The sequence below is a fragment of the Amblyomma mixtum genome, chromosome 4 (assembly GCF_055824585.1).
Source record: "Amblyomma mixtum isolate Tamu chromosome 4, ASM5582458v1, whole genome shotgun sequence".
NCBI classification, from domain to species: domain Eukaryota; kingdom Metazoa; phylum Arthropoda; class Arachnida; order Ixodida; family Ixodidae; genus Amblyomma; species Amblyomma mixtum.
The window spans coordinates 154,399,486-154,460,433 of NC_143015.1; the positions used below are offsets into that span (position 1 = coordinate 154,399,486).

The 60,948-nt window shown below is 48.7% G+C and overlaps 1 protein-coding gene across 2 annotated transcripts; it reads right to left on the reverse strand.

Annotated features, from left to right (window-relative positions):
• Nucleotides 1-19,835: 19,835 nt before the first annotated feature.
• On the reverse strand, nucleotides 19,836-60,481 carry LOC149348853 (cytokine-inducible SH2-containing protein-like). Of its 2 annotated transcripts, none has more exons than XM_089588408.1 (2): nucleotides 59,897-60,481; nucleotides 19,836-24,643 (listed from the first exon to the last, which is right to left on the reverse strand). In XM_089588408.1, the coding sequence occupies exon 2, from the start codon at nucleotides 24,641-24,643 to the stop codon at nucleotides 23,573-23,575; it is 1,071 nt and encodes a 356-aa protein (XP_089444534.1). In that variant the 5' UTR covers nucleotides 59,897-60,481; the 3' UTR covers nucleotides 19,836-23,572. The 2 variants fall into 2 exon arrangements, with proteins under 2 accessions (XP_089444534.1, XP_089444533.1); XM_089588407.1 differs by lacking the exon at nucleotides 59,897-60,481 and adding an exon at nucleotides 31,639-32,160.
• Between the last annotated feature and the right edge of the window lie 467 nt (nucleotides 60,482-60,948).

The window sequence follows — 60,948 nt, forward strand, 5'->3', positions numbered from 1 at the left end:
CCTGCTCGCTTCCTGCTGCGATTGTCTGTTTCATGTCTTATCCTTCTTGTTGCTTTTGATGCCTTGAGTAAATTTAACTGTAAATGCACTCCTCATTGGAGTGACACGAGCGTGCTGAGCAGGTGCAGTGACCAAATCACGCGAGATATAATTGAAGCAAAAAAAAATCGCAAGCCTAAAAGACCGCTGTGTCAGCAACACATCCATAGCCCTTGTGGATAAGGAATTTCGTTTCCTTGCGTCAGTTCGGCATTCATGATTCCCTGCTCGTTTCCTGCTGCAATTGTCTGTTTCATGTGTTATCCTTCTTGTTGCTTTTGATGCCTTGAGTAAATTTAACGATGTGTCAGAGCAATAAAATTTCAGTTGTTAGTCAGCGCCTGTGTCTCGTCTCCCCTTTCTGCGTCCTTTGTGTAGTTTGCGCTGTTATCGTGTGATGGAAAACCAACTAGCTCGTGATGTGTTCTTCAAGGGCTGAAGTAACCAAGAGAAGGTTATCTGGTTGGTAGGTAAAATCAAGATAAGAGGGAAATATCGCCAGTCATGGCCAAGTGGCTTGAGCCACCGCCCGATTTAAGGACTTCAGCCTTATCCATCCATTCATCCATCCAAGGGAGGACCTCTATTGTTTGCAAATCACTTTAGATACGTGGGCCTCCATCCAATGTGCATGCCGGCCTAATATCTTCAAGGGCGGAGCGTAAAGGCTGGCTCTCTGAACGCATGCCAACTCCCGCCCGCCTCATGCCCCGCCTATATCTTCTTGGCTCCTTCCAGATCGGCGGAAACCTCAAAGGGGGGGGGGGGGGGGGGGGGGGGGGGGTGCTTATCGGGGCAAACAGACTCGAGTGAGGTAAGGGACGGGTTATCGTGTCCGACACAGAATGCTTGGAACCGACCCCGGGCAGATTGGGCCACTTCTTCGCGCCAGTTGAATTTACACGATAGCTGCTGGCTCGAACGCAGTACTCAGGCAAAAGGCCGCCTTCGAGCGTATCCTGGAAATCGGTAGCAAAGCGGTGCCTTTGTGCTCACCGTTCCCGTTCAAGATAGGGAGATATACGCCATTTTTACGCGCAAAAATGTCGTAGCTGCCCTTTTGGTGCAAGCGTCTACGCTACGACATCAATGGGGATGCAGACAGGAGGTTACACAGGGCGTTTCATTTTATTCGATACAGCGTTGGGTTGAAAGCAAAACGTATGAAGTTGATTAGAGCATGTTCGGTAGATAACCAATTAGTAGTTGCAAATATATTCGAACAAGATGTCCACCAGACCAGGTTACTCAATTTCAGAGGTGGTACTGTACACTTTATATCTAATTTCGACATGACGTCCGCTTTAAATAAAATGAAGCATATTGTATACACTTAGCAACTATAGTGGAACTTCCTTGGAACGCGAAATTTGTGAGCTATGATACCGTATAACACAGTTAGCAGTTGTACGATTCTTGTTTACGGCAGCAGATGACTTCGCGTCCGCAACACGTGGGTCTTAGCCATTACTTTGCCCTAAAATGGCGTCTCCAGACTGAGGCATAGGTGTGTCAGTTCTGAAAGATGGCGTTAGCATCGAGGCCAACTGTGGTTAAACTCAGTTCTATTCTGTTTTTATTTCCATTTTTCGCGCCGGCAAAACAATGTAGGAAGATGAAAAAAGCTGTTCTGAGCTATGCCTGGCTGTGCCCCCCCCCCCCCCCCTGAAAAAAAAAATTCTACACATTAATTCGTTATTTTTCTAATTCTTGCAGTGGAATCTCATGGCTACATATCGTCATCATCATCACCACCACCAGCCTGACTACGCCCGCTGCAGGGCAAAGGCCTCTCCAATGTCTTTACAATTAATCAACCCTGTCATTTGCCAACTGCGGCCGCCGTATCCCCGCAAACTTCTTAATCTCATCAGCCCACCTAACTTTCTGCCGTCCCCTGCTACGTTTGCCTTCTCTTGGAATCCACTCCGTTACCCTTAAGGGCCACCGGTTATCTTGCCTTCGCATTACATGCCCTGCCCAAGCCCATTTCTTCCTCTCGATTTCGACTAGGATGTCATTAACCCGCGTTTGTTCTCTCGGCCACTCCGCCCGCTTTAGGGCTCTTGAAGTTACACCGATCATTGCATATCATAGTGAAGAATAACGTGTAGTCTTTGTCAGAAGTTTAGATACCGTGGAAGCCTTATCAACCATCGGAGGGGGGAGGACCACTGTTCCTCAAGAGGCTTGAAACGCTGCGGATACGTAACGAACCACACGAAGGTGGCCAAGAAGCAGACTACCCTGGACTCTAAACTTTTGGCAAAGACTGTACCGGCAGTCTTTTGCGATGTGCATCGAAACTCGAGATATTCACGAGGGTTTATATCGTCCTCATCAGCAAACAGGTCCAGTGCCAAGGCTTATCTCGTCGATCTCTAACGCGCCCTGTTCTTCCTGCAAATGTCGAAACTGTAAGAAGACGCAACAATCGTTTGGGCGCTCAGAAACACGGACTAGGAGAGAGAGAGAATCCCGGTGTTTGTGTTGTGTGCTCTTTCCTCGTCCGTGAAACGATGTTTCATAATACAATTTCAGAAACAAGTAGCCTAGCTGTCTACACCCAGAGAACAGAACGGGCACTTCGATACTTGGAACTCGCAATCCCGTACAGACTTCTGCACAACACGGGGAACGTGTTGCGAGGAGCATTGTCATGAAGCAATTCATTGTTTAAAGGGGGCTCTGAAACACCTTCCGAGGAGAGCACATCAACTCTCTCAATCACTTCTAAGTGTTATCATGAACACTTGAGTCAAATAATACACTTCTACACGCAGCAGAGAACCCACAATCACGCGCGAAATTAGACGAGCCCTTCGCAGCGACTTATTGATGCTCGCACCCTCCTCCGTCGCTCTCACCTGCGTATCAAGTTGAGGGATGGCCAGTGGTTTACAGAGATTTTAATGTCCCAAAGCAACTCAGGCTATGAGGGACGCCGTAGTGGAGGGCTCCGGAAATTTCCACCACCTGGGGTTCTTTAACGTGCACTGACGTCGCGCAGCACACGGGCCTCTAGAATTTCGCCTCTCAACACTTTAGTTGGCAAAGTGTCCAAGCAATTTTTATAACAGCGTTCATCACGGCTATCAAATCATGACAACAATACACTTGAATTCAGTTCATTTTATGACTCAGGATTTTGGGCACGAGGCACCTAATGATCATAGTCGTATGTTTTCCACATTGGGATGCATATCCTCAGCAATCGTATCAACAGTAGACCGTCACGTGAGTCGTCTTCGAAAGGCTCCCCACCATGCCTACAGAAAGCTGCTTATCCTTTGACAATCGCATAGAGACGACAGTCACGTGATTTGTAACCTTTATCCAGGATGATGCAATTATCTGCAACATTCATATGTATCAGCAGCGCGAACACCACACAGGAAGAAGAAGGAGAAGAAGGTAAAGACCAACTAGCCCGACAGATGGTGTTATCTGCAACATTGCAGCACCGCCTCTTACCTGCAACTTACTTGTTCTTACAACTTGAACGCGTCTTAGGCCGACACAACTCAAGAACGTAGCGGCTTTTCCCCGTCAAAGGAAGCCCTTTCCGGCCATTGGCGTCGGCTGATTCTCATGAACCTGCTAGGGTGGCAGTGCAGGGAGCGGCAGATGAAAGGGGATAGACCCCTCCCTCAATGGTCGGGGATAGTCCCTTCTTGCATTGTCAGGCTAGAAGACTCGAGAATCGGCCGACACCATTGGCTGGTAAAGGAGTTTTTTTGACGGGGAAAAGCCGCTTCGATCTTGAGTTGTATCCGACCACAGTAGGTCGATTAAACAGTTTTGTATTAGACCAGGGGCGGATTTGATGGACAACACTTATATAGGGTTGGTTATAGGCAGGAGAGATTCCAACATACACCGCGCACTTTTTAAAAACTTTACTCAAATACGGATAGTTGCCTATGGGGTCCTTTAACGGAAATATTTCTCGCTCAGGATAGGCGGTGGGAGGTATCCGCCACTCCAATCGCATCCTTAAAGGTGCACTGAAGAGGATTCTGAACATGTCTTTTTGCCGCGGGAACTCGATCCACACGTTCCTAGCGTTCTTAGAAACAGTGACTTATTGCCCTGTGTGGGCGATTTCCCCAATTAAAACGAATTAACGTCCGGCTCCCGCCTTTTTTTTTTTAATTCTGCCTCGTACGGTGGGCGGAGTCGACCAACGCGCGCAGCGCCTTTCACCCAGTCCCGTGGAGGCTTTGCTTTCGCTTTATTTTGTTTTTTAGGTTTCCGTGAATAAATAGTTTCATTCGCAGATAATATAGCCGCAAAATAAGCCCGAGGAAATAAAAATACGCGCGGACTATTCGCTACTACGGACTACTACGTACTGCTCCGTCGATGGCAGAGCGGCAAGCCGCCACGGGACTGGGTGAAAGGCGCTCCACGCGTTGGTCGACTCCGCCCACCGTACGAGGCAGAATTAAAAAGAAAAGGCGGGAGCCGGACGTTAATTCGATTTAATTGGGGAAATCGGCCACACAGGGCAGTAAATCGCAGTTTCTAAGAAAGCTCGGAACGTGTAGATCGAGTTCCCGCGGCAAAAAGACAAGTTCAGATTCCTCTTCAGTGTACCTTTAATCCGCGCCTGTTTGGCGCAATAAAGAAAACAATTGTTTCGATCGTATCATTTCTCAGCTGATGGTACCCGTTACGTTACGCCATTTGATGCTTGAAGATAGAGAAGGCGTGAATAAATAACCAAACGTGGTCTGTTTGATCAGCTGATCCTCACCTGCCGACACTTGAGATCCATTTCCGCAATCGCCGGTTGATACTGTGTAACCGCGCGGCCCACTGAAGCGCCCTGTTTTTGTCCTCGGAGCGATAACGGAGCTTTTGCGGTTGCCGTCGCGCTATGAGCTGCCGAGAGGTGTTTCTGGAAAAGAAAAGAAAAGAAAAAACAAAAACCTGGAGACGAGTTTGTGGAAGCGGATCGAGTAGAAGAAAAGAATAGCAAAAAAAAAATAAAGAAAGAAGCGGGAGGTGATAAACTTTCCCGGTACAGTATCGCTTACCGAGAAAAGGCTTTGGCAAAGATATCTTTCGAGTACTCCAGCACTCAGTCCGAAGGCCGCGTACGTCGGCGCCTCGGGCCCAGTATCTGCCGGCGAATATACGAGTGTGCACCCACGAAGCGCTCGCTGTGACTCAGCAGGTGGCCTAATTTTTTGTGCTTTGTTCTTTCCGGTCCTTTGTCGACGTCTTTCGCAGGAAGCATCTCTCTTCTGTCCTCTCTGCATGTCCTGAACATGTTTACCGATCGCAGCCTTTCTGGTGCGCACACACACACGCACATACAATCATCGTCATCATCATCATCAGCCCAACTACGCCCACTGCTGGGCAAAGGACTTTCCCATATTCCTCCTACAGTCAGATACAACTCAAGAACAAAGCGGCGTTTCCTTTTCAAAGAACCTCCTTCCAACCAGTGGCGTCGACCGATCCTCATGACCCTGCTAGCATGGCTATGCAGGGAGTGGCAGATGCAAGGGGACAGTCCGCTCCTCTGTGGTCGGGGATATCGTCACACCTCTCCTTGCATTGTCACACTAGCAGGTTTATGAGAATTCCCCGACGCCATTGGCTTGAAAACGGTCCTTTTCCGAGGAAATGCAGCTTCGTTGTTGAGTTGTATCTGACTACAGTTAAACCTGTCCTCTGCCAGCTGCGCCACCTTACCCCCTCAAACATCCTCATCTCATCCGCCCACCTCACTATCGGACGCACCCTGGCCGCACTGCGTTACCGTTAGGGACCATGTTTTCTCCGTATTGCATGCGCATTTTGCACTAATGTACATTTCGTTTTCGTTTAATAAACGGTATGCTCTTTTGTTATGACCTGCACACACGCACAACCCCCTAGGCAACCGTGAGAGAACTTTTTTCTGTAACATGCTACGCATTTGGCTACGGAGGACAAAAACACGTGGACGACTGAACAAACGAATCGTGCACTCGCAGCTCATTTATATAACGTCGAAAATGGATCTTTTCCGTCTTACGAACAGGTCTGGAAAAGGGCGACAAAGAAAACGTCTATGCCTGTTCCTTTGTTCAGTCGTCCACGTGTCTCCGTCTGTCGTAGAAAGAAGACTGGAGCGTTAATTTTTCAAATCTCCCACTCTTTCTGCATTTCGGCACATAGAGCTATGAAGTGTCAGCGAAGGCCGTTAGGTCAGAAGCGTAGTAAATGCCTTGGACATCAGGCCTTCAGGCCTTTGAGACATTACTACTACTTACTACATAGTACTAACTAGCACACAAATATAGTTAGCTAGTAGCCCGAAATGACACACAAGTGCTTTCGTATCCACAGCAGCATGTAAGCAGTCTTAAGCGGCCTTCGTCATTTCTGTGCAATGGCGGTCTTCTCAGGAATGCTTGAATATAAGTGGTGCCTGCGTCACAACCAGCGGATGAGAGGCATTTTGATGGCCTTCTTTTTTGGGCTATTAAAATAAAGGCCTGAGCCCGATAAACTGCGGCCTATATACGTTTAATTTCGAATTACAAGGCATATCAGTCAGAAGGCAAGCCATTTAAAAATGCGCTCAAGCTTCTGTGCACTGCCGTCAGGTGAAAAAAAAAAAGCGTCGGCGCGCAATGCATGATCTGCTGACTTGCAAGGAACAATTTTGGAATACGCGAATAATTGTAACCACGCATTAATAGCAAGCGCTGGGTGATATATGAAATGCGTATAAACAGTTGAGCGCTTTAACAACTTACGGAGATGTAAACACTGGGCGCGGACTATAAAAGACAAAAAATGGATGTGGCTTAGCTTGGTTAAGCCCGGTAATTGCGAAAGCAATATCCGTACCTACGCCATGGTACAGCTGGTGGTGGTGCTTGTGGTTATACTTGTGGTGATGCATCGGTTATACAATCCAATGCAATCCAATTCAATCCAATCCAATATGCTAAGGTCATTGGTAGGTCATTGGTAGCTACCGGCCTCGCTACACGACGGGCTGAAAGTGCAACTAGTATTGCTTCAATCCAATCCAATCCAATATGCTAAGGTCATTGGTAGGTCATTGGTAGCGACCGGCCTCGCTACGCGACGGGCTGAAAGTGCAAGTAGTATTGCTTTCGCAATAAAATAGCGGGGACACTTAAACCGCGCTATAAGGGTATGACGCGATAGCCTAGTGGGTTAATTTTCATATATGCAGAAGGTCATTCACTGATTAACATTCATAGATCCCTGTGAATCCTCATACCACTCCTCCCACAGTGGTGCAGCGGTCAAGCGATGCGCCACTGCCTTGTGATATAGCAGGTGCTACCAGAGGTGAGCCTTGTGTAATCCAGGTTGCTCTTTCCGAGCGACCAATCATTAAAGGGATAATGAACCAAATTTTTTGAGCTTTTCTTGTAAGGGCGGTAGTGTCTTACGGCACACTGCACATATAGCACACTGATATTTTCCGCGAAGCTCCGCCTTGTTTATCTGCTTCTTATCTTTCTTTCTCGTTTACTAGCGCGCACGTTTTATCGTTCTTCTATACCGCCACTGCAAGGCGAATTATCTTGCGCTTTTTCGCGGGACGCGATGGTTTTCTTCGTAAGGAAGTTTCGCGGTGCTCGACACAGTGCGAGATAGCGCGGTGGGTTTGTCTGGAAAGCTACGTGTGACGACTGAACTGTCGAAAGCCTCTGAGTCCCGGCTGCCTACTCACCTGATATCTCCGGATTTTATTTATGATCGCATGGCGATATCGCCGCCGCGGAGTTTTACAGCGAGAGGTCTACTTCACAATCAAAGACGCAAAAGCCTTTCATCGCCCAAGCCTGACCTTTAAAGGTGCTTTTGAAATCATTTTTGCTAGCGCTTAGTTAACACACGAGACAAGAAACCCAAATACACAGTACAGACGCTTGTCTTCAACTGCCGTTTATCCGAAAAACAATCAATATAAGACATCTAAAAAATGCTGATACTCACACACGCGCAGTAGCAACGCCACGCGTCAGGAACAGCATTTATTTTCTTGATAGAACGACAGACGGGGTGCTGACGCATTTCGAACCTTCTTTATCAATGCACATAACTTGCACACCAATCTTTCGAGAAACAAGCATTCTAGGTACAATAAAAACGCAATCGCAACGCGAAATTTTAGGAGCTATGTGCATTGATGAAGAAGGTTCGAAATGCCTCGGCACCCCGTCTGTCAATCTATCATAAAAAGGAATGTTGTTTCTGAAGCGTGGCTTTGCTACTGCGCGTGTGTGAGTATCAGCATTTTTGAGATGTCTTATAGTGACTGTTTTTCGAATAAACGGCAGTTGAAGACTAGCGTCTGTCCTCTGTATTTGTGTTTTTGTCTCGTGTTTTCACTAAGCGCTAGAAAAAATGCTTTCAAACGCTTTCCAACTAGCCCAAGTTTCTGCTTTAAAGGTGCACTGAAGAGGAATCTGAACTCGTCCTTTTGCCGCGGGAACTCGATCTACACGTTCCGAGCATTCTTAGAAACTCCGAATTATTGCCCTGTGCGGCTGATGTCCCTAATTTAAATCGGATTAAACATTCCGGCTCCCGCTTTTCTTTGAATTGATGAGAAGCCAGCAGCCACAGAAACCAAGGGACACAGGCCGCCGCGGTGGCTCACGTTTGTCCTCCATGGCCTCTCAATTTTTGGCAGGGCGACCGCCTGTAATCTGTTTCTCGCCACTAAAATATATTATGTACTGCAAATTATTCATTGCGCAAGACTTCCTATCCAGCGTTTTCACAGGGTTTTCGCTACTTTTGTGTGGGATTCGTCTTTTGAATCCATGAGGCATGGTAACCTTTTTCGGCCTGTAAGCACTGGTGGCCTTGGTCTAGTTCACCTGTATGTCCGACAGATAGTGTCACGTTTCATGTTTTTCCGTGACACTACACACCCAATAGTACGTTTATTCCTGCAAACTAGGCCGCCGCGGTGGCTCAGTGGCTATGGTGCTCGGCTGCTGACCCAAAAGACGCGGGTTCGATCCCGGCCGCGGCGGCTAGAATTTCTTTGGAGGAGAAATTCTAGAGGCCCGTGTACTGTGCGATGTCAGTGCACGTTAAAGAACCCCAGGTGGTCGAAATTTCCGGAGCCCTTCACTACGGCGTCTCTCATAGCCTTAGTCGCTTTGGGACGTTAAACCCCACAAAACCAAACCATTCCTGCAAACTAATTTAGTTCATGTTTTACCCAACCTCACTGTATCTTCCAATGTTTGTGACCGTCCGTGTTTGTGGGGCATAATGCAAGAGATCTATTTGGCTGTCCGTTTCCTACTTGTTGGTTTTTCTCCTGAGTTCCTTTTTTTAGTGTCGAGGAAAAAGTTGTATAAGGATTTGATTAGTATGCTCTTCCCTCCGCCCATGTACCGCTCTCTGTATTTTGGATTACCGGGGCATGACGTACTCAAAAGAGTACGTAAGATGCCAGTCTCGCCATGTACAAAGACCTTTTTCTTTAAGTTACACACCGGTACGTTGCCCGTTAGAACATGGTTAGAGAAAAAGGGCATTTTTGTGTCTACCGTCAATTGCCGCCTTTGTGATGAACCAGAAACAATTGAGCATTGTTTCATCAGTTGCAAAGATGCAGTACTCTTCTGGGATATCCTGCAACGCACATTTAAAAAAAGAATTCATCTGACTCCACATTCTGTTCGCTATCTCACTGCGCTGCCATTTGTTGATGAACCCCAGGATATGTTCTTTCTGATTGGACTGCACAGCCTCTGGAAAACCCGCATGATGGACAGACACTGTGAACCTGTTGTGTCTACAAAGGATCACTTCAGTCGAATGGTTGTTCATCTAAGAGACGTGTACGCCCAGACTGAGTACGAACCGGAGTGGCACTCACTATTAGTGATGTGCTCTGCATTGCCCCTTTTCTAGTGCATGGTCTTTTCAATATGTATTGTTTAACACTATTTTCATAATGGCTTGTATAGACCAGATTTTTTTACCCTCGCACGCAGGCTGCGGACGCGCGCCTACTCTCGATGCCAGTCGCCATCTGTCGGCGCGCGCGGCCCGAGGGACTGCGGGTCGCGCCGGCGCCGCGCATAGAACGCATGTTTACGTGTTCGCTTCTGCCGTTTTGTGCTCCATCAGCTAACGTATGAGGGTGTGTGCTGTGCGTCACTACTCACATTTGCCCTCTTCCAGACAGTGCTGCGGTTATCTTGTGCGCAGTTACTCGTTAACGTGACATCCGAGGGTAGTCGACCAGGTAGTGTACGGACTGGAAACCGGCACTTCGAAGCAGATTTCTGCGCTGTCGTGTCGTTTGTTGTCGCCTTTTACGTGCGATATCATCTATGATAATATTATGCATCAGAATGTAGATCTATTGACTTGACTCAGTGGAGTAGTAACTGGATAGGCGAGCTGCAGACTGAAGGTTGTCCCGACGGAGCGCGTGTTTTCGATCACCAGTACGTGTTCAGCATCCTTGCGCTGAGCTTGCTCTTGTTCCCATTCAGAACATTTCATGCACAGGATTGTAAGCACGACCGCTACCGATTTCAGCTGCTTTTTCCGCACGCATGTCAGAGGTATCTGGGGGGTAAAGGTTTATCTATATATAGTATCTTTCTGCTGTTGGTATCTACCTTTGCTTGGTTTGGTTTATTAAGGTTTTACGTTCCAAAGCGACTCAGGCTATGAGGGACGCCGTAGTGAAGGGCTCCGGAAGTTTCGACCACCTGGGGTTCTTTAACGTGCACTGACATCGCACAGTACACGGGCCTCTAGAATTTCGCCTCCTTCGAAATTCGGCCGCCGCGGCCGGGATCGAACCCACGTCTTTTGGGCCAGAGCAGAGAGCCGTAACCACTGAGCCACCGCGGCGGTGCGGTATCTACATTATTCATAGGAAAATATGCGCGATTTCATTACATTTTCCACACTTAGCCAAACGCCTACGCAACGCTCTCACACGCGGCGAGAGCTCCTGAATAACATAACGCGACTTCGGACCTCAGAATTAGTGAAAGCTGGATTAGCTGCTCATATCTATTCAAGCTTTTATAAATTAAGCGAAAGTACGTTTTTATGCACCAGGTTGCATAAACCATGACAAAATTTGTTTTCTGTTGGCGCTGCGACTCAGTTGAGCTCACAGCGGTAATTTGTTGATAAACTGGCGCGGCGACAAGAAAGCCGTTTGTGGAAGGGGAGGGGGCTTTATGGCCGGCAGGAAGAAATAAGAGTGCATGGGAATTGGAACTGCATACTAGCCGCACACCTAATTCTTGATATTGAATAAAAAGTTTCTTTGCGGTGGAGCACCAAGACGGAATTCGATATAAGCACGAGCGCGTTCTAGGCGCCGGCACAATTAACATGATTGTCAAACTAAATGTCATTAAAACGCGTCAATGTTATCGCTTTGATAACGTAAATACTTCCTGCAACACAGCCACGCAGCGGAAGTATGCTCGACAATGTTTTTTTAGCGCCCGAAGCGCGGCTATATGCAGGCGCGGCCGCGGAACTGCCGCAGCCCCGCAGTCCCCAAAGAAACGCCCGCACCGCGGCGCGCCAGTCGGTGCAAAATGGCCGCGCCCAGGAGAGGCTCAAAAATCTGGTCTATATAGTTCATGTACATAGACCATTACATCACGGTAATAAATACCACGTTGAAAAAAAAAAAAAAGCCGCGGTGGCTCAGCGGTTATGGTGCTCGGCTGCTGACCCAAAAGACGCGAGTTCGATCCCGGCCGCGGCGGCTAGAATTTCTTTGGAGGAGAAATTCTAGAGGCCCGTCTACTGTGCGATGTCAGTGCACGTTAAAGAACCCCAGGTGGTCGAAATTTCCGGAGCCCTCCACTACGGCGTCTCTCATAGCATTAGTCGCTTTGGGACGTCAAAACCCCATAAACCAAAACCAAGGGACACGGGGGATTTTTCTTCATATCTTTTTTTCTTTGTGATGTTGATCAATTGAGGAAGTTACTGAATATTTTATCTCTTAAAGATAATTGATTAGAAAAGCAGAAGAAGAAACAACCATATTCCGCCGGTGGGAGCCGAATCCACGACCTCCGAATATATATATAACCACCGTTCACTTCCATAGCCTTCGCCTGCTTGTTTGTCTGCTTGCATGTTGTCACTGGTACGTGCCAAAATCAGATGATCTGTTTTGTTAATCCTGGCATTTAGGTCTTAAAATTCGCTTACTAAAAGGCTAAAGCCAAAAACTAGCGCTTGCTTGAAGCACTTAACCGTGGCAGGGATGTTAAGATGTTGCATTGTGTTACATTTCCTCGTTATATCCTTATTTCTAATAAATATCAGATGACCCTTCCTCCCCCCCCCCGCCTTCACAATCACTAAAGGGTGAGTTGGTTGCTAGCATACGCCTTAATTAAGTCAAAGAGGTTCCTACTTAACTAAACAGGTTGAGACTTCGCTCCAATCGACTTCTACCGATATAAATATTAATCAGGGGTTGTGTTTAAACTGTGCGAGCCACAAACTAGTTTGACCGAGCCGTTTTTCAAGGTACCCCATTTTCTACGACCACAGAGCTCAATTACAGCCCAGTTAAGAACCGTAATTATCAGACGTGCTGCTTTAAATCCCCAGAAAGAAGCGTGGTGGAGCTGGAAAAGGAGAAAGAAAAAAAAAGGCGTTTCGACAAGCTGAAAACACAAGTTTTCCTGACCACTCCAGCTTCTTTATAATGCTTCTTCTGTAATGACCGTCCTTTTCTGCTTTGTTGTTTTACTTTTGTGTATCTCAGCAAGCTGCGGGCTAAAGAATTCTCTTCTTGCTCTACGGTCGGGACCGGTTTATTCGCCAGCGCGCCGTGTCTGGCCATGCGCGCACAGCCTGATCCCGTCTTAAGTGGAAGACGGCGAGATTTCCGCGAACTGCTCCGGGAACGCGCGCGCAGGTATTTGTACGACCGGCCGTCTGCTCTCTGCACACGTTGGCGTGACGTCAGCGCTTTCTGTCCAACTACGTTGCGCATGCGCAGTCGTCTGCGATTTCCTTTCGGTCGCCTCTTTTCTTTACCCTGCATTTTGTCGCCTGCTGGGAAGTCAGGCCGCAGTTTGCTTAAATCTTACCTTGCAGGCATGATTTATATGCGATATTTCTGCACGAGATGACGAGACATCACGTTTTCTGTCCAGCTATGTTGCGCATGCGCAGTCGTCTGCGCCTTCCTTTCGGTCGCCTTTTTTCTTCACATTGCACTTTGTCGTCTGCTGTGTCGATAGGCCACTGCTATTGTTCTTAAACCTTACCTTGCAGGCTCGTTTCATATGCGAGCTATAGTTTCTGCACACGATGACGTGACGTCAGCGCTTTCTGTCCAGCTAGGTTGCGCATGCGCAGTCGTCTGTGACTTCCTTTTGGTCGCCTTTCTTCTCTACCCTGCATTTTGTCGCTTCCTGGGTCGTCAGACCACAGTGCGCTAAATCTTACCAACCAGGCTTGATTCATGTGCGATAGTTTCTGCACAGGATGACATGACGTTAGAACTTTTTGTCCATATAGCTTGCGCATGCGCAGTCGGTCCATTCAATCACCTATTTTCTTTACCCGGCATCTTGTCGCCTGCTGGGGGTCAGGCCACTGTTATTGTGCTTAAATCTTGCCTCGCAGACCTGATTCATATGCGATAGTTGGTGCGGTCGCCGCGCTAGGAAGATTTGCGACCATGCAAACGCAGGCGTTCATTGTGACGCTCCCATTGTCGTCTGCTCGGTCCTTGACATGCCCTGTCGTGCCCCATACCCTCCATTCTTACTTGTTGGCGTACCGTGGTGTAGGCGGACGAGGGAGGCCCGGATGACACCGTTTCGCGGGAAGCGAGACCTCCAACAACGCTCTTCGCCGCATACAGGGAGCCATTATTTCCCACCAGCGTGCGGCTGTCGTCTGCTATATATACGGCCGTTGTTCGTTGTCGTCTGCGAGTCACGTATGCAGCTTACGCAGCGTTCGCGTTGCAGAATTCCGTCCCACGCCCGCAGCCTGTTCGCATAGTCGTAGGCTTGTTATTTACAAGCCGCTGTCGTGTATACTAACCACTTTCGTTAGCCGCCGGGATGTTGCCCTCAAAAACTGGGGGCTTTAGACGGGTGCGTCCAAATTAGGAGCAGTGTCCGCGTTATTGGGAGGTCCATGTCGTCTGCTCGGTCTGCGCTTGTGAAACTTGGCAGTGCATTCCATCCAGCCTTTGCCTGCGTGGTTGCAAAACGACCGCCAGTGTCAGGTGACTCCAGCGTTGCTAAATATTGGCCTTGTCAGAGGAGTGTAATTCGAAACAACTTTGCGAAACTGTAGTGATGAAAGGGTGGAATGTTTGTTTCGCGGCCTTGCGTGATACTGACCATGCATATATTGCATGGTTGGCTCTCTGGTAACATGTGCGATGTGCGTGGTGAAACCTTGTATGTGCTGTCGTGTAATATTCAAGGAGAAAAAAAGTTGTTGAAATCCGGCATGCTTCAACTGCCCTATGCAGTGCTGTGAAAACATACCAAAGTCTTCAGAATGTGTGTGCCGAAAGAATGTGGCACTTCTGCTTGTTCGAAAACGACCAGGCAAGAAGAGCATTTGTACAGTTTCGTCCTGACAAGCTTTCGTGACATAAATGCTCCTAAGAGACTGCGTACGTACCCTCTTACAAAAACAGCCGCCGCGGTGGCTCAGTGGTTATTGTGCTCGGCTGCTGACCCGAAAGACGCGAGTTCAATCCCGGCCGCGGCGGTTGAATTTCTTTGGAGGAGAAATTCGAGGCCCGTGTACTGTGCGATGTCAGTGCACGTTAAAGAACCCCAGGTGGTCGAAATTTCCGGAGCCCTCCACTACGGCGTTTCTCATAGTCTTAGTCGCTTTGGGACGTTAAACCCTATAAACCAAACCACCTTACAAAAACTTTTCAGACAGTCTATAGACTGTCTATAAATTCTGTAGACTTTCTATACACAAATTCTATAGATTAGTCTATAGGCAGCCTATAGCCTATAGACATTTGTGAATAGAGAGTCTATTGACTATGAATAGACAAAGAGAAATATCTATAGGAAGGCAATAGAGTCTACGCGAAGTCTATAGACCATTTTTATGAGGGCCAAAGATTCTTGATTGCTTGGTAGAGCGTACCGTTGTCGCTCAAATAACACCAGCACCAAGAGCTGAACTCTAGCAGTCATTTCTTACTGAAGAAAGGCGAGTTTATCTTTAAGGGGCTGTACGGAGCCCGCGCGGTATTACCGATATGAAGAATCGCCTTCCGGCCACTGGGCCTTAGCAAACTTCCGTGAACACTTCCTGCCCTGTATGGTCCTCCAGGCAGTTTTCAAGCTGTCATAAAACAGATTTTCCTCCTGGGGACCTTCAACCTCGAGGTGAAAATAAATAAATTGTATTAAAAAGATACAGAAGCTTTTTTTTTTTTTTCTAAGACGACGTGCACTCAAAATAAGGGAACGGAAGTACAGGGTTAGTTCGGTCGAGGTTTTGTTCTAACGGAACAAAAATATATGGGCCACAATGGGTTCTGTGTGTTACAATCCTGCCAATTATTGTCGGAACAGCGGTTTTCCTGTTAAAAACGAGCCGTAAATACGCCAACAAGTGTTTGGTCCCCAGAAAAACTGTCTATAATTCGAATCCTCTATATGAACAGGGTGTCCTCTATCAATGGGACATCACTGTAGTGCGCATCCAACGCAAATTTTTCATTGATATAGTGAGATATGTTGCTGAGCTACTTTGTGCACAGCAAGAAGTGCGGCGGCCAACAATATAACGATTAAAGCAAGAGACATACACATGACACGAGGCTGAAGGGCGAATGCCTTCCTTCCTTCCTTCCTTCCTTCCTTCCTTCCTTCCTTCCTTCCTTCCTTCCTTCCTTTCTTTCATTCTTTCTTTCTTTCTTTCTTTCTTTCTTTCTTCCTTTCTTTCTTTCTTTCTTCTTTCCGTCTTCGTTTCTTTCTTTTTCGTTCTTTCTCCGTTGCTTCCTTTCTTTCTTTCGTTCGTTCGTTCTTTCTTTCTTTCTTTCTCTTTCTTTGTCTTCCTGTCTTTCGTTCTCTTCCTTCCTGCCTTTCGCTCTCTTCCTTCATTCATTACTTTCCTTCTTTCTTTCTCTTTCTTCCTTTCTTTCGTTCTCTTCTTTCCTGTCTTTCGTTCTCTGCCGTCCTTCCTTCCTTCATTTCTTTCTTTCTCTCTTCCTTCATTCCTTTCTTTCTCTCTTCCTTCATTCCTTTCTTTCTCTTTTTTCCTTTCTTTCTCTTTCTTCCTTTCTTTCGTTTCCTTCCTTCATTTCTTTCCTTCTCTCTCTCTTCCTTCCTTCCTTTCTTTCTTTCTTGCTTGCTTCCGGTCTTCTTGTTGTCTGCAACGTTCTTTTCAGCGCGATATATTTAGTACAGCTCACTAAAAATACGCGCATACACCTACTGATACGCACTTACTCGGAAAGCGGAAAAATTCACTGGCCGATATTCAATGTCGGCCGCTAATTACCCGCTAAAAGTAATAAAGCAGTTGCGACGCAAGCCTATACGAGCGCGCGACATTGACCGGCGCCATAGTGAGGTCGCGTGCTGTCCGTAAAGTGCTCGAGGGGGGGTCTCCGTCTCGGCCGTCCCGATATCCTTCGTCGCGATCGTCGAATTCCTCTCGCGTCCAGGGGAGGCAGCCCTGCTCGACTGGAGGCCGCGGCGAGGTCGTTTCCAAAGGCGCCGCCGCGGCCGCAGAGCCATTTTACTGCGATACGTGTTCCAGGAACAACTTGCGGAGAAGTGTGTGTATAAAAAAAATATAAAAAAAAAGACATATACCTAGGAGCACCGAACACCCGTTTTTGTATGCTGCGTGCGCTCGGTTACCTGAGATGTGGAGGCCGCGGCAGAAATGCTGTTCCGAGCTGGCTTTATTTTTTAATCCACGGATTTCATTTTACAGCTGCAATCTCACTTCCCTGTGTCCTCTCTTTCCGCAGGTTTTTGTCCCTCCACAAAAAAAGCACAGCACAGCAATGTAGTTCACCTGAGGACAAAGACAGCGAAGGTATGCGGATAAGTCGGTAATCCATGTTGTCCACGTGAGCTTATAAGATAAAGAGGAAGTAGTGGAAGAAGATTGTATCCGCTATGCACCCTGTGCCATTAAGCCTGAGGACATCATCATCATCACCCTGGCTCATCCCCCGCCGTGGGTATGTGTCATTAAGCCTGAGGACATCATCATCATCATATGCACCCTGTGTCATTAAGCCTGAGGACATCATCATCATCATATATCCTCAAAAGCTGTCTTTATTAGCACCTCTCTCTCGTTCTCTCTCTGTGCGCAGCGGAACAGACCGGACATAGGACGGACTAGCCTCAAATGTTTCACGTTGTGGTATGAATATGAGTAAGCAGTTAACTGCTGCTTGGAGCTTGTAGACACTGGACTTATCCTTATTATAGTGAAGTACAGTTGTGTAAACAAAGCGGCAAATGCCCCTGAAAGGAGTCCCGGCAGCCAATGGCGTCGATTTGCTGTCATGACGTCACAGTTGACCGCCAGTCACGTATACCATTGCCGCTATGCGTCATCGTTTACGTCACGACAGTAGGTCGTCGCTTTTGGTCGGACATCCTCCTATCAGGGGCATTAGCCGCTTCATTCTTTAGTTGTATCCCACACTACTTCGGGTGGTTCTGTGCGAAAAAGACTACGACACGCGACCAGTGTGCACAGTCGAGGTTAGTTTTTGGTGGAAGAAGATGGGTCGGCTGCCGCGCTCGATCTGAGTACGCCTCGTATGTCCAATATACATCATGCTTCGACTGCGGTGGCAGCGGGCCACAGAGCTCTGTCGCCGGATACAACTCAAGAAAGCAGCGGCTTTTTCTCGTCAAAGGACGCCCTTCCAGCCAATGGCGGCGGCCGATTCTCGTAAACCTGCTAGCGTGACAGAGCGAGAAGGGGACTGCCCCCGACCATGGAGGGAGGGGACAGTCCTCCTTTTATCTGCTGCTCCATGCATTGTGACGTTGGCAGTTTCATAGGAATCGGCCGACGCCATTGGCTTGAAGGGGATCCTTTGACGAGAAAAAGCCGCTTTGTTCTTGAGCTATACCCGACTATAACACATACTATCTGACTGGATTGTATATGGTTGCATCAACACCACCGAGAGGACTGGTATCCGATTATAAGCATTCACATATCCAAGGGGATGTGTGAATGGGGAGAACCGGTCAACTCAGTTCACTGGAGGGGCTCCTTTAAGGGGCATTTGTCGTTTCGTTCTTGAGTTGTATGCGATTATAGTAGCATGAGAGAAAGAGGAAAAAAATCAGAGTCGAGGGGTGCTGGGCAAGTCGCTTGGACCGTGGTTTGAATGACATGATTGCTTCCCAGTGAACATTGCGCCTATAGTGCCAATCAATCCGCGTAAAAATGTCTACAGCTCGCCGTTCGATGTGGCGGTTTTCTGTAAATGGTCAGTGCTCTTCAATCGAACCACCGACCCAAAGTTTCTCGAGCCTGCCCTCGTGGGCGGTTTCCAGGCTTCAGCAGATAGTGGCGTCCCCTATGAGCTTCGAATTTAGCTACATAGCAGGCAAGCTGTTCTTATCGACGCCTCTTCGCGCTAAGTGGCACGTGGCTTCATGCGATCTGTTTGGAGGGTCTCCCTGCAACTTACACGAGTGGCTTCCAAAAGCTTCAGCTGTGCTCGCGCAATTCCTGAACACGTGTTGTTCTCGGTACGCAGCTGGGATAATCGATAAATGCGATCCATTGCAGACAGGAGCGCAGTATATGGGAGACAACAGGCAGACGAAATTCTGTGTGCTATCCGCGCTGCCTCTATTGTTTCCTAGATATTGTCCTGTCTGCAACGGAACTACGCTTTATATTCCGAAAAAAAAAAAAAAACACAGCCAGTGTTTCTGTTTCTTTTCATTCATAAAAGAATAACAGAACGTTACGAGCAGAAGCGTAAAGGAACAATGCGTGTGAGCAGGAACAATTGCCGAATATGGAGCTCGAGGCTATCGGTTTGTCGTTAAGAGCACGAGCACTTTTTACCACGTCTGACGTCAAAGGAGCCCCTCGAGGCGACTGCAAAATGGTTTGAAATACTTTGAAATAAAACACTTGCAAAGGCAAGAGTGATGTAATAAAATATTGTTCGTCGCCTTTCCACTGTCTGTCCTCAAACTCGCAGTACTTATGTGGAGTGAGGAGTCCTCTCCTATCGGTCTCACCTGCTATCTGTCTGTGCCCTCTATACTTTGGTCTTAGCCAACAGAGCCAGAAGCGAGGTCTTTTTTTTATCCTTTTTGAAACCTAACCATAACTTTCTCTGTGTCCTCTTGCCAACCGGCGGCGCAGGATGGATGCTTTTTTTCTTTTTCTTGCCCATTCTAATATATGCCCACGTCCTCTGCGCGGGCAGGACATCGTAATTTTCAATCCTTTTTTTCTGCTCACTCAAAGTCCGCGTCATCTTCGTGGAAATTCGTGCAATTTGCTGCAGTTTCATCATTTCGAAAAAATCCTGCAGCAAAGTGCCATTAAAACGTCCCGTTCCAGAGGCATTGGCAGCCAGGTGTCGCTAGTATTGCGTAACGTTGAGCTTACCCCGCATGACAGGAATATCTATCTGCCTTTCCGCATTACCGTCACTTTCCAGCTGCGGGTTTTTTCAGGCCGCACAGCTGTCACAGCAGTGGTCACTACACCGTGCGCTGACTAAGAGGCATGCACGATAGAAGAAGAAATGAAAACGACACACGTGATTTGTAGGAAATACCAGAGACAATTTATTGTAGCTTGTCTTCGTAATATTTGTGTATTCGTCTTTTCTTTTTTTCATATATTACGGTGACTATGTTACACTATGTACAGAGAAAACAGCTGCGCCATTTCTCGCGGGAGATTAACAACGTACACGGACACACATTCATATACATACACGCACAGACACACACATATGCACACATAATTTCGGGGCCTTGCACTTTCGTCACTTCCTCGCGTGTTTGTTAAGGTAGAGAGCATCCCGTGCGGAGATTGCGGCGTGCAGTCGCTGGGGTGGAAGGCGACGATTTGCTGTCCGAAGTACTCATTAATAATGAAGAAAAAGTATCACCAGGAAAAAACGCTCGACATATGAAAAACTTTAGCGTGATTTTATTGGTGACGAAACAATCGTCTCCTAAACGATGACAACCTCCCTTACATTCCCAAATAGATAGTTTTCGCGTGACGTCGCAGGCGCCATCTTTGGGTGCCGCAGGGTCTAGATAGGAAACGGTTCTTTGTCTTTGTGCCGTGGAGAGTAGCCTCTACACCATTAGGGACCTCATATTCCCTCTCCAAATTTCCCCAAGACCGTCTCCCCTTCCCTGCCTAGCCCCAGCTGCATCGCCACAAAAAGTAACCGGCTGGCAGTAAGCGTATTAGGAAAACGGCCAGGCTTTCGCCTTGCTTCCTGGGCCCAAAGATGGCGGCCGGTGTGACGTAGTGGCAAGCTACACAATGAATAATTAGCTTATTGGTTCGACGCGTCCAATTTTTGTGAGATGATAATAGCGCCTAGAGATTATAAATGCCACAGCAAGGAATTCCCGCCAAAGCTTATTTTCTTGCCTTTTTCAAGCGCGCCTAGAGCGCCACCTACGTCAGCCTGACACATGAGGATGAAAAAGAAAAAAATTACAAACATGAGAGTGCGGGCATCAAAGTATGATTCCAGGCATTGGCAGGTGGCTCCTATAAGCGCCCTAACTAGGTAAAGCTTTCCACCCCAAGAGACAGGCACGCCACAAAACGTCTTCGCGTTCACAAAGAGCACCTCGTGCGTTTTTGAGACACGTTTCTACGTCGTTCTGCACGCCCCACGATTTACAACTGGCAGCGAAGAAGGTAGGGGGGCCGCTTTACAAAAATACGACGCAGCCGCGAACCAGACGGCACATTAAAGGAAGGAAAAAAAACAGTTTCAAAAGCGTCACAACACCGCACAGTTACGAAAAACCGCGACACTTTTTTTTTCTTTCCTTCGTCTGCTTTCGTCTTGAACACTTGGGACGCCGGGAAGGGTGCACGATTGACCCGACAGATGGCGCGCGCGCCAACACATAGCCGCCATCTTGGTCCCAGAAGGCACCTGAACAGTAATAACACGGTTTTTTTTCCTTTGCTTGTAGAGTCACTGGATGAGGCATACACAACACAGAAAACGGCGGGTTCCGGTCACGTGACCACGTCGTCTGCCGTTTCCAGCCGGGGGATGCGAGTACGCACATAAGATTCAAACAGAGTGGGAACCACAATTCGTCTGCTAATGGGAAATCCGTTTATGACGCCATTGCGACACGCTTCAATCAGCACTCGTTGGGGGTGTGAACACCGGCTGCGCCATGTTTGGAGTAACCTATCACCACTGGACTCCCAAGATAGTTATACAGCTGAGCAGACGACGCGAAGGAAATTGTGTAAAAAAAAGAAAAAAAAAGGCGTGACACCCGTCACTAAGCGACCAATTAGGGACGCATTTCGTAATATTATACCCGTTCAATTCCTGCATCGCAATGATAATTACAAGCCCTATCACGGTTCTCATAAAAATCAGATGAATTGCAAGGTTCCCACTTAAACTAATTCCAAGTATGCACAATCTCTTTTCCACAAATACACACTGGATACAGCTGCCATAGAAAATGCACCGAACACTCAAGTCTTTCAAAAGAACCTAGTAGTAAAAATTTTTGACAGTGCATGTTCCTCCGGCTGGAAGCGGCTTCTTAAAACACTTGTCTACTGGAGAACCGTCAATAAAAATGCACAAAAATGTGGCATAAGACAATAACACATGGCGCTTCATGTTTCAAATGACGTCTGGCAGGCACCACAATAGTACCAGGAATCAGAACACCGAGGTTTGTGGCACATTCTACAAACACCGACAGGGCCAGGATAATATACTGAGTCTAATTCAACCTGTTACAACTTCAGAATAAGAGGCAATAGATTCTAAAAAGGAGTAGAATCCTTGGAGTAGAATCCCTAGTTCACAATGGCCCATAATTTCTCAGAGTTTTCAATGCTGCACGATGAGAGCATAATATGTCGACCAAGAAATTTTCGCAAAGGCACGTAAGAGACAAAGTCACGTGAGCTTGCCCGTAATTACACTCCATACATAGGCAGAACCCGATGATATTATGCAGGCATGTAAGAGTGCCTCAAATCCATAGCACCACAATGAACGGTTTCTGTTCCTGAAGTCAGGCGACGTTCAGGAAGAGTCAAAACTTGAGCTCAAACTCAGAAAAGAGACAGAACTAGCTATTATTTGACAATGCATTTTGGGCTCAGGAATCACTAATGAGCTAAATGAAACATGACCTTCTAAAGTGGCTGATAATCTTTCTTTTTCTAAAAGTTAAGCACCCTTTAGCAGTGAAGGCGACATGGTGGACTTAGTGGCACAACAAGATTTTGCAAAGGCATCCATCCGTATCTACCTCAGCAAACCAGTTACCAAAAAGTTTCTGATAAAAACTTCCCCACAGCCAAAGTTCACACACCCTTCAGCGAACTCTTTACGACACCAATAAAATGATCTCAACTATTAAAAGCAGACTCCACATTGTGACGTTACATGTATGCCCCCTTCGTTAGAGTTCAGGCTATAACAGTGGCGGCCACAAAAGACAGCCCATAACATACTACATAATACATAAAGAACTTATAAATCACCGGAAGGCAAAGCTATCTAGAAAGCTTGCAAGTGCAATACAAGTTTCTGCTCGTGGCTCGCAGAATGTGTGAAGTGATCCTTGCAGACGAGCATTAATCGGCACAGCCTCATCCATTTATATCCTGTCGCACAACGGAAGGCAAACATTATGAAAACTACAAGAAACGTTACACAACAAAACGGCATGTCTGACTCTCCTGATGACATGTGGCCTGTGGCTTTTAAGATAGCTACGGATAGCCTGCAGCTCTTATATTCTGCACAAAATTATGAAAAGCAGGACATAGGTGAAAGGATGGATGCTCCTGTTCTTCCAAACAGTAGGATGTGTCCAGAGCTGTCAGATGTGAACATTTGAGGGACATCACCACCAGTTATTGCATCTTTTTTTTTGTTATCATTTCCCTGAGCATGGCAGGCCTCTAGCGACAAGATTCCTGGAGTAAGTTCCAATCCAGCAGGTGAAGCTCTTTGTCACACAGACCTAAAGGAACCGGGCATGTATGCACCGATACATTGTCTTCCACAACGACAAAAAGCCTAAAATTTCAGAAAAGTGACAGCGATTCAAGCAGCACGACACCATGACAACCATCATCCAGTGACTCTACGAGCGGGCTACAATTACAACACATAGGAACTGCGAGTCCCTTGAGGCCCGCGCGCGCGACACATCACTAGTCTTTCCTCCTCCTCGACTCCGCACCGGACACATAACGCGAGGAGGAGGAGGAGCTGCACGGCACGCGGGGGCCGTCAGTGCTTTGGTCAGTGTAGGTGCGGATAGTCCCTGAGGTAGTCCTTCAACGCCACCGGCAACGGTTCCACAGTCCTGTAGGCAGACACTTCCAGAGGCTTGGCGCCGCGGTTCAGCGCGATACGGCACAGGTGCTGCAGCGAGGCCGGCTCGCGGTACAGCGGCCTCGTCAGCACGATGGGCAGGTCCCTGCGGCCGTGGCAGTCCATCCACACGCACTTCTGTCCCTTGGCCGTGCGGCTGAGCTGCACGTAGTGCTCCACCAACGACACCACGCACGGGAACCACGGCATGCACGGCGACAGCGCGTCCTCGCAGTCCAGACGGAACTGTCCGCGCCGGTAGTGGATGCGCACGCTGGTCGGGCCCCGCTCGGTCTGCACGCTGAGCGCGAAGAGGAACCGGTTGTCCGAGCTGTCGCGCACCAGGAACGTGCCCACGGGGCAGCCTCGCAGAAGGCGGCCGGCCTCCTCCCAGGACAGGCCCTCGTAGTAGTAGCCGCTGGTGCGTAGCGTCCGCAGGGCGTCCCGGACTCGGCTCAGGTCCGCCTCCAGGTCGCCTCCGGCGCCGCTTGGAACAGGCTGCTGGTGGCCGGAGGCCGGTGGTGGGGACGGAGGGGTTTCCATGCGGTGGTGGTGGTGGTGGTGTAGGTCTTCCTCCCGCCGGGGGCCGGGGGACGAGGCCCGTTCCTCCTGATCCCGCGTGGGTAAGGCGTTCGCGGGAGGAGGCGGGTCTTGCCGCAGCGGCGTCGACCAGCTGGGAGGAGGGGGCGACGGGGGCTTGGCGCTCCAGCCGCAGTTGCAGCAGCGGCAGCACGAGGAGGACGAAGGCGGTGGGGGCTGCTGGTGCTGGTGGTGGGCAGCAGCGGCGCAGATGGGGAAGGCCACGAGGAGCAGCGCCTGCTTGTCGGGCCCGCAGCCGGGGGGCGGGGGCGACCGCAGTTGGGCCGACCACATGCCGCCGCCTCCGGCCAGCGTCGCGGCGCACACGTCAGCACAGGGGTGGCAGCAGAGAGGGCCGCTGGTGCAGGAGGCGCAGGCGCACGACGTGGGCTCGGCTGTTGTCCGGCCGCCGACCACCATCTGCAATGACAAGAGGACGACGACCGTGTTAAGGAACGGTGAGCTCTTGCACAAAGGTCTCTGCTAGTCCACTAAGCTCTCCGCGCAATAGGCGTGAATGTCAATAGCAGATTTGTGTTCAACTTCTGACATCCCCGCAGGGACGATGTCCACTGCAATGACAACGCACATCCAGACACGTCCAGGAAAGGGCCCTGACGGGACATCATAGTCATGCTTGGCTCGAGGCGTGCCATTAAAGGCTCGAGACAAACATAGTTCCAGAAACAGTTACATTTGCCCTAGGAAAAAAATACTCTGAAACTACACGAAGCGCCATTTATCGTCACCAGGCATAAGTTTAGAAAGTGGAGTGGTGGTACAGGGCACAGAAGGGGACATGCAGGCAGCCGCGAAGTGAGCCTATAACATCGTAGTTTGTTTCCCAACCAATAGATTCTGTTCCACCATACGCGTGCCTCCCTGAGGGAGGCTTTACGCACAGAATCCGTCGCTGGGCACGTCACACGTATCGCACATCGAAAAAGTCCGGTTAAACGCCACAGTGGGGCGCTTTTAAGGTGTGACATGGCAGCCATGTCCCACCACCGATAAAAGTACAATGCACTCTCCAGACCGCAGGCGCGAACAGTCGATTTTTACGATCCACGCAGACCTCGGAGAAGCAGCTTACGCCGTGTTTCCCAGCGCCACACAATTCGAGCGACAGACTGACGGTAAGCAGCAGCCTTTTGTCTTCGCCTCGCACGCCCGCGAATCGTGATACTCGCGACGTCCAGAACGAAAGGAGCGGGGCTGGAGGGAGTGTCGGAGTCACGTGTGACCTCGTCGGTAGCAGTAGTGAGGCGAGCACGACACGACTGCATAACCCCGCAGTCACGAAGACGACGCCAAGTAAACCATCACCCTGCGGACGCCTAAACATTTGGAGCGTTAGCTCTAGCACTCGTATTACTCAAGGTCGCGTTAGTATAAAACGCAGGTTCACTCAAGTGGGTGGTACCATTCGTACACAGATTGTGGACCACCTAATTGGCGTAGAATGTTCGGAGTGGTATCAAAAAATTCAGCGCGTTCCGGAGCACAAGATTACTAGTCGAATTAAAGCGTAGCACATCATAAGGATTTGCACCGACGACCTTTGATTCCCCAAACCTTGACTTCTTGAAACTTCAAACTTCCATTACGGCCAAGCTAATTGACGCAGCTAACACTCGATGCTCATACGCTGCATCAGCGTCTTGCTCTTTTTTTGATAGCCTGCACACACACAGGCCCACCTGGTTTGTTAGAAAGTCAACAATAACCGCGTCAACTGTAACAAAAAATTGCTATTTATCTGTCTGTTGAAACTCTGCACAGTGTCTATAGAATGCCTAATTAATTTTTTTTTTTTGCAAGGGACGGCGCAAAGACAACAAGAGAAGCAAACGTTGACGACGACAGGCTGAATGAAAAAGCTTTGGCACAGCCGCGACGGGCATCCGGTGCTCGACTGAACAGGGAGCAGACTGCGCATGCGCCCCCGCGCCTGTCCAATTGCGGCAGCGCGTCCCGCAAGGCTGAAACATTCAGGTGCCGCAAACAACCTAAAGAAATTAAAGAAAACAAAATCCTTTCACTGACGAAGATTTGTCACTTTGTTTTGTCGTTGAACACACATCGGTCATTTCAGTCATCGCTCACATGATTGATGCATGACTCGACCAATTTAACTGTTGTCGTTACAGTTTAACTTGTAAATAGCTCGTCACATTCTCTCCTGAATATCCTCCTCACACATACGTCCCTCGCTCAAACTGGCGGCATTTTTTTTTTTTTTGCTGTCCGCCACTCTATACTTCCCAGATGAATCCTGGGCTTGTTACGGTAAACGAACTCTCGTGGCCTTGCACGTCCGCGTCCTCGGGGAGATATGACGTTCGCCACCCTGTACATCTAAAAAGCACCTGTCGACAGCACTCGCTCGCGGGAACCCGCGTACGTACACTCCACGTCCTGTCCGCCTGAGCGACGCAAATGAGACGCGAAAAGAGAAATAACACCGCAATAAATTCCGAGTCCCCGCTCGCACGCAGAGAGGGGGAGGGGGAGCGCCTAAAGCGTAACTCGACACAGCTGGTCCGTAATTTCGGGAAAACGATTCCGGTTCGCGACGACGCGCGTTGCAGTACCAGGAAGCACCCAGCTGAGAGTCGCCGGGTTTTCCGACACCAGGTGCGCGCGTGTCTGTGCGCGCGGATCTATAAAAAGCAGGCGCGCCGCTAACGGCGTCGGGCGCACCGCCAGCGGAATCGTGACGTCACGATCGGGACGCGCGGTCGTGCGTGTGAGTAGCCTTGGTCAAAAAAAAAGTCAAGGCGGAAAGCTGGGCTAGTTGGTGTGTCATCATTAATTGAAAGACTTGCACGTGTAACTAGGACACAGACATAAAAGAAGACAGGTCGAGCGCTGAAGATCAACTGAGGTTTTACTGCGACGGAAAGGTACAGTCTTTGTCAAAAGTAACCAGGCTGCACGTTTTTCTTCTCAGTCGTATATTAAAGCTATTGTGCCAGCCCTCAAGCTCTAAATCTCTGTATGGTATGAAAAACCCCTGTTCTTACCTTCAAATAACTTTTTGATCTTTAGGGAAGCCGTGAGGGCTCTGTTATACGAATGAGAAGAAAAACATGAAGCCTGGTTACTTTTGACAAAGACTGTACATACATAGAGGTACGGCTTTTGATGCCGCGTGTGTGCTTGGTAGTGGAGGCGCAAGGTTATCAAGCCGTTGATGTAACAAACGCTTGGGGGGGGGGGGGGGTTGTAGTAAGTGCGCTGTAGAGAGCCTTCATTTGAAATGGGAGAAGTTCAAAGTTTTTGTTGCTGTTTTCGTACATCGTGGTATTGCGATATCCAAATTGTTGACTGGAACTCCGCACGAGACATTTGTCGATACAGCCGAAGCAGCAAGGCTCGCTAATAGCGTACGTCCATGACGTCCTTCGCTTGCTGAACTCTGACAAGAAAGCCAAAACTACGAAAGACCACACACGAGTATACATAGATGGCGCCACGATCGGTTACGATGGTTGCGTGTGAGTGTAATGAATGCTTCGAGAGTCGTCGAGGCTCCAACTGCGGTCCGCTATAGCGGATTAGGGAACGGACGCAGCCAAAGCGGTTCAGCTAACGAGGTCCATTGACTACGTGAACCCCCGACGGGGGTTCGGCGGGGGGCATAGAATGAAAGAAAGGCAAGTGTGCGTGGGGGGGGGGGGGGGGGGGCGGAGAGAGGATACAAACTTCCTGAATACGCGCCTAACTGAACGCAAAGAAACTAACAACAAGTAAGAAGGCAAGGAGAAAATGCACGTTGTGAAGAGTAAACGCGTGAAATAAACAAAAACATTGCCGTCCAAACACCAAGGCACGAGAGAAGCTGCCTTTATCCGGCAAAAGCATTCGTCAGACATGCGCACTTTATGACTCGCGAGTGGTCGAAAGTATACACGTCGAAGTAATAGCACCTGATCAACATACGGGACTGAGAAGAGCACATTTTTTTCTTCTTCTAAAGAGTTCGTGATCAGTTCAAAGCCTTTTCAATTTCGATTCACGACCTTTGTGAGATGTCTTCAGGCCGTATGGCTTGCTCTTGAGGCGTTTAGTGAATGGAGGCATGCATTAAGGCACCCCTGAAGACCAAAAGACCTAGAAAGCTCATAACACGGCTTTTCCACGCCTTGCAGCGATTAAGACCTATACGGACCTGCTGCAAACGCTCTGCTGGGCGGCAGGAATGCAATCTATGCGGCCTGAAAACTTTTGGCTAAGGCTGTACCGGTGTTCCCCTTTATGTTACTCGCATCTGTACACTGGCATACTGGCAGCGCAGAGAGAAAGAAGAATCAGACCTTCGGCTGCTAAGATTTTTATTTCCAGCCATTCAGACTCTCCTCCTAAGCTCAATACGTTTGGATTCAGGCCGACAGACCGTGCACACTTCCGCTCGTGTGTGACGTTCGGGGGCCACAGCTATGTGGACACGCGCCAAATTTTAACGAGCCTTCAATGGGGAAAACTCGCAGGGGAGTATATACTCGTAGAAGGGCGCGACCTTCGAAGCACAGAGGGGGCGCGTGCATAAAGAATAAAAAGAAACAACAAGACAAGACAGGAGGCGCTGCGGTCGCCATCTACAAGGACCCAAGCGTTCAAGACGGCCCCGTTCGTTTATCGACACTGCGGCGGCCCGCAAACGCACGTCAAATGCGGACAGATCGATTGGGGTGAGCGGATCCCGTGACGCACGAACGAAGTGACAGACGCCACGAATGCGGCCGGCCTAACGAGTCCCATTGACTGCGTATACCAACGTTATATGCCCGGCCGGCACAAAAGGGGAGAGGGCGCTGGGGAGAAGGAGAACGGGACAATGCGCGATGCCTTTGAGTTAAGCGCCTGTAGTACACGAGGCCCAATACCCGACAGTATTCTTCCTGCGGTATGCGCGACTAAGACGTATGTGTGCCAAAAGAAGGACGACGTCGCTTTTGCGTTTTTTTTTTTGTCATTGTTTGTCTGGAAGAGAGGAACGAATCGGTTGTCATAGTTTGTGGAGGCATTCAGTCGTGGCATACGGACTGCCCGGTACAAGGATGACTGGCAAACAAACAAACAAATAAGGAGGGTCGTGCTTGCCGCGAAATGGCGAGACGAAAACGTGACCCACGAACACCGCTCTTCGAAGACCTTTCACGAAGAGAAAGGTGGAGAAACCGGCGTGATCGGAACGGCGGTCTTGGTGCAGCGCTACATATTCAGATTATACCACGCAAACAAGTTTTCACCAAGGAAATCCCCTACTTCGATCGCTACCTAACATTTGTCGATGCCCAGGGCAGATATGTCTTCGTTTCAACATTTACAACAAAAAAGCTTCGTGCATAGGCGAAACAAGGATGACACTGAGCTCTTCCCGTTAAAAACTTTTTTAGACAGTCTACAGACTGTCCATTAACTTCTGCCTACAGACAAATCTTTGAGAATCTATAGGCAATACAAATCCGATAGGTAGTCTATAAGCAATGTATAGATTTATGGCCATACACTTTTAGTAGACTTTTCACTCTTGACTGTCTATATACTGTGAATAGACAGAAGGAAATATCAATAGGAAAGCAATAAAGTATAAAAGAAGTCTATAGACTATAACAGTTGCGTCCATTAATTCGACCCGAGAAGGTCAGAGGTGCACTACATCAGTGTAAAATTACTTTTGATCTTGATTTCACGTTTTTCTCAGAACTTTAATCTGAAAGTTCCTTAGAAAACCTATTCATCTGCGCAAAAAGCCTGCCTCAAGTCAAGCTGGCGTATGCGAAATTCCTCGAAATTCCCCCCCCCCCCCCCCCTGCGTAAGACAAGTGCTCATTTCTACACGCGGGCAACAATCGAAGCTTCAAATGTCGCTGTCTACAATTTCACCGTCATCCATCATCATTCAAGTTGCTCCTATTAGAGGACAAAGGGCTCTCTCTACCAGCAACTTCCAACTTCTTCTGTTCTGTTCCAGCCGCGGCCACGTTATTCCCGGAAATTATCGAAACTTTTTAGACTTTATTCTAAGAAACTACCAAAACTTTAGAAGCACCAAACGCGCGTTATTAAGCCCGTGAGCTGGCAGCACTAGCGAAGAAGACAGAGCTTGGCAGAACTAACGAAGCCTAGTGAGGTCAGTTGGGCTGAAACTGACAAATTACTCATTGTATGCGCCGTAACATATTAGGTCGCATGTGTCTTCTATATCCGAGGCAAGGGGAGATAATACGCGAAGTCGGTTAAGAGGGATCTACTTATTGTACGCGCTGTAACATATTAGGTCGCATGTGTCTTCTATATCCGAGGCAAGGGGAGATAATACGCAAAGTCGGTTAAGAGGGATCCGGAACCCGAGGGAAATCGCCTATTCCGGTAGCGGAAGACGCATCACGTGACTCGATGTCACTGGCTCCGCCTACTCCGCGGACAGCGCAGGCCAAAAAAGAAAAAAAGCGAGAACATTTTCCCCTTCAAATTATGGCGACTGTCTGCTGCGTTTCTAGAAGTACAACCTTTGAGTGTGGCAACATTGCTAGTTTAGTTGTGTGTGTGTGTGTGTTTTTTTTTTCTAATAGTATGGGAGCACTTTTTCGTCAACAATCTTGTACCGTCCTCTCCTTTCGGCCTCGGGCCGTTGTGCTCCGTCGTCTGCCGTGTACATGCGAGCTGCTGACAGACGATCGGCAAGTCACTATTCACGTGACCTTTTTCTTCCGTGGTCTGGTGCGTAGTGTGCATTCCACTTTTGCTTTTTTTTTTCTTTATTACCGACTTGGCCGGAAAAACAAAACCCAACAATACAATGACATGAAAATAAAAGCACTGGTCAGTTTCTAGCATTCCACTTTTGCAACGAACAAGCGCAAGTTGTCAAAAAAGTGCTCTGCTAGGCAGTTTACACATCGGCACCGGACGATAAGTCTTCCCTTAAGCAGTGCACATCTGTAGCGGAGGTAGCAGGCGACAAATCTGCTGGGCAGTGCACATTGGTAGGGCCTGTATCAGACGATAAGTTGCGTGCCAGGCAGTCACACATCTGCAGCGCTCTTAGCAGACGATAAAACTTGCTCTAGGCAGTACACAACTTTCGCGGCAGTAGCAGACCGTCTGCTGAGCAGTAAACGTTGCTAGCGCTTGTATAGCAGACGATAGGTCGTTGCTAGGCTGGTGTACAAATTGGTAACGGCGGTGTCAGACGGTAATGCAGCAGCAAGACTTGTGCGCTCGGTGACAAGGAGGAACCTACCCGTTTTTCCTCGAACTGGTCTCCTTTAATTCTAGGAAGAAAAAAGCCAGCAACTCGCTTCTTCGGAGCCCACTTCAGAATCAAGCGCGGCTTTTAAACAACGCAGAAAAAAACAAAGAAGATTTCACGAAGCCGGAATTCGAGCAACGGCGCGCACACTCACCGGTAATCCGCCTCCCCTCGCTTTCACGGCGAAGCCGTCGTGGTCGTCACATTTCCTCTTCGCCGAGTCGGCCGCGGCCCGACATCGCCCGCCGGCCAATCCGCCGTAGTCCACAACGTAGCGCTCGAAGGCGACACCCGCACAAGGCATCCCGACGCGCACTCGGTAAATCGTATAAAGAAAAATAACTATACAAATTAATTAGAACGGAAGCCCATGAAGACGCCTATTAAGTCCTTTCTCAATAAAAAAAAAAAAAGAGATTATGACTAGTCCGCACTCCGCTCGTCTTCTGTCCCTAGCCGTTTCTTCGTCTGCGAACTGCAGTGCAGACGACACACATATCCAAAGCGGCGGGCCACTTCAGGAGCGCACACGAGCAGAAGGAAACAACGTCGGCGTTCTGCGCAGACGAGCGCGAAACTCGTCGTCTCGCCGCACGGTCCGTACGTCGAGTGAGCGAGGCGCTCCGATGATAATCTCCCCCTCCTCCTCACTTCCACCGAAAAGCGTTGCGCGCGTTGTCTGTGTGCGGTGTGCAGAGCGCGTCGTTCGACGGAAGCGCCGTCTAAAAGCTCGGGTGAGGAGGCGCGGGAGATAGAGAGAGAGGAGGCCTTTGTTTCGACAGCGTTGCGCTCTCTCCCACCAGTTCTCTTTCCGCAGAGCGATCCGGATTCTGTCTCTCTCTCTCGCTCGCTCTCTGATCTTTCGCTTCCAGGGAACACGCGTTCGCGCCTGAATTCTCCGTAATCCGGAGCAAAACGGTGCCATTGTTCGCGCCGAGAAGGAGGGTGATGGATCGTCGGCTGCCGCATATCTCTCCCTCAATCGCTCTGCAGCGCAAATAATTGCCAACGAGATGACGACAGGAGCAAAAAAAAAAGAAGCACCGTTAACTTCGCGCTCCGGCGAGATAGCTACACCTGCGCGTTTCGGCACCGGACGAAAATACCCAGAGGACTGCGTCAAAAGTTGACGCAGCCAAATAAGCTCCGACAAACAGGAGTGTCGTCTGCGTATGCAACAAGCTGTTATAATTAGCGTAGCAGACGACACCTGTACCACGAAGGTACATTGTTAAAACTTAGACCTCCACGAATGTCATCGGCGTGTAATAAGTTATTAAAACGTAGCATACGACACTGTTACCAAAAACGTTCGACACACAGTAGCGTCGTCTGAGTGCAATAAGTTATCACATTGTACCAGACGACTTCGCTCGCGACAGCTCCAGCGAGGCACTCTAGTTAAAAGCCTCATGAGTAAAAAACAACCCGAAGATAATACTCAAACAGATTAGCAGAAAAACTGGATGCGCGCCGATTGTCGTGCCAACTATGAACATCTACGAAACGCTCAGCCGCATATGACCCAGACGATGATCGACGCAGATAAACTGCCCCTATTGAGCACCGCGGACTTGTAAGTGCACACGCTGCGAAATGCTAATGAAACACGACACCAAGGAGGAAAAAAATAAATCACCGCCCTTGCATGCAGCCTGCCTAACAGTGTGCATATTACACAGCTACCCATTAAATCTCGAGTCGCGAGAAACAGAATTTAGACGCTAGAATACCGTGTAATAAACTGCATGATAGCGGGTTTAGTGTTTAAAGATCTAAGTACATTAATAGCACCAGAGTACGTTCGACGGAGCAGTCGAGTATGCATGAATTACACTAGCTCCACACTACGGCACACCGTGAACAGGCAAACGATTGCGTTCTATTGAGCGTGGGTGCTATCGTATGCCACATACTACGTCTGCTCTCTACCGGAAGTACGTCACGGAAGTCGGCCGGATTTCGAAGCAGTGTCACAACCGGTATGAGTAAAGCATCCTTGAAGACACCTGCAACCTCGCCAATCGCCTCACCAAGGTATCGTGACAACACCGACGCTTTCGGGGCGTAGGCCCTTAATGGCAGGCTCCTTCCGTAACACCATGAAACAGGGAAAAAATTTTAAAAACTTCATCGCAAAAATTACAGCCAATTCTTCGGCGCACTGAGTTCCCAGTCTGGTCACGAAACTCAGTTACTAACTCAGTCCCTGCTTGCAGCCGTTTTGAAGTAGTGACTAGCAGTTCACAACGACGCCTATGAGGCAAGAAAACGAACCCAAAATGGGCCTCTGGTCCGTCAGTTAGCCCTAACATCAGTCGTTCTCCTAACAGCAGGTGGCGCGTCAATTCGCGGGCTTCCAAAAATTCTAAATTAACTTGGTTGACAGTTTTTTCCTACGGGGAGTATCGCAAAGCAACGAGCATGACTGAAGGCCAATTCTGGCCGAGAACAGGGTCAGGTTCCGTTGTCAAGAAGGATGCGCGTTACGACCATCACGTAAGCGCGCGTTGAGATTACATTCAGCACAAAGAGACAAAGAAACGAAGGCGATAAGTCTAACAAGTGCCGTAGACGATGTCTGTCTGACGTAACGTTACAGAAGCACCGATTTTTATCTCATACGCTATACAAAAACCTCAGTGTCGCACGTTACCGTTCAGTTGATAGAAGGCTGCGTTCATAAAGAACACGAAGAAGCTCGAGATAACGTGATCCCGTATGACTTGGCGAATTAGCTGTCAATTAAATTAGCCAAATACAATTACAGTGTGAGGGCCGGGGGGGGGGGGGCGACATGAATTACGTGTTTAGGCGAAAGAACCATGGTAAGTAATGCAAAAAAAAAAAGCTTACGCATTGAACGGCACTCTTCGACCTTCATCTCGAAGGTGGCAGACGAAATACGCCGCATCATGACATATTGAAAAACAGACCCTCTACGGACACACCTAATGACAGACGGGAAAGACGAAATCATGAGATCAAAGCATATTGCTCGATAGTGATCGCCATTAGGAGGTACAGGTAGCAAAGGTGCTGAACGAGAGGCAACGGTGACCATGGGAAGATCCTGAAAGCCGCCCAACGCTGCTGAACACTGCTAAAATGTAGCAGACGAAATTATTTTCTTTCCTCTCGAGCAGACGACTTCCCAGAAAAGCCAGGGCTAAGTACTTACAGCGATGGAGGGGGGCAGACAACAATAGCAGACAATGCGTATTACCTGGGAGCCGCTCGGATTGCACTGAGATTAAATTCTACGCTTCAAAGAACGACCTCCAGGGTTCCCTGAGCTGGCTTCTTTTTATTTTTTTTTCCCCTCCTTTCTCACGTTTAAGATGTCGTTGGCTAACATAAAACTAACGATGTGAACTGCTCAAGGTGCGAAGACCTCTCTTTCCTCGTTTTAACGCTACAAGGACAAAGGTTAGGCAACAACTCCACCCAACGTGAGCGCGGCTACAGCGGCGCCGTTCTCAATTTTTTTTTAATTTTTTGTTTTGTTTTCGCTCCTGCTTTTTCTGACCGCTATCATTTGAGCTTTACGACGCACCATATACAGCAAGTAAAAACCGGACGCAAATCATAGAAAACACAGATTAGCGACCAGGTTTATGTGTGTGTATATATATATATATATAAAAGGTGCCAAGAAGGCACAACGGTCAACAATTAAGGCAGACGTACAAAGTATAGCTGTCCGTTAGCCAATTAGTCGCTATACATAAGACGGGAGAAGCCAATTTGTACAGCACAACAACGCTCTAATGAACACACACATATGGACACAAATTACACGTATGCTTCGCTAAATGCGTTCGTTAGGCCTACACGGTGCCGGCCTTATGTGTCTCCCATCTGCCGTGAGCGTTTCTAAGACAGCCACCAATCAGAATTTTTTCCAGTTCTAGGAAGACCTTGAAAGCACGAACTGATGGGCGAGTTGGTTATGCATGATTTGATTGAAACAGCGAAAGGCCGAAGGCCAAAGAAGAGAGCGGAAGAAAGGAGGAAACGGACAACACAGCGCTGAACTAACAACTGACATTTATTTGGCAAGCTGCGCGTATAAATACATTCAGGCACCGAAATAGAAAACAAGGTGCCTGAATTTTGGTGCCTGAATGTATTTATACGCGCAGCGTGCCAAATAAATGTCAGTTGTTAGTTCAGCGCTGTGTTGTCCGTTTCCTCCTTTCTTCCGCTCTCTTCTTTGGCCTTCCGCCTTGCGCTGTTTCAATCATATCATTAGGAAGACCTGTTCCAAGAATCCGTTGCGAGCCGCTCCGAGTCAAGTGCTAGCAGCACCTATCGTTCGAGTTTATCCGTTTCCTTTTAAGGGCTTCAAGTGGTCGAGATTCCGTTAACTTCTGGGAAGTCGAGACGACACGGAACGAAGTGTCACCATCCTGCAGTGGAATCCGCAAACGCACGACTCAATTCACGGCGACTCTTATTGCCCAGCTTGCATTCCACCCTATTCGTTCTTTTTTTTAGTCCTTGAGTTTGTTTTTTCCATTTTGTCGTATTAAAGTAACAGTCAATGTCAGCATCATCATCAGCCTGACTACGCCCACTGCAGGGCAAAGGCCTCTCCCATGTCTCTTCAATTAACATGCACGCCACCGTATCCCCGCAAACGTCTTAATCTCATCCGCACACCTAACTTTCTGCCACCCCCTGCCACGCTTGCCTTCTCTTGGAATCCACTCCGTTACCCTTAAGGACCAGCGGTTATCTTGCCTTCGCATTACATACCCTGCCCAAGCCCATTTCTTCTTGATTTCGACTAGGATGTCATTAACCCGCGTCTGTTCCCTCACCCACTCCGCCCGCTTCCAATCTGTTAGCGTTACACCTATCATTTTTTTTTTCCATGGCACACTGCGTTGTCCTTAATTTAAGCTGAACCCCTTTTTCGTTAGCCTCCATGTTATGACCCATAAGTGAGCAGTAACTTTACAGCGCCATATAGTATATAAAGGAAGCCAACAGCATCGGAACTGTGCGATGTCAGTGCACGTTAATGAACCCCCGGTGGTCGAAATTTCCGGAGCCCTTCACTACGGCGTCCTTCATAGCCTGAGTCGCTTTGGGACGTTAAAACCCAATAAACCAATACCAAGCCCCTCATTTCCCTTTCCTTGTTTGTTCACACAGCGCCATGCTCTACAAGTTATGGCTCAAGTGTCCAGGTGCCCGTAAAAGTGCTCCCTCATGTTGAAGAATATCTCGCGAATATGGCCGTCATCGTATCTAGGCAGGACCTTCGTCGACCGAAATGCCTACCTGAAACTGCCTTGATTTTCGCGAGATACGTTGTCCGATGTCCCGCACACATACGCTCACTTCTGCGTTGCAGACAAAAACAGGTCTCGGTGAAACTTCTAACAAGCTGCTCGGTTGTTCCTGGAACCTGAGAACACACACTGGGTGCTAAAAAGCCAGGACCATTGCTTCGTACGCGGTTTGTTCTTTTTTTTTTAATGGCACCACCCCTGACAGTGCGTCGCTCTGCTCGCTAGAGCTGCCGCGATAAAAAGGTGAGATCCGCATCTGGCGTCGGCGCGAGAGACGGCCGCATTTTTTCCTCGAAACCGAAAAATAATTGCTTCCCCACTTATAAAGGTACGAAATTCGAAAAGAAAAAGAAAAGATACGGCGAGAGATAATAAAAAGAAGGACTGCGTCGTTAAACTTCGCGCACATATGGCGAGATTCGTGCGATAAATAGGAAACTGTACAGACGAAGTCCTATTTTGAGGGAGGAAGAATACGAGGCGTCTCGTAACAACCCGGAGCGAAGAAAACAAACAAAAAGAAGAACGAAGCATATTCTCTTAAAATGGAGGAATATAATCCCGAGAATTCCAAAAAGCTGTCGCCGGCGTCGAGCGGACAGGCATCGCTTTAAAGTCAGTGTACTTTAAACACCCCCAGGTGGCCGAAATTATTCCGGAGCCCTCCACTACGGCACCTCTTTCTCTCTTATCTCACTCCCTCCTTTATCCCTTCCTTTACGGCGCGGTTCAGGTGTACGCCGAGGTATGCGAGACAGATACTGTGCCATTTCCTTCTTTCAATTCTCTTTCTTCTTCTTTGACCTCTGTCTCTATTTCTTCTTTCACTCCAACCTTCCTTCCTTCCCTTACGGCGCGGTTCAGGTGTCCACCGAGATATGCGAGACAGATACTGTGTCATTTCCTTCTTTCAAAACCAATTCTCTTTCTTCTTCTTTGACCTCTGTCTCTATTTCTTCTTTCACTCCAACCTTCCTTCCTTCCCTTACGGCGTGGTTCAGGTGTCCGCCGAGGTATGCGAGACAGATACTGTGCCATTTCCTTCTTTCAAAACCAATTCTCTTTCTTCTTCTTTGACCTCTGTCTCTATTTCTTCTTTCACTCCAACCTTCCTTCCTTCCCTTACGGCGCGGTTCAGGTGTCCACCGAGGTATGCGAGACAGATACTGTGCCATTTCCTTCTTTCAAAACCAATTCTCTTTCTTCTTCTTTGACCTCCGTCTCTATTTCTTCTTTCACTCCAACCTTCCTTCCTTCCCTTACGGCGCGGTTCAGGTGTCCACCGAGATATGCGAGACAGATGCTGTGCCATTTCCTTCTTTCAAAACCAATTCTCTTTCTTCTTCTTTGACCTCTGTCTCTATTTCTTCTTTCACTCCAACCTTCCTTCCTTCCCTTACGGCGTGGTTCAGGTGTCCGCCGAGGTATGCGAGACAGATACTGTGCCATTTCCTTCTTTCAAAACCAATTCTCTTTCTTCTTCTTTGACCTCTGTCTCTATTTCTTCTTTCACTCCAACCTTCCTTCCTTCCCTTATGGCGTGGTTCAGGTGTCCGCCGAGGTATGCGAGACAGATACTGTGCCATTTCCTTCTTTCAAAACCAATTCTCTTTCTTCTTCTTTGACCTCTGTCTCTATTTCTTCTTTCACTCCAACCTTCCTTCCTTCCCTTACGGCGCGGTTCAGGTGTCCACCGAGATATGCGAGACAGTTACTGCGCCATTTCCTTTTCTCACAACCAATTTTCTTCTTCTTTCTTCAAAGTGACCAATCAATCACTGCCAAGACTCTGACCGCAAGTACCCGACCCCTCTCAAAGGGCTGGCGAAAGCAGATGAACGTCTTCTGCAAAGACTCTTCACTAGTACACTACTCTGCCGGGTAGTACTCAAACATTTCCACCCTTCCTTTTCTGGCCTCTGCTCATATTGTACGGTGGGGGCTGACACCTACCATATGGTGTGTGCATGCCAGAGCAATCTGAACATTTAACTGCTCTTCACCACCACCCCGAACGAAAGGTCTGCGCCGAACGACTCCTCCAAGGAGCTCTAAAACAAGGTGAAACCGGTGGGCTCGTCATTGCCTCCAACCTAGGCAACTTCTCCGGCAACCGCATACATTTATTCTAGATAAAAGCAGAAAAAAAAGAACAATGAAAAGCGCGCACCTGACCTCTTTAAGTTAGAAGCGCTGCATGAGACTAACAATGTACCGATTTCGCAAGCGCCTGTTACGCGACCGCAGTGATTGAAAATGAGACGAAACGCCGGCAGTCTGGCGTGAAAACGGGGCCTCTCGGAACAAGGCTTGGTCGGGTGTTTAAAGAAGAAAAAAATATAAACAAAAGGACGTCGTTTCGCGGACGTGAAGGTCAAACTAACTTCCCGGAAAGACGAAAGAGTACCTGGCGCTGTTTCGTGCTGGGCTGTTCCTTGCAAGGACCTCCCCTTTTCTTTTTCTCTGCGTTTTTTTAGTGCAAGACTGCGCAAGCCTTCCTCCTCTAAATAACCTCTCCTCCGACCTTCACTGTAAACACGAATACTCTTATATGGCTGTAAAAAGGGGAGTAATAACCGCTCGTCCGACCTTCACTGTAAACACGAATACTCTTATATGGGTGTAAAAAGGGGAGTAATAACCTCTCCTCCGACCTACACTCTAAACACGAATACTCTTATATGGGTGTAAAAAGGGGAGTAATAACCGCTCCTCCGACCTACACTCTAAACACGAATACTCTTACATGGGTGTAAAAAGGGGAGTAATAACCGCTCCTCCGACCTATACTCTAAAACACGAATACTCTTACATGGGTGTAAAAAGGGGAGTAATAACCTCTCCTCCGACCTACACTCTAAACACGAATACTCTTATATGGGTGTAAAAAGGGGAGTAATAACCGCTCCTCCGACCTACACTCTAAACACGAATGCTCTTACATGGGTGTAAAAAGGGGAGTAATAACCGCTCCTCCGACCTACACTCTAAACACGAATACTCTTATATGGGTGTAAAAAGGGGAGTAATAACCGCTCCTCCGACCTACACTCTAAACACGAATACTCTTATATGGGTGTAAAAAGGGGAGTAATAACCGCTCCTCCGACCTACACTCTAAACACGAATGCTCTTACACGGGTGTAAAAAGGGGAGTAATAACCGCTCCTCCGACCTACAGTATAAACACGAATACTCTTATAAGGGAGTAAAAAGGGGAGTAGGCTGTCCCTTAGTGCAGTCCCTTTTATGTTACCTGTACTTTAGCACACTCCCTTTTATAACACGCACGTACACAACACCTCTTCCAGCCGAACGCGCCGTGATACGAGCTTTGTGTCCTTCTGACCGCTTGAAAGCACTCGTAAGGGTGAGCTGGAGCCAAGAATTCTTGCTCCTTCATTTTTTGTTTCGTATCGAGACGCACAGGAAAAGAAGAAAGCAATAAGACGGCAAGAAAGGCGGAGCGCAAGATTTAAAAAAAAAACGAACAGGAAGGAAAGATGAACAGAACAAAGGAATGAATGAAAGAAGGGTAGAACGAAAGACAGGAGGAATGAAAACAAGAAGGGATGAAATAAAGGGGAATGAAAAATGTAATTAAAGAAAGGGTGAAGGAAAGAAAATGGAGAGAGGGAGACGGAGAATGGCGGAAAGAAGGTAATAGGGAGAGAGAGAGAGAGAGAGAGAGAGAGAGAGGGGGGGGGGGGGGGGGGGCAAACAAACGCGAACAAGACGCGATTGCAGCCTCTCAACGCTCCTCGCGAGAGCTCGGCTAACTGTTACGCAGGCGCCTTTCCGGAGAAATGCGAACGGGGCCAGCGCGCAAAGTGCGACATTACGTGGAAACCAGCGCTGATAGGAAAGCAAAAAGAGAGAGCCTCGAGCTCTTTACTACAGCGCTGAGGGCGTATTACAGCGTTGGCGATGCTTGCGTTACTTTCCAGAGAAACGGCGCGAGATCTCCGGCGAGAAAGCCCGAGAGACGGTGAAGCAAAAAAGGTTAGCAGCAGACGAAACCCGTGCCTGCAGACGACGACCGGGATGACAAAGATGGCGGCGGCGGTTACGGAAGAGCAGACGACAGTCCCTGGAAAGGCGAAAACGGGCCTTTGAACTTCGACTTCGCCAGTCTGGAAACACTAACGTGTGAATAAAATAAAGATGCACAAATCTCAGCGACTTATGCGGTGGATGGATGATAATAGCCTTACCCTTTGTATCGGACGGCAGCTTACGCCACCTGGCCTATAATTTCCCCCTGGTTAATTTTCTCCCCCTATTTCGCTTTTAAAACGTCTCGTTTGATTGTCTCAGTCTGAAGAAGACTGAGTTGCCTAACCCCGCGTATTGCGAAAGTCGAGTTCACAATCCGACCATATCCCTTCGGCCAGCTTTTGAAAGCTTAAAACGAAAGAACGATATAACACGCTTGCGTCGGCAAAAGAAATTTGGCTTAATCGATCCGGCTGTGTAAGAAACAATACGCTTAAAACCGAACAGCCCCGATCAGTTCTCTTTTAGAGCCACAGGTAGCGCGATAGTCGCAGACGTCTCAATTCTAGAGCACAGAGCGAGACCAATTTCGAAGCCCTGAACCTGTGGTGGAGATGCGTAAATTGCTTCACCTTCCGAAACATCAGAAGAAGCTTAAAACGGTTATAGTGGTATTTATAACGAGAGCTGCTAACCTCCGAAAGCCTTCGGCTGGGTTTCGGCTCGTTATTTTTATTTTACATGAGCAGCTCACGATATCCGCAAAGTAAGAACGTTTCAGACAGGAAAAGATACTGCACTACAATAATTCACGTGTTGGACAGCGTGATGTCCCCAGAGTAAGCAACAAGTCCAATCTTTTGCGTTTTATCAATACCTATATACCGGGCTTGACTGGACGGTGCAGCACTGACGTGTGGAAATACTAAAGCATCTGCAGCCTCAAACGACACTCGAGTAAGTGTACTCCTCATTAGACAATAGCTCAAACGCGAGGGACCTTCGTAGAACCAAAAAAAAAAAAAAGTAACGGAGCCATGCGCTCAAGCCAGAACATTAAACGAGCGTTTTTTTTTTGTTTTTTTTTTTTGCACAGACGAGCTGACTGCGGCGCGCGCCGCCTACAATTTCGTTCTTCGCCAAAATTTTCCGGCGAAGGACGATTACGACGCTTAGAACAATGGCAGAACCGAGAGGAGACTAGTTAAAACTTGGTCCCCCGTTGAGCTGTATATAGTTAGCGAGAAAAGAGAAAATGAGCCGTAACTACTACACTCTGCGTGAACAGCTCAAAAGAGCACCGCCCATGGTCCGATACAACTCAAGAGCGAAGCGGCTTTTCCCCGACAAAGGTCCCCCTTCCAGTCAATGGCGTCGGCCGATACACATCACACTGCTAGCGTGACAATACAGGGAGTGGCAGATGAAAGGAGATAGTACCCTCCCTGCATTGTCACGCTAGCAGGTTCATGAGAATCGACCGACGTCATTGGCTTTGTCGGGGAAAAGCCGCTTCGCTCTTGAGTTGTGTACGGCTATAGGAATTTAGGCGGTGTTAGTCAAACGCGCTCTAACTTGGAAGGAAGTTGGAAGAAGGCGCCGGAGGATGCTATCGACCTACAAGCAACGCCCGGATTGAAGGGAGAGTCGTCGCTACAATGCGGCCACCTCAGGATGACACGCCTGGAATCGTGCAAAGATGGAGAGAAGCAACCGTAACTAAACAACAACGGGGGGGCATAGGGTAAGTGGCGCAACCTGCTGACCCGAAATAAGAGTGTAAAGCCAGCGGCCGCGGCGGTCGAATTTCGACGGAGGCGAAATGCTAGAGGCCCGGGTACAGTGCGGTGTCAGCGCACGTTAATGAACCCCAGGTGGTCGGAATTTTCATGTGTTTCATGTATGTCTTGGACTTTGTTTCTTATTTATATACTCATCGTACATTTATGATGCAAATTTTTGTCAAGCGCTTTTGTCTTTATTGCTGAGTGTGTATGTATTTTCATGTGTATGTTCTTCCGTATGTATTTTCCTCTGCATAACGCTTACTTTTGTGCCTACTTTTCTTTGTTTTTTTTTCTCCATATCAACAATACTATTTTGTACCGGCCCGCCGGACTTCTGTAATTTTTATGTTTGTTTGGCATGTAGTAGGGGGCTGAGGCCCCGTCAGGCAACATTGTGCCTTTAGCCTCAGCCCCTTCTTAGGCAAATGTCTAAGCAACAAATAAAAAGAAAGAAAGAATTTCCGGAGCCCTTCACCACGGCGTCCCTCATAGCCTGAGTCGCTTTGGGACGTTAAACTTCCACAAACCATGAAAGGGTAAAGCCATTATCATACATACATACATACATACATACATACATACATACATACATACATACATACATACATACATACATACATACATACATACATACATACACAAGGTTACTGGAATAAACAAAAAAGCGGGGGGAAGGGGGGGGGGGGGGGCAACACGATAGTGATGAGGGACGGGAAGGAGTGTTCGCGCGGTGGGGGACACACACGCAGACGAGACCGAAGAAAAGGGAGCATCTTCGCAAAACAAAACGAATAGACAGATGACGACACTGACGCTTGCTCGAAGCTACGCTCTCCATGAGAGGGGGCGTACCGATTTGGGCAGGGGGGCAAGAAAGAAAGCTCAGCGCAGAGATGGAGACTCATCGAGGACGGCGGAACGGACGACGGCGCGCGCACGTTGGGGCGGCAGATCCGGAGCGCCTCGAAAAGCAGGGGGTGTGCACGACAGGAGGGGGTTACAGCAGGGGGGGGGGGGGGGTGGGGGAGAGGAGGGGGGAGAGGCGGGTTTGATGGGGGGGGGGGGGGAAGGGAGCCGCTCAGCGACTTCCTCCTCGGCTAGCCGCCGGTCGTAGCCGTTGCCTCCTCGGCCCGCCAATCTGTTTTCCTGGAAGAGCGATTAGCGGCGTTGGAGCGCGCCCCCGCGCTTCTCGGGACTACTACGACGAAACGGCCGCGACGAACCGACGACCACGCTCGCTCTCTCCTCCTCCTCTCCGAAACTCTCCTCCGCGGGTTCCCTGAAAGCCCAGCGGGAGAGTCGCTTCAGGGGGGGGGGGCACTGGGATACGGACAGCGGAGAGCTAAAGGCAAGGGAGACAGATAAAGAAAGCAAAGGACTCGTTATGTAGCACGTAGTGACAGAGCGCGCCGCGATTCACCGCCCCAGAAACGCAAGACAAGATCTGCGCGCGTTTCTTTCTAACCCTCCCCCCGCCCCCCTCCCCGCTACTATCTCCGCAGCCTCTCCCTCGCAATGCGCTCAAGCCTTCTCGCGGCTCTCCGTAGGCATGCCGGCTCGACTCAAATGCAGAGACTGTGGGAAGGCTGTCCTGGAAGTCGTGGCGCCGTGCTTTCTCCCTTCGGGTCCGCTGCCAGGGGGGTGTTTCGGGCGAGAGCGGCGTCATCGGGAGGAACGGCAGCATTCGGAATGCCCGCCTGACCCTTCATTATTTTCTCTGTTCTTCATTGCGGCGCGTTCTGGTAGAAAGTGAAGATGCTGAGAAGGCACTCTAGCCTAAAGCCCCTCCAACTCTACCCTCCCATCCCACTACTAGAAGGCCCGGCGGCGGTCAACTTATCGTCCTTCCACGGCTTCCTCGAGTGGTTCTACGAAACACGAAATAAAAAAGAGAAGAAGTGGAGGGCGCGAGGCGATTGCGGCATTCGCCGAAACGATGCGAAAGGGGTCTTCGCGATTGAGTCCACTTTGGTTGGCGCAAAAACCGCCCGGTTGTGAGCTCCGCTTAGTTGGCTGACGCAAAGCCTTTCGGCAAACTCGACCGACCCGTCGGCCGCGCTCGCCTGTTCAATGTATACTCCATCGCGCTTTCTCGGTTCGACGCTTTACGTTCAGGCGTCCCAAAAAGCGGCGAAAAATTGGTTTCGGTTCGTGACGAAAGCGCCGCGCAAAGGACAAGGCGACAGAAAAAGAAACAATAGAGTACAAGTGCTGATCTCGCAACAGGAACGTTTCAAAGAGCGCGGAACTCTATTCTTTCTGTATTTCACTCCCTGAAACGGAAGTGTAATCAACCGTTATCACACTGGCCATGACTCGGTGGCCATTGTAAGTGCGAAGGCCCTACACCAGACTATATCAAACCCGAGCAAGAACATCGGGTAAGTTCGGCGGAGATCGGAGTAACTCGGGTACGTTCGGAGCAGCGTCGCGCCAAATGTAGCCAATGGGAGGAGGGCGTCGCGCCAGCTATCGCCGAGTGGAGAGAGCGTGTAAAGATGAGCGGGAAACGCGGTTGCGTGCACATCTATGCCAGAAAGAAGAGGCCAAAAATGAGCGCATGCTTTCGCCAGTCTACTCAGTTTAACTACCTTATAAGTTATAACCTTACCACTTTCTTTTTATCTCATTGTTTCCTTTTTCCTACCGACGTTGCTAGTTAATGACGTCCCCGCGAGACGTAGGTCCTGTGACAATGACCGAGGACTACTCCATATAGTTTTACTTCCGAGTGAAAATCGATTGTCTGCCTTTCTATAAGTAGCTGTTAGTTGATGCTTGTTCGGCAGCAAAAGACGAATGTGCTGACGAGGATTCGATTCAAGACTCGTGACGTCATCACCCGAAAGGACTTCGTGATCACCGTTTGAAAGTGAACGGTGGTGTAGCCTAGCATCAGAGATCCGCGTTGAAAAAGGCCGCTGCAGTGCGCCGCTAAAAAGGTCAGTAATAAAGATATGTGCATTTCATTTTTGGTCTTCTATGGCATATAAAAAGCCCCGATTTCACTGATGGCGGTCTCTATGTCTTTAAAATGCCACATCATATCATACAGGCCAACCTATATTGGACCTCACGGAGTGCCCCTTTAAATCAACCGTCAAGAGGGACGAAGGTATACACGAGGGGCAAACATTTCGACACCTCAGAGGCCGAAGATAAGAAAGCGATAAGCAATGTATCAAGAGAGCAAAGTGAGGCTGCTGCCAGCGAGGTTCACTTCCTCGTCGCTCGAGCGCGCGCTCCAAAAACAGCGCCGACTGCAGCGTCACCTTTCCCAAAGTACACACTCGGCAACGATTGGGCAACGCCAGGAGACGAAAAAAAACTTTAAAAAAGCGCGCAAGCGCTAGCAAACACCTTTCGCAAGTGTAAGCACGCGCGGCCAGCCAACCCAGAGATAGAAGGAGCCGGAATCTACGCCGCGAACGAGCACGCCCACAGAGACTATAGGAGGTATTCAAGTTACGTCACAGGCGCCATTTTGATGTTCCAACGCCCAGTTTCAGTGATTTAGTCCAGAGGGGGGGGGGGGGGGGGGGGGGGGGAGATAAGCCCGATTATACACGCGCCGTAGCCTTCGTCGTGGTATTGCTTGAGTGAATACTTCCTGATGCAAGTCAAGACAAAAGCGACTTTTCCTCGTCAAAAGACCGACCCCATTCCGGCCGAAGGCGTCGGCCGAATCTCATGAACCTGTCTGCGTGACAGTACAGGGAGTGGCAGATAAAAGGGGGCTGTCCCCTCCCTGCATTGCCAGGGATAGTATCGCTGCTGTATTGTCAGGCGACTCATGTTAGCAAGTTCATAAGAATCGGCCGACGCTATTGGCTGGAACGGGGTCTCTGGCGTGGGAAAGCCGATTTTTCCTTCACTTGTACCTGACTTTAGCACGGTCGACAAAAGAGTTCTTTCCGCGCGATTCGATGGCATCTCTGCTTGCCAACGACTTTTCTCGTGGGAATAAGATGTATGCGGTTGCGCGTATGAACGTACAGCGATGTCTCCGATTTAGTGTTCCCTGTTACCAGGCTGCGGAATTCGGTTCAACTGGTCACCGATACAGCGGGCAGTTATGTAGGTCTTTCATAGTCTTCTTGATGCGCAAATCTCTCCCAAAAGATGGTGGCACCTACGGCACAAGCATTACAGTGCTATTAAAAGAAAAAAAAATCTAGAGTAATAAACAAGTAACGGAATAGTTAACTCACATTCGAGCGCGCCGCTCGGGCAAGTGCGGCTCCGGCAGTTTTGATTGACGTCCCCAAGAGGGAAAAAAATGTATAGATAAAAACGCCACGCACTTTACTCACTCACCGCGCCGCCAGCGCCATCTGTCGAGCGGCTCCTAACACGCCCTCCCGCCCCCGCCAGCACCTGTTCACCGTAGAAGGCGCGCGCGCGAGACGTTTGTAAACACGCCGTTATCGTGCGCGCATGCGAGAGTTTACGAATAGCCAGCGGTCGACGACGACGCATTCGTCGGGAAAGGAGCTAGGCAAAATAAAAAAAAAAAAAGTAGGCCGACTATGGACGTAGCAACGGCGGGAAGAGGATAGAGCTCAACGGACCCAGCGGACGCGCGACCGACCGGCCGAGAGCGCCAAACGCAAGATCCACATAGTGGCGTGCGACTTCGCCGACGAGAAAAAAAAAAGAATAAAAAGAGAGAACGAATACATCCTAGATAAAGAAGCTTCTTTTTTTTCTTTCTTGCTTTTCGTTTCTTCTGTAACGCTTTTCGGGCGCGCTTCTCAGAAACGCAGCTGGTGCTTGAAGCTTTCCTCCCATGCGTTGTGCGTCTCCGAACAGACGCGTTCGCGCTGAGATCGCGCATGGAGTGCGCTGAAAAAAAAAAAAAAGAAAACATCCACAATACCGACGGCGAAGAGAAATGCGCAGAAAGCGGCAAACGACGGTTTTCTTGATGGAATCCTGCAGATTCAGCGATCCGAAAAGAAAAAAAAAAATGACGAGCTGAATATGTTCAAGCTACAACACCCAACGGAAAACGCTCGCCGAAAGCCACACAACCAAACTGAACAAAAAAAGAAAAGCTTTATGTTTTTGTTCTAGTTCCTGTTGACGTCGCCGAATGACCCCGATCAAGTCCTCGGCGCCAAAAGCTTCCGGAGTAGCTTCTCAAGATGGCCACGCGCCGTGACAGGTACCGGAATGATTTACGAGCTTCTTAGCGCGAGCAATGAAAACAGATCAAAAACAACAAAAAAATAAGTGTAGATCCACAAACAGACCTTCCTTCACGGCTACGCGATACGTTTGTTTAGTCTCCTACGTTGCGGGCAGCGCTTCCCGGCAATGTTTTTTTTTTGTTGTGTTGTTGTAATGCAAACCTCCCCGGCTTTCCGTTACGCTCCCTTTTCTTGCGTTTTACGTATGCAAAGAAAAACTTCCAAGCATTGTTATCGTTACTAAAACAGGAGATGGTCCCTGCGCACTGGGAGGTCGCTTCTGGCAAAATTTTTGTAGCAACGGGTGCTGATTCTGCTCGTGTTGAGAAATGACTGTAGACAAAAATGGAAGGAACGACTTGAAAAAAAAAATCACGAAATTAAAGATGCTCTTAGAAAGCTACGCCACCTTCCAAGAAGGACGGATTTGTTTAGTGGAAAAGCGTCTTGCCTTACTGGAACTTTTTTTTTTTCGGGCTCGATCAAAAAAAAAAAAAAAAACTCTACATTGCATCGCCCCCTGTGTAACGCGGAGGTCAATGGAATGAAACGGAACGTCCGGAAAGACAAAAAAAAAAATGGCAGAGGCTTAACTTGGTTAAGCCTGGAGAATGCGAAGCATCAACGTGTCGCGTAATTTGGAGGCGCACAACCACAGCGACGGCGCGAGGTGGGCCCCCGTTTCTCCACTGTCGTGACGTCATCGTGTCACGTGGTGTGACGTCATGTATCACGTGATTTGGAGGCGCACAACCACAGCGACGGCGCGAGGTGGGCCCCCGTTTCTCCACTGCCGTGACGTCATCGTGTCACGTGGTGTGGCATCATCGTGTCACGTGATTTGGAGGCGCATAACCGCGGTGAAGGGCTGAAGTGGTAGCTAAAGTAGTATGCTTCGCATAAAAAATTGCGAGGCCACTTTGGCAGCTAAAGTGTTGAGAGGCGCAAGCCGAGGCACTATGCCTTGACGACTTCCGGTGGATGTGACGTCACACCGTTCCCGTGGCTATATCGATACCCAAATTATACACCTTTCGGGAGTCTTAAGTGTTAATTACGCTTCATTACACATTTTTCCATCTAATTTGACACAAATCCGGCGTTTATCCGACCATTTCTGTGACAATTTTCACTATGCCGCGACGACTTCCGGTGGATGTGACGTCACACCGTTCCCGTGGCTACATCGGCGTCCGCGTTATTTCGACGCGATTTTGACATTTTCTACTCTAATGAATTAACTAATTATTCTAGTCATCAAACGTGGCTTCTAGGTTCATTTTTTTTCTCCTCTATCTGAAGCAACCATTCGTTTTCTCCTATCTTTTTTAGTTCCCGAGTTAACATGCTGCCAAAGGTGTGACACCCTCTGCTAACAGACGACAGTATGAGCCATTAAAGGCTGTCGCCTTAAAAGCAAAAATGCATCACTTACAAGAACGCATTCGGAGTCGACATACCCTCCTCCAGAGAATGCCTACCGATGGATTTCGGTTCAGGAAGCCCGCATAAGCACGGACTCCCGCTCTCACGCCTGATTCGGCGGCGCATCCGGAAAAGGTGGGCGCGATCCGGATCTGCAGGTTTCTCCGGCGGAGCAGGCATTTGCATGCACTGCGAGTAGCCAAGGATTAGAAACAAAAATAAGGGACTCAAAGCCGGTCTGTGCCGTGCTTTCCTCCACGTAAGGAGGAGGGTTTCTCTCCATCCCGGAACTGTCGTCTTTACGCGCCCAGACTGGGTGCAGCATTGCAGCCCATTGCTCATAGAAAAAAAAGAAAATGGAAACCTTGCTGTGCTTAACCCGGGCATACACGAATATTTAATCTCCAGTCAATAAATGTTTTGCTACTGCTACTACAGTCCACACACACACACACACACACACACACACACACACACACACACACACACACACACACACACACACACACACACACACACACACACACACACACACACACACACACACACACAGTTGGTTTATGGGGTTTAAAGTCACAAAGCGACTAGGCTATGAGGGACGCTGTAGTGAAGGGCTTCGGAAATTTCGACCACATTGTCTGAGTCGCTTTGGGACCTTAAACCATATAAGCCAACCATATATATATATATATATAGAAGAAGGGGTCACAACCTTGCAATTATCTTAATTTAATACCGACAGTTTCGGACGGAGGACCGTCCTTCCTCAGGTATATATATATATATATATATATATATATATATATATATATATATATATATATATATATATATATATATATATATATATATATATATATATATATACATATATGTCGCCCTCAATAAGCCACCGTCACCTTCTCTGTTGTGTGAGGAAAATTATAAGTAAAAAAATTATTACTTGGTCCTTATCATAACCGAGAAAACTATTAGCCACGAAGGAATGATTCATAATGCCAAGTTATCATTAGAAACACTTATTAATCCCAAAGAGGGTTATTGCTCAGAGTGGTTATTACGTTTCAATTTATAAACGCTCGATTTGAGGGAACTTGTATTCCACCGACTTTACTAAGCTCGTGTTCTGCGCCGCGGTTCGAATAAACAAAAAACACACAAAAGCGAAGAAATGAACAGGAAAAAGAAATTGCATGAGCAGGAAAAAGAATTCTGGATGGCTGCGTTTCGGAAAGAAATGCATGCATACATACATATACACATACGTACGTACAGCCTTTGTCAAAAGTAACCAGGCTGCATGGTTTGCTTCTAGCTGGTACAGTGGAGCCCCTGTGGCTTTCCTAAAGAGCAGAAGATGTTGGAAGGTAAGAAGACCCCCGGTCCTTACCTTTAACGACTATTTCAGCTTGAGGGAAGCTGTTAGGTCTCCACTGTACAAGCTAGAAGCGAACCATGCAGCCTGGTTACTTTTGACAAAGGCTGTACGTACGTAGCTAGCAGCGAGCGCCTATTCTCGATTTTGGCAAACCGCAGGGAAATAATATATTTCGAATTCCGCGCAAGCAGATTCTTCTGCGTTATTACATACAAAAGCTCAAAGCGAGGTTCAACAACTCGAAAAAGAACGCATACCGCAGTTCTAAGCAGACAAAAGCAAAATCGGGTAAGAGTTGACGGCAGCGCGAGCAAAAAAATATATGCAGATATCTATCAATGACGACAATTGCTCTGCCGTAATGACAATACCGGTTAAAGTGTGCGCGAAGGGCATAGAACGAAAGCGACAAAGACAAACCAAAAAAGCAAACGTGATACGTTGCGATATGGGCGCGCTTTAAGCAACTGTAAACAGCTCCTGGAATGAGATGTAACAGCATGGGGGCAACACCCTGGATATATGGAGGTTGTCGCAACTACGCTGTCAGCGATGCTGGCAGGCGGAAATTTCTATTGTAGCGGATGATATAGCCGATGGACAGATGAAAGACGAAAGAGGGGGAAGAAAGTACCGTTCCACTTTCGTATTAGCTACGGGCACTTGGGGTTGAAGTACGGCGTTCAACATTACATTTGTCTGTGATATGCACTGAGGTTGCGGACTCGATTCCTGGTTGGGCAGCAGCTTTCATGGTTGAACACAGTCCGGAGTCTTTCGTGTAATCACGGCGCGCCTTAGATTATGGGTATAGTTATTGTAACATCATCTGCTGCACATCAATCATCATCATCGTCGCGAGCTCAGTTCTGTCCGCTGCAAAATAAATTTAACTTCCAATAATTTCGAATCAGCAATGTCGACGCAGACACGAAATTTCCGGATTGAAGGCGGGCCAGTTAAACATGGCGGCGCCCATAGCGAGCACGTTCTGAAGTCGTCTGATAGGGGCGGCGATCTGATTAAACATGGCGGCGCCCAAAGCTCGCATGTTCTGAAGTCGTCTGATCCAACGCTTATAGGTATACTTCTATAAACATTAGTCTGATCGGCGCACATGGCGAGCACCGTTTGGAGTCGTCTGATCCAACGGTTTACAGATATACTTCTATAAACGTTGGTCTGATCGGGGCGGCAGTCCTACTAAATATGGCGGCGCACAGATCGAGCACATTCTGAAGTCGTCTGATTGGGGCGCCGGTATGACTAAACATGGCGGCACCCAAACCGAGCATTGTCTGGAGTCGTCTGATCGGGGCGGCGGTATGATTAAACATGGCGGCACCCAAACCGAGCATTGTCTGGAGTCGTCTGATCGGGTCGGCGGTCTGATTAAACATGGCGGCGCCCATAGCGAGGTCATTCTGAAGTCGTCTGATCGGGGCGGCGGTCTGATTAAACATGGCGGCGCCCATAGCGAGCACGTTCTGGAGTCGTCTGATCTAGGACGCGGTCTGATTAAACAGCGACAAAAGCAGCGAGCACCTGTTGAAGTCGTCTGTCAAGGCTTAATGGCAACTAAAGCTGTTCGACTGCTTTTCGTTTCTTTCCTTTCTTAATTAACCTTCCGAGCTTCGATTCGCTCCCGCGGACTTCGCGCGCTGGCAGTTAATTAATATTCGTCTGCTTTCCTTTCCTCCGCGTGTATGAGTCGCCTCGCGGAATGGAGTTACAGAAAGAGCAGGTAATTACCGAAGCTAACGCGCTGCGTACATCGAACGTCTGCCGCCATTTTCGGCATGCTCGTGAAGCTCGATGTTCGTCACATTCCGTAATTCTCAGAACTTCGAAAAGCTAGCTGCCGCAGTGGACGAGCACCGCGACCGCCGCGCGCGTCTAATTAGCTGCACGAAATAATTAAGGATAAATGCAATGGGCGCGCACACTGCACTGAAGGAAGAGGGCAAGAACACAATACAGAATCCGTGTTGAATCTGGAAAATAAATGCGTGCATCGATAATGACCGACGTGCCGGAACGACAGTCTGCCGTTTTAATTACTTCCCCGAAAAGATAAAAAAATAAAGAATGTTCATCTTTAAAAATATTACAAATGTTTAACGTACAGTTTTTGCCAAAGGTAACCGGACACGGGTGGTCTGTTTCTTAGCCGCGTAGCGAAGCACTTACGGAAACCGTCAAGCTATAAACCTGTGTAAAGTAAGGTGAGCCCTTTTCCTCACGTTTTGACACGTTTTGGTCTTTACGAATGCCGTAACGGCTCCGTTATACAGCGGAAAAGCAAGAACCTGTTGCTCGGTTACCTTTGACATCCTGCGGACATTCAAGACGTCCACAAGATATCCCAAGGGAGGTTCGGTGCCCGCTGGAATCTGAAGCATGCATTTCGGATGTTGATGATATTGGTGTTTCGTACTGCAGAGATCGTGCCTTCTTTCTATTACGCCGTCAAACATCTATTTCTGACACGATGATAGTGATAATATCTGCTATTCCATTTGTATCGGGTAGGTGTAGGACTACGCCAGAGCCGGGAACCTATGTCGCTTCAACCGCCGTCAGTACCACATGTGATACAGTTAAAGCTCGACTTAACGAAGCGAAGAGAAGCCGCCACGAATAATTTCGTTATATCGAGAAATTCGTACAATCGAGGAAACCATTTTTTTTCCGCCCTCCGAAATCGTACCGTAGCGGCGCCCTAAAGACTACCACGGCATCGTATTTACCGACTACCCGCGTTTGAAACGTCCGCGAAAGCCGTCCGAATCGCGGCGGCTGGAATTTCTTTGGAGGAGAAATTCTAGAGGCCCGTGTACTGTGCGATGTCAGTGCACGTTAAAGAACCCCAGGTGGTCGAAATTTCCGGAGCCCTTCACTACGGCGTCTCTCATAGCCTTAGTCGCTTTGGGACGTTAAACCCCACAAAACCAAACCAAACCAAACCGTGCGTGAAAGCGCCATCTGGTAAAACGGATTCGAAGCCAAGGAGGGAAGAGCCGCCAACTGCCAATCCCTTTGTTCAACACAGTAGCGCAGCTTGCAGCCTTGTCAAAACAAAGCCGGGACCGTGACGTGGGCGCCTGAATATTACTGCCGGCAAGCTGCGAGACATCGTGGGCAAAATAAGTGAGAAATTACCCCTTTCTTGTTTTTGCTGATTCATTCCCGCAAGAACTTCGTTAAATCCGGTTTAGAGGTCGTCTGTTTCGTTATATCGGGTTACTGAGAACACTGAATCCTATGGGCACATGCCGGGTGGTCAAAATTTTTTCTTTAGATCGGGAACTTCGTAAAATCGGGTTTCGTTAGATCGAGCTTTAAATGTGCCGGAAACAAGTATAGTTTTCACGCCTTCTGTTTAGTTCTTGAATCTTTAGAATAAGTCGATAAATATGATGTTTTGAGCGCGTTGCTGTTAGGCGGCATGTTTTCAGCTGTGCTGCCCACTTCCTGCAACGAGTGGACGGACATCAAGCGGTTTGTTTGGACCCCCCCTCCGCGTGTCCTTGACGGGGCAAGGCGGAATCGACGCACAAAAAGCTACGGTCGAGCGCGCGTACGAAAGAACGTAAAAGGAAGCATGAAAAAAAAAACAGCAGTGGAAAGCGGGATACAGCAAGGCCGACAGCCGGCCTTCTGTTCGCCTCTTTTGAAGCACTTGTTTTTTTTCATCTTTCTTGGGCTCTAGTTTCCCAGCGAAAATTAATAGCGCACAGCTCTGCGATTATGTCTCGCGTTTTTCTTCTCGTTCCCGCAGCTCTGCCTGCCTAGTGATCATTGTTATTACTGTTTTTTTATTAATTCGGCAAAGGTCTAGTACTGTGTAATACATTACTGTGTCTTAGCAAGAAATTTCGCGTACATTTTCGAACCTCATAGCCAAAGTACCAGCAAGTTTCTGACTTTGTGGGGACTATAGTCGCACAAGTCCTTGTATGCATTATCTGGTCCGCGTTATTTTGAATTTCTCTTGGCAATAAGGATTGTTGTTTATTATTATCGCTATTATTATTACTACAAAGTGCCTCTCCTTGTAGTCATGACGAATGTTTTCATCCATAATCACGGATGTTACTCATTTTGGTACTGTTTTCAAGTACTACTCAGTCCAAACCACACAAAACAGCGTTTCTGAATCAGGCGGCTTGCGACTCGCGCAAGCAAGCAGGACTATTGAACCCTGGATGGCTTCAATGTAATCGGAATCTCGTTAATTCGAACTTCCGGCTACATCGAACTCGCGCACTGGTCCGATCAGCATCGCGTGTGTCGGGGGAAGCCCGATCGGGCTCCCGTGAATTCCAGGGCCTGGTTGATTTTTTAAAAAAAAATCCGTCCCATCGAAGTTAGGCCGCAGGAACAAGATCACGCCTGGTTGGTTCATTTTCAGATTCTCAAATGAATTGTTTATTGGAAAACAACACCGCACTCAATAACAAAAATGATAACAGCAAAATAAAAGACGGGTTTACGGGTGCAACTAAACGGTGGTGATGATGATGATGATACCGTAGTCGACTGCAGAGACACCTCTCGACAGCCGTGGGCGATGCCCGCGCCGCAGAAACTTGGACTCCCAAGTGTCAGCGCTGTGGCATCGTCAAAGTGGTGATGTAGCACAGACACGTGCATCCACCGTGTCTTTGTGACCGAAAATAAAAGAGAAAAAAAAAGTCTCCTATCTTCCAGCAACGAGGGAAGGCAAGGCAGCTGATACATCGAGAGGCTGTTATCACCGCGCGGTTTCCAACCAACCTTCGAGACAAGTGCCTATAGTCTGTTCGACCACATTACCGCAGCGGAGATTTGAGACGCTCCGGCATGGAGACGCGAAAGGTGACATTGTGAATCTATAATACTGCTATAATAAATAGGGGAAAACATTAATAAGGGGTAAATATGGGGCTAGGTAGCGCAAGCTACCGCCCGATACAAAGGGTAAAGCCATTATCATCCATCCATCTGAAAATTTAACGAGGGGGGGGGGGGGGGGGGGGGATAGGCTAGGTGGCGCAAGCTGCCACTCGATACAAAGGGTAAAGCCATTATCATCCATCCATCCGTAAGGATTATGAAGATAAACAAAGAGTGAACGGAAGAGATGAAAGAAGACAAATAAGTAAAGTAAGAAAGTTGAGGAAGAAACAGAATAACGAGCGTCAGAAATAAACGTGAAAGAAGCAAGAAACAAACGAGGTAAAGAGAAATCAAAACGGAGCAAAACATTTCCTAACTTTTGAGACGAAAATGTTTGCCTGGTTACTAAAACCAGGACTAGTTTAAAGCAGTGAGCCATAGAGCGGGTAATGGTCTACCTTCGCTAAAAAAAGAAACACTGCGAGCTAATATTACGGATGGAGAGAAATCAGACATTCGAAAAACGACATAGAGGAAAAAATTTAACAAGGCGGAAATCATATACCGATACAAAGGGTAAGGCCATTGTCATCCATCCAGGCGGGCCAAAGTGAAGGATGTATCCAAGCATAAGGGCGCCTAGCACTTCGCTTTCATAGAAAAAATTGACAAAAAAAAAAGAAACTTGGAACAAACTTCGGAGTGCCTCCCAGAACATGTACACAAGAGTGAACATTTCGGGAAAAATTTACTGCAACGCGCTCAGGAACAGCAGGCCATTGGAATGCAGAGAAGCATGAGGGGACAGACGTGCCTGCTCTGTCAGCTAGAAGAGTACAATCTGCCTGGCTAGCGAGGCAACGAAGATATTTTTTTCCCCGCAAATCCGTATCCGGCGTTTTTTTGTCCATTACTGCAAAAACATGTGAACCCTTATTTTCTTCTTACCACTTGCTCGTCGCACCCGACCGGGCAGGAAAATACTGCGTGGGCGAATGCGCTCCTCGGAATTTCGCAAAACGCCTTGCGACTAATGCCTACAGTCCAATGTGTTTAACATTGTTTACTTTTGTACTTTTCTACATTGTACCATCTTTTGTCTGCAAAATACTGTAACTCCTCCCCTCATACAATGTTCCAAGTGTGAGATCTGTACAGTACTTGAATAAATGAATAAGTACCGGTGAAACTAGAACGAGAAAAACACGTCGCCTGGAGGTTGACGCCCTTTTTACACATCAACCAATATTAACAGAAGTACAGGTTAGCGATACTAATGGAACGTACGCGGGGAAAGGGCCGGGAGTGCTTTTGACACCATTCCTTGAGTGACGCCACAAGGGAAGTTACGAACCGTCCACAGTTCACTCCTATTTCCATTGCGGGCGACACCTGCAGCGATTGGAAAGGGCGATTTCGAACGCGCGAACCACGAATAACCTTCCTTGTGCCTTGTTTTTCCCCAGAGTATTAGTATAGAGGCTGGGCAGAGCGCGATCATCTTCCGCGGCACGCTATCAGCGCATGCGCAAAAAGCGCAGGCCTGCCGTTGCGTAGGCATAGCTGTGTTCGCCCCATAAGCGGATCACTCAACGCTAAATCTCTAATAATCGATCTATTGGAAAAAAAAAATCGCGAGCAGCAGGTAGGAAGAACGATTCAGGCAACATCTTCCTAATAACGAGGCTAATAATAATCAGACTTCGACTCATGACCATCACCAGCTAACCGCGAACAATGTCGTCTGCTCGAATGTTTGGTCGAATTTCGATGAAGGCGAAATTCTAGAGGCCCGTGTACTGTGCGATGTCAGTGCACGTTGAAGAACCCCCGGTGGTCGAAATTTCCGGAGCCCTTCACTACGGCGTCCCTCATATCCTGAGTCGCTTTGGGACGTTAAACCCCAATAAACCAAACCGCATGTCCGCTTGTGATGAGCAAGACGCCCGTGGGCTGTACGGTGTCGCTGCTCGTTGTATTAAAGATCCTCAGGCGGTCGAAATTACTCCGGAACCCTCCACTACTAAGCTTCTGTCTCGTTTGCTTCTTTCACTCCCTCCTGCGTGATGTACAGTCTTTGTCAAAAGTAACCAGGCTACATGGTTTGCTTCTAGCTCGTACAGTGTAGCCCTTACAGCTTCCGTGAATCTGCAATGGTTGTTAAAGGTAAGGACTGGGGGTCTTCTTACCTTCAAACAAATTTTGATGTTTAGGAAGGTCACAAGGGCTCCACTGTACAAGCTAGAAGCAAACCATGCAGCCTGGTTACTTTTGACAAAGGCTGTACCTCACGTCTTGACTCGAGCGTCCACCGAGAAGTGAGGCAGTTACTACGTCCTTTCCCTTTCCTCAACAAAAAAAAAAAATACAATTGACCAGCGGGCAGTTGTGCTTTCGCAAGCTGACCAATCAGCACCTGTGTCTGATGTTCACAGGCTCACCTCATAAATGATACCAAGAAGCAGATATCATATAACTAAGCAGACAAGCAACGCGAGCCTGTATGAAAACATGTTTTCACGCTTCAGTGGAACAGTTGTATAACTTATCCCGAAGAGAGGACGATGTTGTAAGTATAACCCCTTTCCTAGAACCTGCGTCCCGAATGAGTCGGTTAGTACTGCTAGAAAACGTAGGTGCTGCAGCGGTAATCAAATAACACCGTGAAGAGCTCATTGCAGTAGGTACTGTAGCAGAACAGACAGGAAATAGTAAAGATAGGAAGGTGGAAAGAAAACCCACGCACACTGCAGACAGCGTCAATGATGTGCAGGTAGGATGAAAACATTTCGCAATCACACGCCGACCACTGCTGCTGTCAACAACTCAAACGAGAGTGAAAACTTAATTGCTTTTTGCAGCGGCGGCAGAACCGTACCAGAGCGCCTCGGCCGAGATGTCACACAAAGTTAGACAACCGAGAGAGTAATGACGACAGGCATGCTGCTAGTGGATGGGCAGTCGGCGAATTTTTTTTTTTTCTGACCGCTAATTATCTGCGCACCCACGCAGGCAGACTGGAACGACGACCGTGCGGTAGGAGTAACAGAGAAACTCCAAACGAAAGAAAAAACAAACGAACAACAACATCACCGCCAGCGTATGGCTCGGGGTTTGGCCCGCCGGACAGATCAAAAAAGCGTAGAGGCCAGCGGGACCGCTAAAAAAAGAAGCTTTTCGCGCGGGGCCCCAACTTATATATCTCTGGGGGGCTGACGTATAACGTGGGCGTTGCCCGGTCGAGAACGTGAAGAAAACAGTGAAAGAAAAACTGACGCGAGCGTCAGGTAATGAAAGCGTACACCGCCGCCGACGGTCTCGCGGGATAGGTTGACGGCCCGATGTGACCTCGTTCCCAAAACCTGAAACACAAGGGGCCGCCGCTCGGCTGCATCTACCGCAGCCTTCGCGAAACAAAAGGGACTCTCGCATGCCGGGCGACGAAGTGGGCTTCGACCTCGTTTCACACACGACCGTATCTTTTTTTCTTCTTCGTAGTCAACGGCTCACCAGAGGTGGAGAAAGTGTTTACCCGTCTCATCACCGGAAGATAAATTGGCAGTAGAGTAAAAATCGCGAAGTACTTTCGCATAGCGACAGTACTGACCACGCGTTTGATGTCCGCATTACGAGGCGAAAGCTCTAATACAGTTGATCTAGACCAGCTGCCGTCTTAGCAGCGGCCGGCGTCTTTCTAACGCGTCCTCGCAACAGAGGTCCCTGACCCCACTCCGCTTGGGAGGCCAGTTTCGGTCCGCCGCTGACAGCAGACTCCCACAAGACGGTTCGCCGCGAACAGTCCAAAAAGCACGCGCGATAACATTGCGCTGTTCTTGCGGTCAGGTCGAAGAGGAAATACCCCCCTCACGCCAAGCTCGGCCACCGTCGTCATTCGTCGACGTAATGAATAGGACACACACGGGGTTTTTCCTTCGAACGAGCCGGCAAAACTTGGCCGGGAGAGGGAATTCCCCGAAAAAAGAAACCAACAGGTTTTTTTTCTGGGTATCCACTAAATGCGAGCACGTATTCGTGACCAAACGTGACGCTGACCACGGTGAATACACACCAGAGGTCTGCAAAGCCGGAGTCCCGCTTCTAAAGACGACTGCGGAGTCCGTCCGCGACGAGCCGCCGTAGCAGCGGTTAGGCTTAACGACGAGTACGGCCGTGCCCTGCCGCTGCCGGCGATCGCACATATAGCTCGCCACAGCAAGCGGTACGCAGCCGCTGAATGTCCTAACCAACGATGCTTTCAATGCCGTAAAAATACTCCCAATAACGTACAAAACGGTTTGTTTTATAAGCCAACTTGTCAGCCGCGCCGAAGTGTATACGCGGTCGTCAAACCCTGGGTCAGCTATCGCAGAGGCGCGATTCTCCGAGCTCGCGCGCGCTCCGTTAACCGCAGGAAATTGCAAAAAAGAGGCTGGAAAAAGCATAAACTAACCCATGACGGTGACTGACGAAGACGCACGGCGCAGCAGTCGGCGGAATCCAGCGTTACCGCGGTGTTTGAGCCGCCCCGACGAAGAGGACAGCGGGAGCAGCAGCGCACATGCCACCGATATCCACAGCCGGTTGATCGAAGGCACCGTCCTCGTCGCGGCTAGGACGTATGGCGGCCTTGCGTCGACCCAATCGATAATCCAGGGTTCGTCGTCGCTACCACTCCACAAAAACCATCCCAATTCTTTTTCCCGAAGACGGCACCGGATTCGGCAACAGCAAAAATCCTCCGGCGTCGAAGAGGAGATCGCGCGCGCGCACGCACACACACAAGTGTGATGAGGACCACGACGTCGAGGGTGCGAACACACCGGCGAAGTCGAACTCCTACGACAGCAGCTACGCACGTTCGGCCGGCGAAAAATCACCGGCACAAGTGGGGAGGCTGGGCCCGCACTGTTCCGACAACCCAACTTCACGACCGCCGCCACCGGTCTCACAGTGCTGCTGCTGCTGGGAACACCCTCGCCATCAGCGCCGCTTCGACCTCGGCGCACTCGGCGCAGGCCGCTTCTCCGCCGGTTCTTCTACTGGGAATCCATCCAGAGAACGCTTTCCAGGAACCACGCCAGAGGCGCGCTGCCCTTTCCCTTCGCCTCCGCTCCTCCTCCTCTTTCTCCTCGCTCTTTCTCTCTTTTTTTTCTCCTATTTTTTTTCTTCACCGCTTGCGATGATCTTTTCTTCCGTCTATTCTCCCGCTCTTTCTATCCCTCGGCGCGTCGGCTGTGTGCTGCTGCTTCTATTCTTTTTGCCGTGATGGGTTATAGTTCTTGTCTTTTTTTCCTCCTTGCCCATTACATCGAAAGAACGGGTAAGAAGAGGAGAGGCGAAGGGAGAAGGAGGCCGGGCCGCAGCCGCCGCGCTACTATTTTCATTCGAACTCTTCTTGCCTTGCCCCGCTGCTTCTCTCGTTTTTGCTCCGTCTGTTTACTTCCCAGAAAAACGCGTTCGACGCCGAAGGCTCGGGCGCGCGGGTGAGGGCGGTAAATAAAA

Bases quoted from the DNA above. Each gene is read 5' to 3' on its own strand.
- LOC149348853 (XM_089588407.1), bottom strand. From the start codon at position 31,788: ATGCCTTGTGCGGGTGTCGCCTTCGAGCGCTACGTTGTGGACTACGGC. The intron at 24,644-31,638 runs GTGAGTGTGCGC...TTGTCATTGCAG, and splicing joins CGAGGGGAGGCGGATTACCG to ATGGTGGTCGGCGGCCGGAC.